At 43.0% G+C, this 72,089-nt stretch overlaps 1 protein-coding gene across 1 annotated transcript; it reads left to right on the top strand.

Moving 5' to 3' along the window:
* Positions 1-11,465: 11,465 nt before the first annotated feature.
* MACC1 (MET transcriptional regulator MACC1) lies at positions 11,466-43,283 on the top strand. The gene is made up of 5 exons (XM_028750839.2): positions 11,466-11,629; positions 25,766-25,873; positions 26,200-28,250; positions 34,524-34,712; positions 42,449-43,283. Exons 2-5 carry the CDS (start codon positions 25,774-25,776, stop codon positions 42,659-42,661), a joined length of 2,553 nt encoding a protein of 850 aa, XP_028606672.2. The 5' UTR covers positions 11,466-11,629; positions 25,766-25,773; the 3' UTR covers positions 42,662-43,283.
* Positions 43,284-72,089: the final 28,806 nt, after the last annotated feature.

Raw genomic sequence — 72,089 nt, 5'->3', positions numbered from 1 at the left:
AGGGCTGATTTCCTTCAGAATGGATAGGTTTGATCTTCTTGCAGTCCATGGGACTCTCAAGAGTTTCCCCCAGCACCATAATTCAAAAGCATCAATTCTTTGGTGATCAGCCTTCCCTACTACTGGGAAAACCATAGCTTTAACAATATGGACCTTTGTCGGCAAGGCGATGTCTCTGCTTTTTAAGATGCTGTCTAGGCTTGTCAATGCTTTTCTCCCAAGAAGCAGGCGTCTTTTAATTTCGTGACTGCTGTCACCATCTGCAGTGATCATGGAACCCAAGAAAGTAAAATTTCTCACTGCCTCCATTTCTCCCCCTCCTATTTGCCAGGAGGTGATGGGACCAGTGGCCATGATCTTAGTTTTTTTGATGTTGAGCTTCAGACCATATTTTGCGCTCTCCTCTTTCACCTTCATTAAAAGGTTCTTTAATTCCTCCTCACTTTCTGCCATCAAGGTTGTGACATCTACATATCTGAGGTTGTTGATATTTCTTCTGGCAATCTTAATTCTGGTTTGGGATTCATCCAGTCCAGCCTTTCGCATGATGAATTCTGCATATAAGTTAAATAGGCAGGGAGACAATATACAGCCTTGTCGTACTCCTTTCCCAATTTTGAACCAATCAGTTGTTCCATATCCTGTTGTTCCATATACATGAAGTAAATTCTGAAGTAAATTCTGCTGATTTCAATGAGGATTACTCCCAGGTAAGTCATTACTGTATTGAAGCCGCAGTTTGCCAGCAACAGAGAAGGCATTTCATTGTGTGTGTGTGTGTATGTGTGTGGTGGGATTTAGGCCAGTAAGAGAGATCAAGAACATCATGCTGCTCCAAGATTGTGAAAACCACAAAACATGGACTGATAATGTGTGAGGAAAAATGAAGCATGCAAGAATATAAAAAGCAAAGTGTTCTGAGAGAATCTGGTTGTAGAAACGCAGTGACAGAGGAGATCAGGTGACTCAAGAGTTCCTAAACTGCCTTCCTAAATCAAGCATTTTAATATTCCCAGTGGCACCCACAAATTGAAAAATCAGCTTCAGTCTCTCTGCTGTACTTTGAAACGGATTAGCCCAGGTTGATCCCTAACTATACTATACGACAACCCATTCCACATGAGAAGAATACATTTATTATGACTGTGATGATAGATCCAACCTCAGTGGTATTTGTAGTCAGCAATCCCAAGAGGACCATTGCCTTAATGTTTGGACCCAGATTGTCTTCTGAAGTTACTCCTTGCATTAACCATGCCAGAATTTGTGTGTGCATTCCACAAAGCTAGGTACCGATTTCCCTCTAAATTGCAGCTTTGACCATCTGTTAAACATCTATCATAAGGCCCATGCAACTGAGGCAGATGAAGCAGGTGTATTGCTCAAGGTACAAATAATTCTGGCACAATTATGTTCCAGGGAGAGTTGAAGCTGAACAGTTGCAGGCTCCCTTGGTACAATGTAAATCACCTTCCATGCATCTAATGAAGGGTGTGTGTGTGTGTGTGTTTGCTGGAAAGTTGGGAAGAGCAGACTTTTCCTGGATTTTGGCAGGCTAGTCCTGTGAAAGTTCTGACATATCTAATTAGCAGTACCCATGCGGAACAACTCTTCTTGGCTTCTGTCAGAGCAAAGACTGTCAATGTGGTTACTGGATCCCACCATCCAGTATTAAATGTGAGTGGAGGGAAGTCTGTACTGCCATGTTCTGCCCAAACAGAGGCCCCTGGAAGTCTGAACCAGTAAGTCAATGCCATTTTTCGTCTCTGTGTTTTGACTAACATCCTTTTCCCTGTTGATACTGTTAAATGGTCACCCTATCTTTATCTACAGGCACTGTCCCCAGACTGTCAGTATTTTGCAGGACAGATTCAACCACATAATGAAACTTTAGGTTTGCACGTAAAAAGTGGATTAAAGGGCTCTGTCATGTCGTGCAACTGTGGTGCACCCCCACAATCTCTGACCAGGGATCCCAGCACTTACCTAGGGTTCATTTTCCGTGGATTTGGTGGACCCAGCCTCCCACGTTCTGCTCCTGCCATATTTTTGACCTCACCACACCCAGAACACTAAGGACAGATTGGCATCATCAAGGGAGCTTTCTGTCTCTGAACTGCAAACAGCTTTCCAGAAAAGGATCCCATTCAGAAATCTTTCAGGAGGCACAATGGGGCCAATATTCTTCTTCTTCTTCTTCTTCTTCTTCTTCTTCTTCTTCTTCTTCTTCTTCTTCTTCTTTTTTTTACTTTCTCACAACAAAACACATGAGTTTTGTATGGGGGAGGGAACTAGTGTAACACAAGCATTTTAGTAACAAAATCTCTCTCTTTTTTGGAACTGTGACTATTGTTTAAATTTTTTTGCTTTATTGAACTGCTGGTTTATTTCATTTCAAACATCCAACAATTATATTTTCAGTCAGACCCTGAAGGATCTTAAGTAATGCTAGCAAGCCTGGTGTAAAAATGGATTTCTACTCAGTGACGTCACAGCTCCACTTAGCCTCTAGGATTTCTGTCAAAACAAATACATCTTCCTCTCCCATACTTCTCCCCCCCCCCTCTCTGCAGGGTTTACACTTCCTTCTTCGACAATCATTTTTTAAAATGCCAGTGATAATTTTTCTCTGTCTGGTATTGAATTCCCTGAAACGATTCCCTAAAACTATTCATGCCTTTTACAGAAAATTCAGTGGATCCAATTAGTTATTTCTCAACCTTTGTTTCGAAGATGTGATTAATGTCACCGAAAAATAAACACGTGCACAGCAACTAGTTTTAATTCAGGGAGAAAATTTTAAGAGGTGCCTTCTCTCTTAGCAACATTTCCAAAGTCAATAGCGTTCAGCGGATCTGGACCTGAGCTTCTTGGCTGAGGCTAGGGGTAAGCAGCTTAAAACGCAGATATCAATTCTTCCTGCTGAATTCCAGTTTCATTTGCATGTTGCTGTACACACCAGTGGGGATGCATGCAATGTGGATTAGCTGTTTGGTTTCCCCGCACCAACAACTATCCCCTCCAACTCCTCTTCACGAAGTTACCACCTGCACATGTGCAGCAGCTACCTCAAATGTACACACCTCAGCTGAACTATGATGCAGCTTATGTTTTCCAATCAGATGGAAGCTTTTTTGAGGGGAAAATATCAAACAGTAGCATTTCTCAAGAAACTACAGCATGGATAGGCAAACTAAGGCCTGGGGGCTGGATCCGGCCCAATCACCTTCTAAATCCGGCCCACGGACGGTCTGGGAATTAATGTGTTTTTACATGAGAAGAATGTGTCCTTTTATTTAAAATGCATCTCTGGGTTATTTGTGGGGCCTGCCTGGTGTTTTTACATGAGTAGAATGTGTGCTTTTACAGTGGTACATTGGGTTACAGACACTTCAGGTTACAGACTCCGCTAACCCAGATATAGTACCTCAGCTTAAGAACTTTGCTTCAGGATGAGAACAGAAATCGTGCAGCAGTGGCACAGTGGCAGCAAGAGGCCCCATTAGCTAAAGTGGTGCTTCAGGTTAAGAACAGTTTCAGGTTAAGAACGGACCTCCGGAATGAATTAAGTTCTTAAACTGAGGTACCACTGTATTTAAAATGCATCTCTGGGTTATTTGTGGGGCAGAGGAATTTGTTCATTCCCCCCCCCCCAAAAAAAATAGTCCGGTCTGAGGGACAGTGGACTGGCCCCCTGCTGAAAAAGTTTGCTGACCCCTGAACTACGGGATAGATACGGATTGTGGCCAGTACACTGGAGCCAGAGTACATGATGATATGTACAGAGTCAGAGACTTGGTGGGAGGAGTGTGGGGAAGGGAGTGAGAATCTCTCTCCATAGTTAATAAGACCCTGTTTCACACAGATAAAGCAATTATTTTGTAACAGTTTTGAATATGCACTCTGGGCTTGTTGCCAGCCCACTGCCTAATATAAATCAGTGCTGCTCCACTAACTTCATGACCTACATACAGATGTGCAGTTACTTCAGTTCTTGAATCACATCATCTTAATATCAAGCAGCTCTGTACATTTAGTTTAGCTTTAAAAAAAGGTGTGTCAAGTTAGGGAACTACTGAGAGGTTGGTAATAAGGGTACAACAAGTGGGACCTCCAACAAAATGTTGCAGTATATCTTCACCTCCTAACAGGTGCATTGCTCTTCAGGATATCAGACATACAGCCATGGCTTTCTCCTTGATATGAGAGTATAGTATAAGCTGTCAGAAGCTCAATCATTCACATTTAGGATCAATAGTGGTGTATTATTTAGAACAATTGAGGCTTCGGAGATTTTATGGCTAAGGTATGAATCCCTAGTAAGCGCTCTCTCTCTCTTTCTCTTTTAATACTCCAAGATTTTTGTTTGTTTGCCATAGCTAGGTAAAAAGTGTCTATGATAACTTGATTTTGGGATATGTGTTTTAAAGAATTTTTGGACTTCTTTGTTAACCCTTTACAGTTAACTTTTTGTAAGTTATATTTTTAAGAGCCACTATTAATGTTGTCTGTTGTTTAGAACTCCTGAAGATGGGTCTTTTTTATTTGGAAATGTGTTGAGCTACAATGAAGAGTTCTGCATTACTGGAGCCTGTTCTCCTTTGTTCATTTGTTCCCCTTTCCCCCTTTGCAAAGAGGTTCAAGCAGGACAGTTCACCCCACATCTCACAGGTTTTCTGATCCAGTGCATAAGCAACACCCCACTCTCCCAATGACCACCGACCATATTCAGGGGCACTTTCAGACCATCACTGTTTTCAGGTGGGATTCAATGACACATTGGCAAATTGATGTCATGTGCCGAAAGCCAATTTGGTGCTCTTGCACAATGGGCCTGCTTCCTCCAAAGACGTGACTTTCTGTGAGTGACGGGAAGATGCTGTGGAAACTGTGGGATAATGCTTGCTTTGATGCTACATCGTCTATCCCCCTCCTCCAGCAAACCAGAGTGGATGCTTATTAAACAGCAACATTGTCCAATCTCCCGGGAAGCACCCTCCATCTTAAATGGACTGCTTGAGGGGCTTATCTCCTTTGTTTTTAGTCCCCCCCCCCTTTGGTACTTCTGCAAACTGCAGAGCTCCCCTGAGGATGCTGAGACTTCCGTTTCTCCATGGCCTCATATTGTTTCTAGTCTTGTTGGCATGGGTGCTCTGAGTTTGCATGCTCGCATATACATGTTTGTGGCATAGTTAGGCTATTAATAGACAACTGTTTCACATATATAATACGATAGCTGCTTTCAAAGAATGTAGATCAGATACTTTAAACTCTGCACACTGGACTAATTCTGGTGCCACTTCACTTTGATTAGATTCCAAATGCACAATGGAGTACTATATAAAGAATCATTTTACATGACAGCCTTGCAAGCTAAATTCTTTTCACTGTCACTCACGGGAGCCTTTGCAAGAGAATCACATTACATTACAAAGTCACCGCTCCTTATTTAATAGGGAAGAAAGGCTGCCAATCCACACTTTTTGAAGTACATCACATTGAAATCAGTAAAATTTCCCCAAACTAAATGACTCTTAAGATCAGGTTCTCAGGCTGTGCGTCCTGTTCACTTCCACCACTGGATTGGAACACATGTCAGTCACAATCCATATCTAACAGGGATCTATCATGCCGTTTTTTTTTCTTAGGAAATACTGCATTTTGATGAGCTCTCCCTAAAACCATCCTCAATCTGAATGGAGAAAAAGAACTTTAAAATGGCAATGTGTACACATAGTCAGACATAAATGATTGTCAAAGAAGAGCTTCCTCACTACAACAGCTCCAACTTGTGGACTTGCCTTGAAACTACAGAATTTATTAGGTTTGACCAAGTTAGCACTTATGGATGCCATTTAGTGCATAAGACGAGAGTGGCTGGATCGGAACAAACAGCTATCTAGTTCAGCATCCTTTTGCACACAGTGGCCAGCCAATAGGAAGGCCACAAGCAGGACATGAGCCCCAAAGCACTCTCCTACTGCTGTTCCCCAGGGACTGCTATTCAGAGGCATGGAGCCTTTGAACCTGAAGAGTGTATACAAACCAAACATTTAAAAACAGCACAAAGCGCTTATGTGCAATACAAATGAGTGCAAAAACTCGACTACCACCACCTGAACACCTAAACCCAAGTAGCATAAAATCATCATCATCATCAACAACGCAAAGGGGAAAGAAATTGGTTCAAGAATTTAAAAAGCACCCAAGCTGTGTTATTGAGGAGCTGGGATAGCTCAGTCAATACAGCATGAGACTCTTAATCTCGAGGTCGTGGGTTTGAGCCCCACATTGGGCAAAATATTCCTGCATTGTAGGGGGTTGGACTAGATGCCCCCTGTGGTCCTTTCCAACTCTACAATTCTACATGCCTGCTGCAAATTAAAGGTTAACAATTTTGGGAGAATAAAAAAAAAGTCTTCTGTTTGTGCCTAACGTTCCATAATGTAGGCACCAGGTGATCTTCTCCAGGGAGAATCTTCTGTACATAGGCATAGAAGACCCCAAACTGGTTGCTGAATGCCAACATATTAATTTTGACCTAAAGAAAAAAGTGCTTTTTAAAAATATATATCTTATGGGTAAATCTCCCTGAGATGGTGGTTTAGGAGGCAATAAATAAATAAAAGACGATGATGACAATATTAATATTAAAGATGAGGGAAGGTAATCCTTTGGGTATCCTGCCAACCTAGCAGTTCGAAAGCACGTCAAAGTGCAAGTAGATAAATAGGTACCACTCCAGTGGGAAAGTAAACGGTGTTTCTGTGCGCTGCTCTGGTTCACCAGAAGCGGCTTAGTCATGCTGGCCACATGACCCGGAAGCTGTACACCAGCTCCCTCGGCCAATAAAGCGAGATGAGCGCCGCAACCCCAGAGTTGGCCACGACTGGACCTAATGGTCAGGGGTCCCTTTACCTTTACCTAGTCCTTTGGGTAACTCAGCCCCAAGCCAATTAAGCCCTTAAAAGTTAAAAGCAGCACAATGTAGTTGGTCTGCATACCACTCTGTGTCATCAAAGTGACTTTGGATCCATATAACTTGCCAGGTTCAGTCCCTGGCACTTTCAAAGTTCTCCAGTGGCAAGGCTGGGAAAGAGCTCTGCTTGTTTCCTCGATTAGTTGGTACCAGTCAGGGCCAGACTTGATAGCACAACTCAGTGTTTGGCAGCGTTATATGTTCAAATATGTACCGTGTATCACTGCTGTGCATCTCACGTGCTGGGCAAACCCCTGCTATGTTTTGTTTGCAGTTCAGGCCTCACCTTGTTAGTCAAGGTGACTGCTCCTTTCTAATTATTAAGTCCTAACCACAAGCTGTGCAATAACAGTGACACAGTAGCCAAAACTCGCCTGATTGTTCAACCAATGAAACTGTGGAATGATTCTTGACATGTGAATCAGAAGGCAGCTTGTTTTCCTTTCCCTGTATGGCACGTGGGTTCCTCTGTCCACAGATTCTCTGAATAAAAGGTCCCCTCAAGACTGTCACTCTTTTGCAGGAGGGATTCAGCTGCACACCAAGAAATTCAGATGTGCACAATTAAAGAGTTCTTGTGCAACAAAACCCACTTGAAGCAAAAAGAAGAAGGGGGAAAAAAGAACTTTGTATGGTAAGGAAAGTGACCGGAAAATGCACTAGAAAGGGCAGGATAACAACCGATTGATGGGAAGTTGCATAACGTCTGTTTAGTTCATTTATATACCACTTCATATTTCAGCAGAAATCTCTAAGTGGTTTACATATCCTAACAAAGAGGAAGAAGAAGAAGAAAAATACAAATTCCACAAATTCTGCACTATGGTTTCAGGCTGAATTCTCAAAAACACACAGCTGCCATAAAACCTCCACACAAACAAATCATAATTATTGCTAAACAAACAGTGCCTCTGTGCATATAACCTCTGTGCAAGCTTTTTGCAAACAAATCAGAATGAGCACTCAATAAACTGGTTGTCTGGAGGCAAAATTACTTCTTAGTAACACCACTACATCGAACATTCAAAGCAGCTAATAATGGACTCATCTAAATGTGAATGCCTCACACTTAGGGACAAGGCTTTTGGTCATTGTGGAAACATCTCATCAACTAGAATTTTTTAAAAAAGGTGATTTGGAAAACCATTTCCCAACATTTTGTATGTACAATAGCTCTCCTTTCAGAAACATCAGAGGCCTGAAATTATTGAAATGTGCATCCTAGTTTAAGCTTCCATTATAGAAAAGCCCTAGCACAATGAATCAATGCCAGAGATTAATTAAAAGGTAATACAATAAGTTGGTCCATATACAACGCCTGGAGCTGCCAGTAGTCAGCTTGGCACTTTAGGAAAAACCATTTTAGCTGTCATCTCTTTAGACTGCCAGCACGTTTATGAGCAGCATTTGGAAAGCCAGTCCTTGCTGCATTGTGTCTAAGGTGAAATCGTCACTGTCAGTTTATTTAAATGCCACATTTTCCACAAGTGCACCTGTGCTCATTTTTTTAAAAAAACAAAAGTTTAAGCACAGTAGTACATGACAATCCATAATAAAAAGTACAGATAGCACAGGGCAGGAATTCTAATTTCAGAAGGCATGTGGCATCCAACACATTTTGCAGTGACAATAAAGGGCACTTCCGCACACCCTTTACATTGAGCATTCATCCTGGTTTGTTTGCAGGGAGATCAGAGGATGTTGCCATTCATTCCGATTTATTTACGGGGAGGTTAGATAGATGACATTGTGTGAAAGCAGCTGCTATCCCACACTTTCCAATGCATTTCTCTGTCACTTTTTAAAATTTGATCTTTTGGGGAAGTGCTATAGTTTGATCAACATAAAGTGCTACAGTTCCAAGAGAGTTCTTGTGTCAAATTGTGCCTGGTCTGATGATTTAGTACAGTATTAAGCACACAGGCCAGGAGCTAATGCAAACTGAGGGCTGCTATACAATACATATGCATTGATTAAAATAAAGGGTGGGGAATTGAAGGTAAGAGTTCTATACATTTTCTGTTTTCTGTTCACTAAATACAATTGAACCACCAAATGACAAGACCCCAAGATATGGCAGTAACAATTGGGTAGGCTGAAGTCCACTCCTGGACTCTAGAGAGCACCAGGCAGGAACAGCTCCAGAAAAACTAGTTACGTTATTATGGGCCCAAGGATTCCATAGAATCATAGAATTTAAGAGTTGGAAGGGATCCCAAGGGTCATCTAGTCCAACTCCTTGCAATGCAGGAATCTTAACCACAGCATCCATGACAGATATCCACCCAACCTCTGCTTAAAAACCTCCAAGGAGGAGAGTCTACCACCTCTTGTGGGAGTCTGTTCCACTGCCATAAAGCTCTTACCGGTATAAAGTACTTCCTGATGTTTAGTCAGAATCTCCTTTCATGTAACTTGAATTCATTGGATTGGGTCCTAGACTCTGGAGCAGGAGAAACAAGCTCCATGTGACAGCCCTTCAGGTATTTGAAGATGGCTATCATATCTCCTCTCAGTTTCTGTTTTACCAGGCCAAACATACCCAGCTCCTTATAAAACTCATAAAGCTTGGTTTCCAGACCCTTGATCAACTTGGTCACTCTGCACATGTCCATAACCTTCTTAAACTATGGTGCCGAGAACTGGACCCAGTACTCCAGGTGTGGTCTGACCAAGGCAGAATGGAGCGGGACTATTACAGTGGTATCCTGTTACAGATAGGTAGCCGTGTTGGTCTGCCATAGTCAAAACAAAAAAAATTCCTTCCAGTAGCACCTTAAAGACCAACTAAGTTAGTTCTTGGTATGAGCTTTCGTGTGCATGCACACTTCTTCAGATACACTGAAACAGAAGTTGCCAGATCCTTCTATATAGTGAGAAGGTGGGGAGGGGTATTACTAAGAAGGGTGGTGGGAATGGGTGATTGGCAGATAGCTGTGATGAGCCTGTTGACGACTCTTAACGACTGCAATAGTGGTATCCTGGTTTAAGAACAGCTTAGTTTATGAACAACTTGGATTAAGAACACTGCAGACCCGGAAGTAGGCGTTTTGGTTCGTGAACTTTGCCTTAGAAGCAGAACATGTTTCGCTTCCTGTTGAGTGTATTCCATTTGTAAATTGAGTCCCCCGCTGCTATGGGAAAGCACGCCTTGGTTTAAGAACACTTCGGTTTAAGAACAGACTTCCGGAACGGATTAAGTTCATAAACCAAGGTACCACTGTACTTCCCTTGATCAGAACACTATACTTCTGCTGATGCAGCCTATTAAAAACATTAATATATTGCAGCTGGGGGAGTGAATGGGTAGCAGGAAATTTGGGGGGGAGCATCTACTACACAGAATAAACTTTGCCACTAGGGCAGAAGTCAAGTAATCACAGAAGGCACAGTGCAAATAAAAACAAAGGTCTAAAATCAGGATAGGCTACTTCAATCAAGATTAGGATTGTTATCTTCTTTTGAGAACCCAGCCAGGATAAAAACTGAACGGGAGACACGTAGCACTTGCACCTTAATGAAAAGTACATTGTGCAGGTAGCATACCTGCCATTTTGGGTGCCACACTTTCATGCTGCACTCTTGCCCTGGAAAAAGGCCCTTTTCGGGGTGACAGTGAGACATGAGTCATGTGAGTTACCTAGGAGCAGGCCTCAGAAGAGACATGCCCTGGTTTTTGGTCTCCCAAAGCTGGGACAGTATGGGGTAGTGCAAAGTTGTGGCTAAGAGGGTCAGACTAGGACCTGGGAGTTCAGAGTTCAAATCCCCACTCAGCCATACTGTGTGACCTTGGGCTGGTCACAGTCTTTCAGTCTGAAGCTACCTCACAGGGTCATTGTGTAGATAAAATAGAAAGGTGGAAAACCATGAGCACTACGTCGAGCACCTTGGAGAAAAAGAGGGATATAAATATTAGAATGAATGAAATAATGATTAATTAATTTATTTTGCAACCACGTCTCCAACCTCTCCTGCACCACCTCTTAAGACGTCACCTGTTCTTTTGTTTTCCTTTAGTGGCATTTCCCTATTTCTTTTATACCCAACGACTAAAACATTCGTGGCACCCCAGCTTATCTGCCTGGCGACAGCTCAGAGTTTCTCCTATCCATAATCCGGTCTTTCAGGTTTCGAGGCTATTTTTAAAGCTCTCACAGCTTTGAAATCTAAAAAGCAAAGAATTCGCTCCAGCATTCCTCGGCTCTGTTATTTCCTCTCTACTCTTTAATTCCCATTCGGCCAAGCCGAGCAAACTCCGAAGAAAACAAAATCCAGAGCCCGACTCCCCCTCTTTCTTACTCTCTCTCCCGCCCTCAGGTGAAACTTCAGTGGCCGGACCAGCTTTCCTAGTTTCAGGTGGAGGCCCAGGTGAGTCGAATGGACTTATGGGTAATGTAGTTCATTTTTTCTTCCAGTAGGAGTTACGAGGCGGCATCGGAACCCAGAGTCCCAGAAAGCCTTGCGGCCTCCAACCCACAAACAGAAGGTGTGTCTTCTAATTAGAATTCCTAACCTGTTCACTTTTTCTTTTCTTTTTTTAATTTCAAGCCAGCATGGGATCCCCAAGAGCGCTTTAGAACACGCTTGTCTCCAAAGCAATGCCCTTAGGATAAGCAGCTGCTGCGGATTTGAAGGGAGAAAGGACCAAAGGTACGTGGGTTTTGTTTCACCTTAAAGTTTCAAAGTTCAGGTGAGGGGGAGATGGGCGGAATGGGGTTGGGGAGGCAACATGGATATGAACAGATTTGCATGCGGAGTGGATCCGCTTCCTGATCGCGCTCTGCGACCATCTCTTCTCTTTTCTTTTCTTTTACAAATCGGCAGCCTCAGCATCCGAGTCGCATTTTACCTTCAACTAAGAAGGAGCTTTCGCTGCTATCGCGCCGCTAAGTTTGGGGCAAGTTTATCCTGCTGTTTCCATGTAGAAAGCACCTGTGGGCATTGGAGCCGACTCCTAGGTGCCGAGGTCCCTTCGTCCCACCCACCCACTCATAAAATATATGAGGGGACCGCTCTCCCCAAAGCTGATGCGCACTGCCATTCAAATGGTGTGCATTCACCGCATCATGTGATCGATTACCCAATGTTATGATCGAGTGATCAATAATGTGGGGTGGGGAATACCCCAATATTTTATTCAAGTTGGCTCCCCTGCCTGTGGGCACCACTCCCCATTTTATAAAACCATTACTGATGTTTGTATCAATAGGAGAACTAATTTTAACACCCAGAGCAATTTACAAGGTTTCATACACTCCCAGGGCACTTTTGCTTTTTAGTTCATTAGCTTCTCAGCTTGAATCTTTTCTCGTTACAGGGCTCTTGGCCCATGTAAACTGTGGAGCCGTTTCAGAGATAAAGTAGTCCCTGCTGGCTTCCAGCATAAGACATTGGGTGATAACCTACAAATGTGGTTAAGAGCCCCCTGGCATGTTAAACATCGATTCTGTGGAAGGGTTAGCTTAAAAGCTGATGGAAACAATGCCCCAATAACTCCTTTTATGAGGAGTCAACACTACTCAGTCCTGGGTAAAATGACAGTTCTGAGGTCTGCTATTCTTTGCCTCGCATCACAAAAGAAGGAAACATTCAATTACGGTATACATCTTATTCCTAATCCTAGTGATATCTTTTACAGGATGTGACTCAATCCAAATGGCATGGTAGTGCATTATATATGACCTATTATAGCATAAAGAACAGAAAATGTGTGTTGCTAAAAGGTTTTACTGATGTAATGTAAGACTTTTGACTAATGAGAGAATTTGAACTGGTTGATTGATGGGCCAGAATCTGAAGTATGAGGATACAGTAGGTGTTTGTAGCAGTTGTACTTTTTGGCCCAAAGCTTTAAAATGATGAATCACCTGAAACTGGAGATACAGTTATTTACATCCAATTCAATGTGAGTTGAGTTCCATTTGTGGGATGGTTCTTTCTTTCTTTTGTTTTTGGAACCACTGCTTGTGTCCTGTGAAAAACCACATTTATGTGTTGGGAAACCTATGAGAGCAGTGTGGGGTATAGAAGGATGTCACTGGAGGAGGTAGCAGAAACTGAGAGCTTCCCCTTGGTGATGGCCATAGATCAATGGTAGACTATCTGCTTTGCATGCAGAACATTCATGGCATCTGGTAGGGCTGGGAACGTCCCTTGTTTAAAACCCCGGAGAGCTGCTGCCAGCTAGCATAGTCTGAGCTGGGTGAACCAGTTGGCATAAGGCAGCCTCTTCTGTTCCCTGCCCAAGCTGAAGTGCCTTCCACTTGTGATTGGGCCACTTTGGAACCAACCCACTGGAATATAATGGAATTCAACATTGTCTAGATATAAAGGATAGCTCACAACTTGCAAGCCAGACTCTAGCTGGGCAGTCACCATTGCTTATGCTGTTTTACTGTTCACTCTGCCAGGGTTGGAGGGAGCACATTCAGAGAATTCTGGGCTGGCTCAGTTCTGCAAACTGCCTTTGGGAGCTTTATTTGAGTTAACCACTGGCTGAGAGCCTGCCAGTGGTAGGATACGTATGGTCTTATGTGGTATCCATCACTGCAACTGTTTCAGGCACCGAAATGTTGGTGGCTTGAACTGCTGGTGGGTCTGGGCTCCCAATCTTCTTCAGCAGCTGCCAGATGCACCAGATTGGGATTATCTAGCTAAATTTGGAAGCCTCTGGACCAGATGCAGCAAGTTGGTTATGATAACTGTACACAGCCTTTCTCACTGTGATATACAAACTGCATTAGAGCTTGTGCACAAAATTATGTCGAACCACAGTTTACCCTGAGGCTAAATGATGACTGGCCTTGAAGTTTACCTCATAGCTATTTAAAATTGGATGGACACCGCTGCATTTGCTAAACTAACTCGACAGTATCCTGTAGCAGTTTGCTCAAAATACTAATTAGATGCTGTGTTAGTCGTCGTATTGAACATAGCTTTCTCTTCTTTATAATGATGGAGAGGCTATTAATTCACTGTAAGAAAAGCTGGTGAGGGAAGAGATGGGGGGAAAATACAGTTAAGCTAGCATAGTTCTTTCTTGACAGGTTTTTGTCTTCCAAAATAAATGGCCCTATCCCCACTCATAGTTGCAGGTTTTTCTGCTTAGCAATTTAGAAACCTTACTGCTTTCTACGCTTCCTGTAATCCCTTTCCTTCTGCCAGTTACTTGTAAAATATTATCTTGTAGTAAATACATTAATGGGTCAAAATGGGATTATATTATCAATTTATAAACCTTAATAGACGCAAAACTTTCATATTTAAAAGCCATCCCTCCTTTAATCGCTTCTCTGCCTGAGCTTTGCACTCAATAGACACCCTCATTAAATTGCCCATTACAGTGCTTGAGTTTTCAGAGAGGCTTTGGTTAATTCCCAGCTGTTCAGTGTCTGCCTTGCATTTGAGTTATTTCTTCCCTAAGTGCTTTATTCTGCATTTTAGTTATAGCAATTTTAATTGGCTTCTGTGTTACATTTCAGGCTTTTTAGACTATTCTCATAATCCTATCAAACTTAGATTTATTAATGGTGTTTTTTCAGTCTTGGTTTTGACACATACCTTCTTCGGGTTAAGTCGCACAACCCTCTTGGCACAGTGCTTGCTCCAGAGAAAACTTGATCTGCACCAGTGTGTGTGTGTGTGTAGCTCTGCATGGATAGACTGATTATTTCTAGTCATGGTGTTATGTTAAAAAAATTGATTGGTGTTGAACGTGGTGTATATATGCTGTGGACACCTGCACAGCCTCTATTAGTGCAGTTTGAGTATTTTCTAAGGATATTTGTTTGGTAAAGTAGAAGTGTGATTCATCTCTTTCACATAGGTATTTGTATGGTTTTAACAGATTTTTTTTTTTTGTGTGTAGTGCGTCTTAATTCTACCAATGTTTGATTGCTTTTAAACTATTGTTTTCCCCTATTTTTCTAGCTGTTCTTATTTTTATCTGTAACCTGCCTTGTGCTCTTGTCAGGAAAAAGGCAGGGTAAAAAGCACAACAACAACAACAATAATAATAATACAACCCTGAGGGGGATTATTTGAATCTCTGTGGCAGTTCTTCATAGTTTTGGGAGTTAGTGGGAAGCCTCTTGATATTCTAATTACCTAATGAAGTTATTCTTCACTCCTGAGAAAGTTGTTGATAGTTTCTCTTCAGTTCCAAGGTCATGTCATGACCTTACCCCCAAGAAAATAATTGCCAATTCATACCTTGATTTTTATATGATGAAATTAATGCATGAGATGAAATTGTGAATGTTTGTCATGAACGTACCCTGTGTGGCAACAAGTGAGATTTACCAATAGTATTTATCGGTACCTATTCTTAAGAAAAATATTGCCTACTGAAAGGAACCTGGACTAGATAACTGAGTGGCCTTTCAAAATAATAGTGTATATCATCTTTCATTAAGACATTGAGACAGAGATGGGGATCCTGTGCCTCATCCCCTCAGATGCCAGACTCCAACTCCCATCAGCCCCTGCCATCATGGCCAGTCATCAGGGCTGATGGGAGCTGGAGTTCAACATTTGGAGAGCCACAAGGTCCCCATCGCTGCCTTAAGGCAACCCACCCACTGCATGCATATTTCAAATTGTTTAATATGTACATTCAGGTCTCTCCTCATCTCAGACTTGAGTGGTACTGTCTTAGTTTCGTTACACAACCATATTCCTCCAAATTTCAGCACGGCACAGCATATTTAATGGCAGACTGTGTTTGACTCTTTCTGTATGAGTGATTGTGCAGGCATGTACTGAACTTGCACTTATGATATACATTGCTATCGGCAAGGAAGCTTGGTTCTCAGCCAGGGAATGTTTCTCTTAGTTTTCACCGTTGCGACAAAATATGAGCTGGTGTCCTTTTGCTCAAAGTGGAAGGCTTGTTAGGTTCCTGTGAGTTCAGAACACCCAGGGTGACCAACCAGCAGCCTCAGACTTTTTCAAAAGATTCTATATATTTCTGAAATATGAAGCATTAACGGGAAATAGACTGTAAAAGCAGATCCAAATCATGCTCAACTGTCCATTTTTGTGTGAAGATAAATTTACTCTACAAAAAGCCTTGATAGAGTGCAGGCGGCTGTGGGATTGTCAGCAACTGGCTTTAAAGCTACTGAGCTGTAGCACTCCTGTTCAATTTATATTTAAGAGGCAATTATTTTCTGTTCTAATGAAAAGTAATAAAGGTTTAAAAGCAATGAAAGAACCGGTGGGTTGTGTTGCCTGAACTTTCTGAAGTGGCTGGGGGAAGAACAGTGATATGGGACAGAATTTTCCACAAAAATTTTGCCAGTGCTGTATTTTTCCATGGGTACTTTTTGATTACAGAAATTCATCATTAACAACAAATGGGTGCCGATTGCAAATACAATGTTAGGCAAGCTTGGCAGTTTCAGAGTTGTTAGCTTTGTTTATTAAAGGCAAGTAAAATAAGCATGCCAAGTTAGATCCCTCCCTATGGCATAAAAAAAATTCCAATGCAAATTAGCCCACTTGGCCTAGGAAATTTTCTAGTCAGAAACTTTTCAAGAAGATCCACATCACTGGGGAGGAAGCGAGTCAAGAAGATGGGTGGAGAGTGAGGCGGGACTATTCAGTAAGTGGGGTTGCCATATATCTTTTTGTGGTATGTTTGTTTGTGGCAGGTGAAATTTAAACAGGTATAGCTTTTCATTGTATTTCCATCCCAGGAAAGACCATAATGTTCGTATTTTTTATTGAAAGGAGTCCTGCCAGCTGATATAGTTGACATCTCTGACTTGGGGACATAAGAAGGAAGATGAGGCAAAGATGAGGAGTAAGGACCAAATCCTCTTCTTCTCCAGCTCTTACTTCCACCCGCCTCCCTTCATCTGAGCTATTCTAAACTGTTAATAAATAAAGAGGAGGGAGGAGGTCAGCTGGCCTCAACACATGCAGCAGAATGAGGAAGAAAAAACCCAAGATGATAGAACAGATGAACTGGAGGTGTGGAATTGCATTATCAGCCTTTCCCAACCTTCAGACCCCAGTTGTAGTCCAACAACGTATGGGGGACCCAAGGATGGGAAAAGCACATACAAAGAAATTCATGCAAATCCAGTGCTAGCATTGTAGAGAGTGCAACTGGAGCAGAACTTTATTTTATTTGCACTATTTTAGGGTTTTAACATGGCACACCTCCACCTGCATGCAACTCAACACCTCAGCATGTCTAGACCAGGAGCCTCTTTGGAAGTCAGGGCTGGGCTGTCTCCTTGCTGCAAGGCTCCTATATTTTAAGGCTGCATTTAGTGTGCCAGCTTTGAATCCGTCAGCGTAAATGCTAACTTGTCAGTTGTAAATGCTTACTTAAGCAATGTCTTTATTAGGAACATATTGGCAGAGACGCAAAATAATATCATTAGCTACCAAGTGCAACATTTGCAGTGTTCTACTCAATCTTGTACTCAATCTTATGGTGGTTTTTGAAATGATGTTGGCTTCTCTTGCCATGTCATCAGGAATTATTGGGGTGGACTGAGTTTTGTTTCTTGGTATCCTGTAGTTTTATGCACTTTGTGGTAAATACTTGCTTGCTCTTGTCCAATCAACATCCATCCATTTCTGCTTTGGGCAAAATCAGAAATCCTGATACAGGAACTCGAAGGGATTTTGCTACCTGGAGAAATTAGAACAAGCCTAACGGCTATCTAGGCTCCTAAAGCAGAACAGCTAAGAATGGAAAAGTCAATCACCAGATAAATTTAGTGTTGAAAAACAGGTGCATGTATCTGCCTCCCATGGTCTGGACACCTTAGTCAGAACAATATGTAGCAATACCTCAGGCTGCATTGTCTTCTGCTGCTGGGGAAAACAAAGATTATTTTGTAATGCACTGGAGGATTTTGCTGCTGTGGTGGCAAAGTCTGGCTTCACTCGTTAGAGCTGAAATATATTTCACTAAGAGACGTTTTTCTTTCCCTTGTGTTTTTTTAGCAGGCTTGTCAGCCCAGTAGTACCCGTCAAACCGAAAAGTTCAGTGCTTAAATTCTCTCTTTGGGTAATGCGTTCCTGAAACTATTGATGCCCATTTTCCCCCTGTCAATCCTTTCAGGAGTTTTGTTTATTAGGTCAATATGTTTATTGAATGTCAAGCAGTATAATATTAGAAACATTTGTGTAAAACATAAAGGTGATTCATATATATATATATATATATATATATATATATATATATATATATATATATTTGCTTTCGTAGATTTTCACGGGTACAGGAATGCAGGTTTTGGTGTCCTCGGGTATCTTCCCGTGTAAAAGTTGGGGTGTCTAGGCGACGTTTCGACGAGGTCTCACTCGTCATCTTCAGGCTGGTGCTTTCGGCTTCTTGTTACTGGAACAGAGCAGGATCTCAGTGTTTGAGTTCCTATAAATACTGTAGAGGAGGTATGGTGTATAGCCTCCAATGTTCTGGGCAGAGAGGAAGTTCCCAGGCTAGTGTGCCTTTTCTTCTTTTGTTCCTTAATTGCTTGAGGGATATCTTGAGTGATTTCTTGAGTGATATCCTGAGTACCACTTAGGTGGGTCATTAGGTGTGGATTAGTTGCTAAAGCCTTTGTGTCTTGACCTCTTGAACTTTGTGAAGAGTTTTTCTGAGAAGATGGGTGTACTACATTTAGTTGTGCTCTGGCTTGGCTTCGTGTATAGGGGCGAGCTGTGGTTTTGTGGCCTGTGCCAGCCAGATCTGTGTAGGGATTGCAGGGGGGTGCAGCATCCGGAGGTGCCACCATGGTTTGGCTACTGGATGGTGTCTGTAATTTATCTGTGGAGAGGGTCTGGGTTTGGGTCTGGTGTGGTTGATTGGTGATGGCGTTCTGTGTGCCTCTGGATCTGGTGTCAGTTTTTGTGGGGAGGGCTAATTTCCAGATGTCTGGCAAGCGGGATGTGTCGTCACGCTTGTTCATGTTGTGAGGGTGTTTCTCTATCTCGATGGCTTCCATGATTATTCTCTTGTGGTGATGTTCCATGTTAGAGAGCAATTTGGAATCTGCAAAATTAATTTCGTGTCCTGTTTCTTTCATGTGTTGGAAGAGAGAGGAAGTTTTTTCTTCTTTTTTGACGGCATTCTTGTGTTCTGCGATACGTGCATTTATTCGTCTGTTTGTTTGTCCAATGTACGTGGCTGGGCAGACTTTGCAGGGTATTTCATAGACCCCTTGGTTTTCCAACTGGATTTTATCCTTGGGGTTTCTGAGGATATTGGCTATTTTTTGGTTGGCGCAAAAGGCTGTTTTGATATTGTGTTTATGGAGGATTTTGCTAATTTTATCTGTAGTGCCCTTGATATAAGGAAGGAGGGCCATGCCATTGTTTTCTTCTGTGTCTTGGTTTTTGGGGGGTGTTTCTTTTTGGATTAGCTTCGTAACCCTGTTTTGCTGGTATCCATTGGCAATTAACACATTTGAGAGATTCTGTGACTCAGTTGTCAAGTGGTCTTTGTCAGCCAGGCGTTTGGTTCTGGAGATGAGAGTCTTGGCTACGGAGTTTATTTGTGCAGGGTGGTGGTGTGATTGTGCATGTAAGTAGCGGTTGGTGTGTGTTTTTTTCCGGTAGATAGTGTGTCCTAGGGAGCCATCAGGTTTTTTGTAGATTAGGACGTCTGGGACAAATGCAAACAACTAGCCGTCTGGAGAGCTGAAACGGAGACCTCACATAAGACAGACACACATACCAACAAACTCCACAAACTAGAGAAACGCCAGAAGCCCAGCCACCCTCCACAACAACCCATGAAACAAACAGTACATAACATATCAGACAGGATCCTCACCTCAACTGAAACCAAAGTACTCTCCAAAGGTTTCAACTTTGCAGTCGCCCCGAGACGCATCCCCACGGAAAACATCATATGCGGAGTCGAAGCTAGCCTAACCAAAATCAACCCAGATGAAGCCAATAAAATCAGACTTGAAGTCACCAACATCCTCTGCTCCAGCAAACCACCCAGAAGCAATTTACACAAAGAAGAACAGAAAGCACTCACCAACCTGAGGAAAGACAACAACATAATCATTCTCCCAGCAGACAAAGGTAATGCCACTGTTGTGATGAACACATCGGACTACCAAGCAAAACTATCAAATCTACTCCAAGACCCTACCTACCAACCTATAAAAACAGATCCCACCACCTACCTGGAAAAAACCACCAAATCCAAAATAAAAGCCTCTCCTATCAGTGAAGAAATCCAGCTAAGAATCATCCCCAGAGAAAAATCATCCAGATGCCCCAAACTCTACGGCCTCCCCAAGATACACAAAGAAGGAACACCACTCAGACCAATAGTCAGCTCCATAGGCTCACCTCTACAAAATCTCGCTAAATTTCTCGCCAAGCAACTCCAGCCCTATGCAGAATCCATCTCTTCACACGTTCCAAACTCCTTCCAGTTCATAGAAACAATAAAGAAGCAAAACCTACATCCCAATGACCTACTTGTGAGCTTCGATGTTGTATCTCTCTTCACACAAGTGCCCATTAATGAAGCCTTGACAGCCATTCAAAACAAATACAATCCCCCCGAATACATCTTGGACCTGACCAACCACTGCCTAACCAACACGTACTTCATCCACAATGGACAAAGATACAAACAGATAGAAGGAGCACCTATGGGATCACCCCTCTCACCGGTCATCGCAAACCTGTACATGGAACACTTTGAAACCAATGCTTTAGACAAGTCAGAACACAAACCCAAACTTTGGCTCAGATATGTTGACGACACCTTTGTAATTTGGCCACACGGGAAGGAAAAACTGGACAGCTTCCTCACACATCTCAACAGCCTACACCCCAAAATACAATTCACTATGGAAATAGAAGCCAACAACCAACTTCCCTTTCTTGACGTCCTAATCTACAAAAAACCTGATGGCTCCCTAGGACACACTATCTACCGGAAAAAAACACACACCAACCGCTACTTACATGCACAATCACACCACCACCCTGCACAAATAAACTCCGTAGCCAAGACTCTCATCTCCAGAACCAAACGCCTGGCTGACAAAGACCACTTGACAACTGAGTTACAGAATCTCTCAAATGTGTTAATTGCCAATGGATACCAGCAAAACAGGGTTACGAAGCTAATCCAAAAAGAAACACCCCCCAAAAACCAAGACACAGAAGAAAACAATGGCATGGCCCTCCTTCCTTATATCAAGGGCACTACAGATAAAATTAGCAAAATCCTCCATAAACACAATATCAAAACAGCCTTTTGCGCCAACCAAAAAATAGCCAATATCCTCAGAAACCCCAAGGATAAAATCCAGTTGGAAAACCAAGGGGTCTATGAAATACCCTGCAAAGTCTGCCCAGCCACGTACATTGGACAAACAAACAGACGAATAAATGCACGTATCGCAGAACACAAGAATGCCGTCAAAAAAGAAGAAAAAACTTCCTCTCTCTTCCAACACATGAAAGAAACAGGACACGAAATTAATTTTGCAGATTCCAAATTGCTCTCTAACATGGAACATCACCACAAGAGAATAATCATGGAAGCCATCGAGATAGAGAAACACCCTCACAACATGAACAAGCGTGACGACACATCCCGCTTGCCAGACATCTGGAAATTAGCCCTCCCCACAAAAACTGACACCAGATCCAGAGGCACACAGAACGCCATCACCAATCAACCACACCAGACCCAAACCCAGACCCTCTCCACAGATAAATTACAGACACCATCCAGTAGCCAAACCATGGTGGCACCTCCGGATGCTGCACCCCCCTGCAATCCCTACACAGATCTGGCTGGCACAGGCCACAAAACCACAGCTCGCCCCTATACACGAAGCCAAGCCAGAGCACAACTAAATGTAGTACACCCATCTTCTCAGAAAAACTCTTCACAAAGTTCAAGAGGTCAAGACACAAAGGCTTTAGCAACTAATCCACACCTAATGACCCACCTAAGTGGTACTCAGGATATCACTCAAGAAATCACTCAAGATATCCCTCAAGCAATTAAGGAACAAAAGAAGAAAAGGCACACTAGCCTGGGAACTTCCTCTCTGCCCAGAACATTGGAGGCTATACACCATACCTCCTCTACAGTATTTATAGGAACTCAAACACTGAGATCCTGCTCTGTTCCAGTAACAAGAAGCCGAAAGCACCAGCCTGAAGATGACGAGTGAGACCTCGTCGAAACGTCGCCTAGACACCCCAACTTTTACACGGGAAGATACCCGAGGACACCAAAACCTGCATATATATATATATATATATATATATATATATATATATCCCAGGATACTGAAATAGAGCATTTAAAATTGCTGTGTATTTTAAAAGTTCACCAAGGAACCAGAAAAGAAGCTGAGCAGTGTGCCCAGCTTTCTGAGGTAAACTCTTTAAATGTCATGCTAGCTAGTCTCCCAAGAAATGCCCTAAGGATGCTCTCAAGTGCTTAAATAGTGTAAAAAGCTCTATTTTTGGGGGTCTGCCACAAGCAGTTTAAATTGGCATTTATTACTTTTATAGAGCATGTAGCTCAGTCTCCTGTAAAGAGACTAATAACTGGCTGCTTTCTCACACTAAAAGAAACGAGGAGAAAACAGTTGTGCCACAGAGAAATATGGGGGCACCCCCCCCTTCAAGCTCTCGACTTTATTTCCCCCTGCCCCCAACACTACCTCCTTCAAATGCCATTTTATAGAAGTAAACAGCTGAGTAGGGAAAATCAAGGCCCAGAAAAAAATGGGAAAAACCATGTTGTGTTATAAGCCAGATTGTGTTTTAAGTCAGTAATGTGTACACTGCCTGAGTTGCTGTGAGTTGGGGGTGCCAATTGAGCAGAACTCTGATCTGGAGCTCTTTTTCTCCTCTCCCACATTCACAATGTCTGCCTGCTCCTTTTTTCTATTTTACAGAAATTATGCAGGTTATTTTCTTAAGAGGCACTTCTATGACATATGCCATTTTCATACTAAAGCCATCACCTACAAAACCACAGGGAAGGAAGCCAATCCCTTTTAATTCTTAACCCCGGTCAACTTTAAAAATGTCTAGCACAAAAAAATCCCTGCATCTATATACTTCAGAAATATTGCAGGTTTCTTACCTAGAATCATAGAATTGTGGAGTTGGAAGGGACCCTGAGTGTAATCTACCTGTAATACATGATACCTAGTGGTGTCTCTCTAATATATGCAATTTTCATCTAAATTGCTTCACAAAACAATAGAGGGGTATTAAGTGATTAAAATAAATAAATAAATCCCAAACTGGCAAAGGCTGTTCTTGCAGAAGAAACTACTGCTAGTGTCCTTCAGAAATTTGGCTTTGTTCCTTCCCTCAGAGGGGACTGCCATTCATGAAAGTTTTGCCCAGTTCAGCTAAAAAAGAAGAGAGTTATTGATTACAGTATTATCTAAAAGACAACAACTGCATTTTTAAGGGGCCCAGCAACAACAGCAACAAGCCATTGCATTGTTCTTCTGGAATTTCTTAGGTGTTATGCAATATAACAAACAAACAATTTCAGCTATTTTCATCAAATTCTATCAAAAAAAGGGGGGGGGGATGTAGCCATTTTTTATTTCTCCATAATAGTATATGGGGGATCATAAATGTCTTTGTTCTGCCAAACTGAGTTTCGAACCTGAGCTGAATCAGGGAACCTTCAAATGGATCTGAGGTGAATTCATCTGTTTTCCAAAGCACTTAATCAAATCCTGAGGTAAATAATGTAGTTGGTCCATACTCCCAGCTCAAATGGAAGCTGGTGTTTCCAAGTCATAAGACATGTTTCAATATATTGGGATGCTGTAGTTGGCAATGTATCTATCACAGTTACTGTATACAGGTAGGCAGAGTCCCTTCTCAACTGTAGCAACCCAAAAAGCTGCCTATATTGTTTAATCTGTAATACTTTTAAAAAAATGCTCCCTGGCTTTTAAACCACTTTTTACATATATCTGAAATACTGGTAGTGTATTTTGGGCACTTTTAGCGCATTTCTAATTGTTTTGCTGTGTTTTAGTGTAAACTATCCTGGTATACATATTATGCAGGGCAGTTAGTATATATAAATCCCTGAAATAATAAAAACAAAAACATACTGAAATGCCAGTATGTGGAACTAGTTTCTGTTTCATCTATGATTGTATGTTTTAAACACAAACCTATGAAAGATCACATTGTACAGTGTATGTTGCAAAATTTGTCAGATAAAACAAAGAGTGCATTTCTCCCTCTGCTTACTGACCTGCATTCGGATTAAACAAAACACCCTTGTGCCACCCTTCTTGGCTGTGTTATAAAATACACACCTTTTCTGGCATGGATATGAAGTTCTGTGTTAAGTTCTGGAGAACTTAAATGATAAGGCTAGCTCAGTGTTTTGGAATCTTTGAGTGCCCCTTTATAAGAGTATCACTCTTAAGAGGCTGGAATTATTTGCCTAGTCTAGTGTTTACATTTCCAGACAAAGATGTATTGAAAAATCAAAAATCAATTCTTTTTGGGGAATAGCATTCTGTGTTTGCAGAATTTTGCAAGCAGGCAGTATCCGAGAGAATCATTATAACTGGGCTGCCATTATACTCTCTCTCTGGGGTCAGCAAACTTTTTCAGCAGGGGGCCGGTCCACTGTCCCTCAGACCTTGGGGGGGGGGCAGACTATATTTTGAAAAAAAAACCACATGAATAAATTCCTATGCCCCACAAATAACCCAGAGATGCATTTCAAATAAAAGGACACATTCTACTCATGTAAAAACACCAGGCAGGCCCCACAAATAACCCAGAGATGCATTTTAAATAAAAGGACACATTCTATTCATGTAAAAACACGCTGATTCCCAGACCGCCCACGGGCCGGATTTAGAAGGCAGTTGGGCCAGATCCAGCCCCCGGGTCTTAGTTTGCCTACCCATGCTCTACACGCAATATTTACTTTGGATGCTAAAACTGAATTGGCAAATCAGATCCCTTCTTCTTTCTATGTGGCAACAAGAACACGTACCCAAGGGCGTCTTTACTCAGGGGTGCAAGGGGTGTGGGGCACCCGGGTATCGAATTTGGGGGGGGGGCACAAGGCGCCTGCCATTGAAGCCGCCTAAGCTCTTAACTATCTTCCTGTTATGAAATAATAAATAATTTTGATCAAGCTAGAAAAACAAAATACATATATACCTAGGTATTACCGAAATGTATACCTACTGTTTCACTAAAGGACTTTTGACTTTGTGCGCTCATTTACCAAAGATGTGCCGCACCAGCAATGGCACTTGTCATTCACAACGGCGCCGTGCACATGAAATTAACTAAATTTGGGAGCGCTGGGTGGATCTTTGCACCCTGGTGGTGCATATGCTAAAGACAGCCCTGCACGTACCTATGGGACTTTATAAGCACAGACCCTGTGCAGACATTAAGCGAGTGGGAAATCTGGCACAGGGAAGGAGAGCAAAATCTGCTTCTGTTATTGTAATTCCTCCCTCTGTGCATGGAGAAGAAATTACTTTGAAAGACTGTGCAGGGATAAACAGCCCACACAACATGACTTGCAGTCTTAACCAATGTCTGCTCAGGTGTAAGTCCTGTTGAATTCAATGGGGCTTCCTCCCAGGTAAGTGAGGCTAAACTCAAATAGGCAACTATCTATGCCTCCCCATTGTGAAGTTAATGTGAGGAATTCCTAAGCCATTTCTTTCTGGACTTTGATTACGATTTATGCCTTGTGGTTCTAAAACATTTATTGGTTAGTAAAGCCACTTGTCTTAAATCTGTTAGGAAGGAAGATGTCTGCATCCTGTCATATAAAGGAGATTTCATGGAGTAAGTCAGAGGGATGTCTGGTTGACTTGGATGACGGCAGCCCTGCAAGAAATGATTGGACAGGTATGTTGCTAGCATCCTACCTTCTTAAGCAGAGTTCTGATCGGAATCTACATTTGCTTGATAAATGCTTGGTTTATTTTATTTTATTTTATTTTATTTATTGAATTTATATAGTGCCCTATACCTGGAGGTCTCAGGGTGGTTCAGAGAACAAAATCAAAATATAAAACCACAAAATATATAATCAAAATAAAAACAACATATTGCACCTGGTATTTTTAGTTAATGTAAGGGAAACTGAAGTATCTTGACAAATGCAGAATATTAGGTAGAAGACAATAAATATAAAGTCGCCATACTTAACTTCATTTTCTTCTCTTTAACAGATGACAGAGAAAATGAACTGGAGCTGAAGTCTCATTGGTCTGAGGAATTTAAGCAACGTGTCCCTGGAGCATTTAAGACCAATCCTTTTTGGAATGTACTGTCAGCATCCAATCCTTTTTTAGACGATGTAGCTCAGTCAAACAACAGAGAAAAAAGTGACAAGCGCATATCTATCTTAAAAGAAGACCCCTATTTATTTTTTAGAGATCTAAATAACAGAGACTCTACTGCTTCATCTGGAGACGAATTGAATCTTGATTATCTTTTTCTTCGCAAATCTTCCAGGAGATCGGCAAAATCTCGGAGTGTTTCAGATCTTTTGGATATTGTAGGGACTAAGACATTTGAACTCCCTAGCACGGCACCGTCCAACCATATCCTGCCTCCAAACAGTGAACCTCTTCAGAATGATCGTGAAGCCTATAGGACAGCGTGGTTGAATCAAAGGCAGCTGGCCCGATCTTGCCTGGATTTGAATGCAATAAACCAGAGTCCAGGATGGGCCCAAACCCAGTCTGTAGAAACCCATATAGCTTGCAAAGTGAGCCATGAAGGCGGCTCAGTGCAGCTTCCTGACTCGGAGATTGCGGTTCATTTCCCTGAAGGCCACGTAGCCTTTGGAGAATTCCAAGAGGTTGGCTTACAGGCAATCCTTGACTCCCCACCATCGCTCAACCATGAGTTTTCGACCACTGTGAGCCCACTGATTGAACTGACATTAAGTAACCTCAATACCACAGAAGCCATTTTGCTCGAAATGAAAATTGCAGCTGAGGTAAAGAAGGACCCTTTCAGTCAGGTTATGACTGAAATTGTATGTCTATGTGGTTTCACTAAAGAGGGTCCGTTTGAAAGAATAAACAACTGTTACATCTATAAAGATACTATCCAAGTCAAGCTGACGGACCTAAGTCACTTGATGTACATTGTGGCTGTAGCCCAAACCAATACAATTAATTCACCAGCAAGCGCTTGGGAGTATATACACAGAAAGCTCTCAGTTGGGATTTATGGACCCAAACATATCCACCCTTCGTTCACAGTTGTATTTGCCCTGTTTGGCCACAACTATGTTCCAGAGAAACTTACAGTATGTGACATTAAAAAGGGTGGAAAGAGCATGCCCCCGGTGGTTTTCCAGCTCTGGGGAAAGCATACATTTGCACTTGAGAAGCCACAAGATCTCAACGTTTTTGTGGCCTCTTGTGACCCTGATTTTGAAGTGAAGGAAGAGGATCAGAGGAAAGAAATTAAAGAAGGGATACTGAAAGGGGGCGGCGAAGTGATTCACCAACACTTCCCATTTTCTATAATCAACAGAAGGAAAATACATCTATTTGTCTTCCGTGTCCAGGTGAAAGTCCCAAGCAACAACGTGGTGTGCCAGTTTTACATCACAACCCCTGAGCCAGCTCCAAAGCCATTAACTGGGGTGTTCAACAAGCCAAACCGATTAGAAAGACGCAAGGCGGTCAACTCTGCCCCACTGCTGTCGACGCCAACAATTAAATATCCAGTTTTCCAGGACAAAGCTTTACACGTTGCCAGCTATGGTGTAGCTTTGAAGACAGTGTTGCGTCAAAATAAAATTGACTATTTGCTAGAATATTTTAAAGGCGACACAATAGCGCTTCTTGGCGAAGATAAGGTGAAAGCCATCGGACAGGCTAAAGTAAAAGAATGGTACGTGGGCGTTCTTAGAAGAAAAGTTGGCCTCGTACACTGCAAAAATGTCAAAGTGATAGCCAAAGACCAAGCTATGGATATTGATGATAGCACAATCACAACCAAAAGCCTTCTTGAGCAAATCGCTTTGCCTTTTAGAAAGCTGACTTATATCTACGCAGCAATCTTATCCACGGTATCGGAGAAAATGAATGATTGGAAAGCTTTAGCTGATGCCCTTGGATTTTTGAACATGTCTTTGGATGCTTTCAGTGATGTACAAGCTGACAAAGAATCAGAAAAAGTAGCCTACGTTGTGAAGAAGCTCAAGGAAGTCTGCCACGATAACAGAAATACCAGGCGTTTCCTGTACGAGCTGTCTGTTGTAAGTACTGCTTGGATGTGCCCTGTTAGGCCACATTCACACCAAACATTTGACCCCTATTCTCACAGAGCTACTGTACATTTCCCAGAGTTCCCTGGGAGGGAGGATTGACAGTTAAATCACTCTGGAAATTGTAGTTCTGTGAGGAAAATGGGGGTCTCCTAGCAACTCTCACCACCCTTAACAAACGATAGTTCCCAGAATTCTTTGGGGGAAGCCATGACATGCTTTAAATGCATGGTGGGGATGTGGTCTTTGTTTATGTGAGGCCCAAATGAGCAATAATTGACTTAGCTAATTTGTTGGGATTATGGTTATCCTTCTCCACCTCAAGGCCTGTAGGCAGGTGACATGACGGTGATCCAGCAAAGCTATTTTAGTCGGAAAAATGGCTTTGTTAGCTGTGCGAGCTGCAGCTGCAATGGAAACATTTAAAGCAGTTCTTGGCTCCGTACGTAGTTCTCTCACATGCTCCTTTATAGGTTTGTTGGATCCTGACCAAGATGTCTGAAAAAAGCTGGTTGTGAAAATGTTCACTTAATGTTGAAATTATGTAGAAGCTGTGGGGCAAAAACACACTGTTGATAACTGGGCTCTTTAGTTTTTTTATCAACTTATAAGAGCCTGCCTAGTTCCTTATGAAAGCCTGGAAGTGTGGGAGCCAAGAGAGTGTACTTCAGTTGTTGTTCTCCCATCATCCCTGACTGTAATTCCCGTCATCCCTGACCATTGGCCATGTTGTCTGGCTGGGGCTGATGAGAGTTTGAATCCAGTACACTGGGGAACCCAGCGTGGTGTAGAAGTTAGGGCAGGCATAGGCAAACTCGGCCCTCCAGATGTTTTGAGACTACACTTCCCATCATCCCTGACCACTGGTCCTGTTAGCTAGGGATGATGGGAGTTGTAGTCCCAAAAGAACTGGAGGCCCGAGTTTGCCTATGCCTGAGTTAGGGTGTTGGAATAGGATCTAGGAAACAGGGGTTCAAATCTCCACTCAGCCATTAAGCTCACTGGGTGACCTTGGGCCAATCACCAACTTTCAGCCTGTCTCACAGGGTTGTTGTGAGAATAACATGGAGCCATGTATGCTACCTTGAACTCCTTGATATAAATGCAATAATGGGAAACATGATGTTGGCTACCTCTGGTGCAGTCCGCCTCCCATCTCTGGAAAACATAAATGCCAGACAACTTTTCCTTTATCCCTATGGTAGAATTCCTGCCATAACCCTTCAGAGTCATAGGTGGAATTATTTGGGGGACGTTAAAGATAGCTGTGCGACCTGATGATCAGCTGATGGGTGAGACACCTTGCCCCTTTGTAATGAGCCAGACCCCTTCATCCTGTGATCCCACCTCTCAGCAGCACTGGCATTGCGAATGCTTTCTAGCTGGAACTGAAGTTCTTCCTGCATCTCAGCACTTTGCTCAATGTAGAGCAGCATTTCCCAACCCGGTGCTCTCCGGACATTGTTGGGCTCAAGCTCCTCTTCACCCCAACCCACATAGCCGGTAGTCCAGCTGCACCAGGAAGCCTGGATGCAGAGTGCTGTTCCCCCTGAAAGTTGTTTTGAAGGTGTCTCCCCTTACAGTGGTACCTCGGGTTACAGACGCTTCAGGTTAAATACACTTCAGGTTACAGACTCCACTAACCCAGAAATAGTACCTCGGGGTTAAGAACTTTGCTTCAGGATGAGAACAGAAATCGTGCTCTGGCGGCACGGCGGCAGCGGGAGGCCCCATTAGCTAAAGTGGTGCTTCAGGTTAAGAACAGTTTCAGGTTAAGAACGGACCTCCGGAACAAATTAAGTACTTAACCCGAGGTACCACTGTATCTGGGTTTCCCCTGACTTTCCTCATTGCGCAATTGTAGCTGCAAGCAATCTTCCTCCATAATGAAGATTTCTCCTTAAATTTTCAGTATCAGCCTGATAATTGCATTCAGTTAATGTATTTATTGGTAGAGAAACAAGAATCGTTACTGTAGCACTTTGGTTTGCAAGGAAGTGTACTTAAAGGGTTTGCCTGGCAGCGTTGCAATGGCTTTATGGTACTTTCTTCTACTTGAAAAGTGTAATAGCTAGAGGGACTATTCTTTCTCTGTTGACTAAGGGAGCAATCCTATTTTGTTTATTTGTTTGCTTATTAAATTTGTATACATAATATGCAAGAAGCTGGCATAAAGCAAGCCAGATTGAAAACTCTGTTCAAGAGCAGGGCTACTGCTGGCTGAGCCTGACAGAGGGAAAGGAAGCCTTTAGAAAAGGATTTGAGTTATCCCATCCTTTTTGCTGGCTTAAGGGTAAAGGTAAAGGACCCCTGGATGGTTAAGTCCAGTCAAAGGTGACTATGGGGTTGTGGCGCTCATCTCGCTTTCAGGCCAAGGGAGCCAGCGTTTGTCCACAGACAGCTTTCTGGTTCATGTGGCCAGCATGACTAAACCACTTCTGGTGCAATGGAACACCGTGACAGAAACTAGAGCACACGGAAACACTGTTTACCTTCCCGCTGCAGCGGTACCTATTTATCTACTTGCACTGGCGTGCTTTCGAATTGCTACGTTGGCAGGAGCTGGGACAAAGCAATGGGAGCTCACTCCGTTGCAGGGATTCGAACCGATCGGCAAGCCCAAGAGGCTCAGTGGTTTAGACCACAGTGCAACCTACACTGGGTTGCCATGTCATGTGACCAAGCGAATAGGCTTAGGATCCAGCTCTGGTCCCGCCCCCAGAATGCCCCTTCCTTAGGCCCTAGGCTGGCTAAAGATATGTTGGGTTGGGCCACGGCAGAGACAGGATGAGACATGCCCTTATTTAAATATACACTCTCCCCAGCTCTCACACACTAAGGTCCTTTCACAGTGGCTCGCTATCAAAGTCATAACAAAACACAACACTGTCAACACACACCCTTAAAAAAAAGCTTGAAAACAAAAAACCACAGCAAGCCAGACGGAAACACTGTGACACATAGGTCTGCAGTCTTCACACCCGACTAAAATTCAACAAATAGGGATCCAAACCTAACTTTAGCAGGAGAGAGTTCCACAGATGAGGTGCCACAACTGAGAAGGCCCTTTCCTTGGATCACTGCCTGTGGTGGGATCCCAAGGAGGGCCTTCCCAGTAGATCTTAAAGTACAGGCTGGTGGATAATGGGACAGGCGCCCCTACAGCGATCCAAGTCATTCAGGGCACTGTAAGTTATCAACAGGACCTTGAATGGGGCCCAGTACTGTACTGTCAGTCAATGCTGAACCATTGTTACATGGTTCAGAACAGAAGCATAGCTCCAGCATGGTCAGTGGTTCCAGTATTTCATTATTGTGTGTCCCACCCCCTTGTTTTTAGCTGTTCTTATTTTACCTGTAAGCCACCTAGCATTGGGAAATGCTGGTTTTGGACATAAGCCTTTCAAATCTTAGTCCTTTTTCTGTGATGACATGTTGCTCATTAGCAAGTTGCCCAAAATAACAGAAGCCCTTTAGCTTAAAAATAGCAAGCACTGGAAGTCATGGGTTTCGTCATTGTCAGGATATATATACTACCGCTTAAGGACTTCTCACTAGTTCTCTGCAGCTGCAATTTTAAACATGGACTTGCAGGTAAAAGTTATGTCTCTTGCCTCCAGCTTCTTCCCTGAGGCTATATTTTCAGGCTCATTATACAGGTGTAGTTCTTGGTAAAACTTAAGTACCTTTTTGTTTTATTTTTTACAATGGCAGCTTTCTGCCAAAGAGCTGCAGCATCTTTAAAGGCCTGAGAATATAATTGATGCATATGATTGTACAGTGGTACCTCGGATTACATACACTTCAGGTTACATACGCTTCAGGTTACAGACTCCGCTAACCCAGAAATAGTACCTCAGGTTAAGAAATCGTGCTCCCGCAGTGCAGCGGCAGCAGGAGACCCCATTAGCTAAAGTGGTGCTTCAGGTTAAGAACAGTTTCAGGTTAAGAACGGACCTCCGGAACGAATTAAGTACTTAACCCAAGGTACCACTGTACATAGGATGGAGATGGTGTGGAGATGCTGCGTAGGATCAGGCCAGCATATGATCTGTTATGGTCGGTCTGTGCAGTGCCCACATTCAACCTATGCAGAAATTTTTTGGGTGGCCTCCTTGTGAGGAAAGCAATGTTAAAATGGAGCAGCCTCTATTTCTTCCAAAGATCTTCTATGAATCCAGTGTTTCTGTGTTTCTTCCTGAAATAACCACATTAGAGGATCAAGTTTCCATCTTGGTGTGGGATATGCAGCTGTCCCATTCTGGGATTGAACCTGCAACCTTGGTGTTATCAGCACCACGCTCTAACCAACTGAGGAAATGGGAGTTTCAACAACCTCTGGAGAGCCAGAGATTCCTACTTAAACCTTGCATAATTGGTTAGTTGTAAGCTGCTGTGTGTTTTTTTTTAATGGTAGTACAGTCATACCTTGGTTTTCAAACAACTTAGTTCTCGAATATTTTGGCTCCCGAACACCGCAAACCTGGAAGTGAGTGTTCCAGTTTGCGAACTATTTTTGGAAGCCGAACATCCGATGGGGCTTTCGATTGGCTGCAGGAGCTTCCTGCAGCCAACCAGAAGCCGCACTTTGGTTTTCGAACATTTTGGAAGTCAAACAGACTTCTGGAACGGATTCCATTTGACTTCCAAGGTACAACTGTATATAAATATTGTAAATAAAACAACATTTTAAGGGCAAAACGGAAGAGATATTTTCTTGTCTCAGACGGAATGCCATTTGTTTTGTTCAGTTTTGGGCCAGCAGAGCAAAGCGATTGCATTTACATAAACCTGAGCATTTTAAAAGGACGCTCAAGTAAAAAGAGCTGAGAGCAAGAAGTCATCAGTTACTGGCTTTTCTTCTGTGAAAAATGATTATACAAATGGGCCACAATACCCATATACATTTCTTTTCCTAAGCAGATTTTATCCTGCTGCAGCCTAGTTTTAAAGTAATTGCTCAGGAGAGAACTTTCAGTAATTTCAGCCGGTCTTTTCCCTGGCTAATGACTATAGGCAGGACTGTCCTAAATATCTGTAATCAGGAATAATGAGTAAACTCTATTATTGATTATGTGATCCTAAGACTGACATTTATATAAAATTGTACACTTCTTTCTGGAACAGTATGCCATTTTTGGCAGTATAGGGATAAATCTGGAAAAAACCTACCGCAATTAGTTCAGATTTCCTTTTAAATCTGGCTCCTAGGCTAATTGTTTTAGGGAAAGAGAATTGATACAGATTCACCAGGGGTTAGTAAAATTGGTAACAATTATTCCAGTGTATCTATTGTTTTGCTGCCAGACACAAGATTCACAAAGCCCTACTCAACTTGGAGCCAAAAGTACCTTGAAGACCACCAGATTTCTTATACAGTGGTACCTCAGGTTAAGTACTTAATTCGTTCCGGAGGTCCGTACTTAACCTGAAACTGTTCTTAACCTGAAGCACCACTTTAGCTAATGGGGCCTCCTGCTGCCGCCGTGGCGCAGGAGCACGATTTCTGTTCTCATCCTGAAGCAAAGTTCTTAACCTGAGGTACTATTTATGGGTTAGCGGAGTCTGTAACCTGAAGCGCATGTAACCTGAAGCGTATGTAACCCGAGGTACCACTGTACTCTGCTTTGATCACTGAAGCCTTCAGATGGGGCACATTTTGTGCCCCCGCCCCTTAGATTTAACAGGCCTTTACCAGAGGCCAAGACTTCTGTGTGGGCAGACCCTGCTCTGTGGAACTCCTTGCTCCATGATCTTTGTTCAACAGGAGTCACCCCTGCTTTCTTTCAAACGTCTTTTAAAAACTGTTCAATCAGGTCTTCAGAATCTTTTTTTTTTTTAACTAACTAATTTTTAATGATATGTTCTTTTCGCTTTGGCTATTTTGGCGTATTGTGTTTTAAATCTTACACCTTGCCTTGTTATAATTTCTACAGAAGTGTGGCTTATAAATATTTAAATAAATATATGTATGTGACTACGTAAAACATACTGTAAAGGAGGACCCACTGAAATCAATGGACTTAAGACTGCATTCAAATAGCATTTCATTCAGTTTTCATGATGATCCCTTACCTAATCATTTCCACATTTTATGTGCTCTTTCTCCACATGTAAAAAAGCCACTTCTGGAACACTAGTGGAATATTTAGCATAAGTTTAAGTGCTTGTTTCCATATTGCTTCAAACAGTTGCACAAGCTGGCTATAATTAATTGTTATTCATGGTTGCTTGAGAACATAATCATCAAACTTGTGGTTGCAGGCCCTGCTGAAGCTGGATTGCCAAGGATTACTTGCACGCATCACGCAAGACACAGTCATTTTTACGTCTGCTGTGAAACTTGGGAAAGGCTGGAGAGAGCTGGCAGAAAAATTAGCACGACTCACAAAGCAACAAATTGAAGCTTATGAAACTCCCCACCGGGGCACAAATGGAGATGTCCCTCCAGAGGTGAAACTTCTCTCACTTTCTTTCACTGTGCTCTTTTGCCACCAGAGCTTTTTAGGCTGAATACAGACCATTGTTTTTATAACTGACATAAAATGGCATTGCTTGCCATGGGATGTATGTGTACACATTCCTTTTGTCCCACCATTGCTTCTAGTCAAACAGGTTGCATAGGTTTTCTGAGCACAATTCAAAGTGTGGGTGCTGACCTTTAAAGCCCTAAATGGCTTCGGCCCAGTATAATCAAAGGAGCGTCTCCACCCACATTGTTCAGCTCGGATACTGAGGTCCATCTCCGAGGACCTTCTAGTGGTTCCCTCACTGCGAGAAGTGAAGTTACAGGGAACCAGGCAGAGGGCCTTCTTGGTAGTGGTGCCCGCTCTGTGGAAAGCCCTCCCATCAGATGTCAAGGAGATAAGTAACCATACAACCTTTAGAAGACATCTAAAGGCAGCCATGCTCAGGGAAGTTTCTAATATTTGATGTTTTATCGTGTTTTTAATATTATGTTGGGAGCCACCCAGGGTGGCTGGGGAAACCCAGCTGGATGGCAGGGTATAAATAATAAATTATTATTACTATTATTATTTCTTAAATGATATAATGCCCATCAAACATGGTGAAAACAGAATTGGTCAATACACTCTTGAAACTGTCTCTCTTCAGTCCTAAACATCATTCTCTCTCTCTCTCTCTCTCTCTCTCTCTCTCTCTCTCTCTCTCTCTCTCTGTCTTACTGTTATGTGTCCAAACTTTCAACTCTAATAATTCTTGTCTGTGTTATAATAGCATGACACAAAATTGCTCAAAGCCATTTCTCAAAGCCCACCCAAAGAGACGAGGCTCATCAGGTTGATGGAGACAAAATATTGAATTAAACATTTAAATGGCTTCTCTAGAGAATTTAAATGGAGACATCCTGAGGGTGTAAGTCTATAAAGATTCATTCTGCAGTTCTGTGCATATTTTATTTAGGATAAGGTACACTGAGCTCTGCTGAGTTCTGAGTAAACGTGTTTTGGATTGTTCCGCATCTGTCAATGAAGCTATATAAAAATTTCCATTAACTTTGGCCTTTATCGGCAGATGATTTTGGCTTGGTATCCCAACCAAATATGAAAATGTGTAGATATTGTTGGAGGACAATGACAGCTAAACTAGCAAGTCACATGAACGTACAGTGGTACCTCGGGTTAGAGGTGCTTCAGGTTACAGGTGGTTCAGGTTACAGACTCCGCTAACCCAGAAATAGTACCTCGGGTTAAGAACTTGCTTCAGGATGAGAACAGAAATTGCGTTGTGGCGGCGCGGCGGCAGCAGCGGGAGGCCCCATTAGCTAAAGTGGTACCTCAGGTTAAGAACAGTTTCAGGTTAAGAATGAACCTGCAGAACGAATTAAGTTCTCAACCCTAGGCACCACTGTATAATGCAGTGAATAATCCAAACAGGAAGCAATGCAAAACTTTGAGCATTTCAGTATACTTTGGCTTTCAAATTTTTGTCTGTATGTACTAGTTCCCATAATAGAAAAGAGGTCAGAATATTATTCACCTCATTTTTTGAATCTATTTCTTTTGGCCTGTACAGTCATACCTCGGGTTAAATTTGCTTCAAGTTGAGCGTGTTCGAGTTGCGCTCCGCGGCAACCTGGAAGTAACGGAGTGCGCTACTTCCAGGTTTCGCCTCTTGCGCACGCGCAGACGCTCAAAATGACGTAACGTGCATGCGCAGAAGCGGCAAAAAGCGGTGTGCGCGTGCGCAGACGTACCATCGCTAGATATGTTTACCTCTGGATGCGAATGGGGCTCCGGAACAGATCCCGTTCGTATCTAGAGGTACCACTGTATTTAATTTTGATTGTTGTCCACCTTGGCTTGTTCTTTGAGTTACCAAATTTTTCATGTAGTTCTCTGATATGTGACTTGGACTTGCACTTAAATAAGACAAGATAAGAAATCCTATAGGCAAAGATAATCTAGGTGAAATCTTGCATAAAGTACTGTTTGTCAAAAAGGGGGGGAAAGGTACTTGATTTTGCAGTGGTCCTATCCTCCTCTCTCTTTTTCTTATGCTTATATTTTTATTTGGAATCATTCATCACGAGCAGCCTTAGAAATCTCATATCAGCTGCCACAGGGATATTAAGCTGTCAAGTTAGAAGTTAAATGAAATATTCACAACAACCAAATAGCTGCCTCTTTGTCTGTCAGCATGCAGCGTGCAGGAATTTGATAACTCTGTGCGCAGTGTTTTCATTTTCCCTGTGTTTATTTATAGCTTGGTCTTTCCCAAAGGAGGGTCAGGTTCTGTAATAGCACTTCTTTCCTTACTCAATTCTTACAGCAGCCTTGTGTGGCAGATCCCACTTTGCAGACGAGATACTCACTCTGACGTTTTTTAATTTTTGTATTAGTTTCACCTGTAGGCTGCTTTCCCACATAAATGTGCCCAAAGCGGCTCGCAGTGCTGCAAAAAATAAAAAATTAAAAAAGTGCATATTATTACAATAATAGTTTAATGTGCATTGATTTCAAAACATACGTAGTATGATAATCCAGCACACAGTGCTTTAAAAGAGTCTCATCCTCCATGAATACTGTCTTCTAGCTCCACTGATGGAGGCCTTATAGCCCTGAATACCAGTTGTAGGGAATCACAATGAACAGAGTGCTGTTTCTCTTGGGTTCTCCTTGAAGGCTTCCCAGAGCCATAGCCACTGTGAGAATGAGATGCTGGACTAGATAGAATGTTGGCCTGATCTAGCAACACTATTCATTTGATCCTAGATAATTCATTTTCATATTACTATTAATGAATGAATTAAATTTGTATACTCACCCCCCCTTCATCTGTAGAACTCAGGGCAGTTCACAACATAAATCTGCTTCACAGCAGATGATGATTCCACCCAGCTGGGGCTTCTTCTGCAGCCAATCAGGGCTGGGTGGAGTGTCCACCAATCAGGAGGGAGTGGACAGTTAAATGGTCCAGTTGAGCTTAGCTTGGTCATGGCTAGAGATTAGCTGGGCATTGGAGCGGTTTGCTAGGCACGGCAGCCCCAATTATTTCCCTGAGGGCAAGGATAAAATTCTAAAATGGGCCTGAAAGTGTTTTCTTGGTTTAGGTAGGAGAACAAAAAGCCATTCTGTGAGGAATCAGCTTAATTAGAAACCGGTTTAAAGTCCAATTTTAAATAAAGTTCTTAATTACTTCTGTAAAAGGTTTTTGGCTTATCAGCTTAACCATCAAGCTTAAACCCTCATCATGTGTGTTTAAATTAAATTCCAGTTTTGTTTCCAACATGGCTCATCCTTACTTTGATCCTCTGGGTGAGGGAGAAGTGGTCACAGGTTTTCCTTTCACATTATTAAGCATCCTTGCTCCTGGATATTAGCAGTTGCTACCACATACAGAGAATCTCAGACCTTAACAGGTTGTTTTAAAGCACCCCAAACTCTGTCACGTTCCCTATCTTTATTGAGGAAGTTTACCACAACCATGCCTTCCAACACTCCAATGTCTTTACGGTTCCTGCTTGCCGGTTACACCTGGAGTAGCCAAACTGGTTCCCTCCTGTTGCTGTTGGACTCCATCTCCCATCACCCCCAGCTAGCAGGTATCATGGTTAGTGCTGATGGGACCTGTAGTGCACCTGAGGGCACAGTGCTGGCTACTACTGTGCTGCACAGCAGTACATAACACTGGCCAGGTTTGAGGCATAGCTGGGCAAATTTCCCTTCTGCCTTGGTAAGCCCCTTAAGCTTAGCAGGCAGCACTGGGACAGCAGGAGTTTCTTTTGGACATGTTTCTCATGCAAGCAAATCTGATCTTGAGCATTGTTCATGTAGTAAGCAGAAAAATACAAATTCAGGTTCTTCATTCAGGTTTTCCAAACATCGCTAGCTGTGATCACTAGCTCACAAGCATTCTGAGACTTTAAAAATAGCACTTGCTTATTCAGTCAATCTATATGAGCAGACACTCCTATTACACGACTTCTTGCCATTCTGCATCTCCTAATTGCTGTTAAGTAAAACAGTGGTAAGAATGAATTGCACTCCACCCTGTCTCAAATTCTTGACTTTCACGGGCCAGGCTGAGTTTGCAGAACTGACATCTAGGAAGTCCCCTTTGTTTCTCTTTAATTTGCAAATCGAGCTTAATTGAGAACATTTGATCCCAAAGCTGCAGGTTCAAGGTTATTTTCACAGTATCTATCTGCATTTTGAGAGCTTGACAGTAAGACTGGCATTCTGGCTTCTTTACTGTCGGTGCTAAACTTGCTCTCCATCTGTGGTTTTCAGATTTACTTTAAGGTGGTATGTTTTTAAAATAGAAGTTTCTGACGGAGCATCATTTTAAAAAATGACTTCCATAATTATCCATTGTTTTCTGCTGTTCTGATTTGCCAGTGTTTATATTTGAAATTTTTAAACATAAATGACCCCCTCCAAGAATAATACAGCTTTCTGTTTGACTTTTTGCTATCTTCTGTGCTGATTTTGTTTTGTTTTTTACTTTGCTGTTGCATCTTCCAGTAGACACCTACAAAATGGGAATAAAATTAATTTCCACTAGGAATTCCTAAAAGTTTTGTCTGTGCAAGGCTGCCGTGACCCAGTGCTCATTATGAATAACTGCTAATTCCTAAAATTGTTCTTCCCTATTATCAAAGATAATTTCTGGGTTGCCAGAGCTTGTGATGTCCTATGTTTTTAAAAGGTAAAAAGGTAAAGGTACCCCTGCCCGTACGGGCCAGTCTTGCCAGACTCTGGGGTTGTGCGCCCATCTCACTCAAGAGGCCGGGGGCCAGCGCTGTCCGGAGACACTTCCGGGTCACGTGGCCAGCGTGACATCGCTGCTCTGGCGAGCCAGAGCTGCACACGGAAATGCCGTTTACCTTCCCGCTAGAAAGCGGTCTCTATTTATCTACTTGCACCCGGGGGTGCTTTCGAACTGCTAGGTTGGCAGGCGCTGGGACCGAGCAACGGGAGCGCACCCCGCCATGGGGATTCGAACCGCCGACCTTTTGATAGGCAAGTCCTAGGCGCTGTGCTGAGGCTTTTACCCACAGCGCCACCCGCGTCCCTCCTATGTTTTTAGTGTTGCTAAAAAGTAGTTGCAAGCCCCCTCAACTGGTTCCTGTACTTTACGTGAGATACATGTTGAGAAGTTTAAAGTACTCCTTTGAATGAGTCAGAATGTTGATCTTTTTAGCCCAGTAATGTCACTGCCTCCCAAGTTCTTCCTTGATGAGATCTTATCTAGAGATACTTGTGGTTGAACTTGGGACCTTATTATCACTCTCCTTTCCAGTTCAGCTTCTTTTAAATTTTCCACAAGGAGTGATGACCTACTTTGGGAAACTGCACTAGAATTTGAGCTGCTCGAGTAAAATGTTAAGATTCATTGATCAATGACCATATTTGGAGTTTAGAAAATTAGCTGCTCAGCGATCCAGGTCCAACTCAGGGGGATTTCATGATTGATTCCATTTCATTAATTTCATTATTGAGTACAATTTAATTTAAAGCATTTTTATCCTTTTTTCCTATTAAAATGTTCAAGACAGCTTACAAAAGTTTAAAAAATAGCAGAACAGTTAACGAGACCCTCAAAAAACACACACCAGATCAAATATACCGTATTTTTTGCTCTATAAGACTCACTTTCCCCCTCCTAAAAAGTAAGGGGAAATGTGTGTGTGTCTTATGGAGCAAATGCAGGCTGCGCATCTATCCCAGAAGCCAGAACAGCAAGAGGGAATGCTGCTTTCACTGCGCAGCGATCCCTCTTGCTGTTCTGGCTTCTGAGATTCAGAATAATTTTTTTCTTGTTTTCCTCCTCCAAAAACTAGGTGTGTCTTGTGGTCTGGTGCGTCTTATAGAGCGAAAAATACAGTAAATGCTTTACACAGCATTCAAAATTTGTCTGGTGCCAGACATATTCTGCACCTGGCTATCAGCACTTTGCGACCAAGTGAAGATGCCTGGGCCCCTGATTTCTCCGCCACCTGGAGGCGCATGCCTGGGGATCCTTGGATCTTGACTGTTTTCACACACCAACAGCAAAGCCTGTAGAATTCCATCCATGATATTTCATCGGCATGATCTGAACAAATTTCAGGAACCAGAAAGTTGTATTGCAAAATACAACTTTCGAGCTGTCCAGCCTCCAAATGGCAACTAGGAATTCTGTTTTGGTGATTGTAACCTTGGTTTAAGGAGCCATTTGGTGCCTAGCTTATATATCTGAATTTATAACACTGCCTTTACATTAATCGACTTAAAATATAATGGCAAGCAGCTTAAATTATAAAAGAGGAGCCTAAAAAACAAACAAACAGACCACAAATTTAATAACTTCATAATATATGACGTTCACACAAAAAGTTTTTCAAGACAGAAGCAAGGATAAAATAGCCTCCTAACCATAAAGCTCCTAATCTGAGGCAAAAGGCTACCAGAGAGAAGAAGAAACTAATTTTGTGATGTGTAAAAGCAAAATGATAACGAGAGAGTGGAGAATGGGATGTGGGAACTAGGTTCATCAGCAGAATCTTTTGGAGGGGATCTCAACTTAGAACAGAAATCCAACCAACCATAGATGTTATCTCCAGATATTCAGCTGCTTTCTGAATGCCCCTCAGACCCAAACGGTCCTTATAAGCAGAGGAAGAAAGAATTGTCTTGGGGCTGACAATTTCATTAGGGATTTAATGACTGGTAAATATGAATCCATTAATTCCTTTCAACATGCTAGGGGGGGGGTAGAGATACTTTTTTTAAAAAAAAGTTACCTACTTAATGATATGAGGACATGTTTGTTTAGAGTTGACTGTATGTTTAGAGTTATAGTAATACAGTGGTACCTCAGGTTACATACGCTTCAGGTTACAGACTCCGCTAACCCAGAAATAGTGCTTCAGGTTAAGAACTTTGCTTCAGGATGAGAACAGAAAATGTGCTCCGGTAGCATGGCAGCAGCAGGAGGCTCCATTAGCTAAAGTGGTTCTTCAGGTTAAGAACAGTTTCAGGTTAAGAACGGACCTCCGGAATGAATTAAGTACTTAACCAGAGGTACTGTATGATAATAAGTATGGGGTATGAATGAGAATAGTTAACTGGGGTAGGAAAAGGTAAAGGTACCCCTGCCCATACGGGCCAGTCTTGCCAGACTCTAGGGTTGTGTGCCCATCTCACTTAAGAGGCCGGGGGCCAGCGCTGTCCGGAGACACTTCCGGGTCACGTGGCCAGCGTGACATCGCTGCTCTGGTGAGCCAGAGCCGCACACAGAAACGCTGTTTACCTTCCCGCTTGTAAGCGGTCCCTATTTATCTACTTACATCTGGGGGTGCTTTCGAACTGCTAGGTTGGCAGGCGCTGGGACTGAACGATGGGAGCGCACCCCGCCACGGGGATTCGAACCGCCGACCTTTCGATCGGCAAGCCCTAGGCGCTGAGGCTTTTACCCACAGCGCCACCCACGTCCCAGGTTAACTGGGGTATTGCTAAGTTATTACTGTTTTAAGCTGGTAACTTTAATGTTATTGTTCTTGCCTATGGATTTTAAAGGGTTATGTATTTTACTATGAATCTGTATTTAAAACTATAGTAAGTCACTTTGCTTTTTGTGGAATGCCCTCCCCAGGGAGGTTTGTTGGGCGCCTCCATGATATATTTTTAAGTGCCAGGCAACAAGATGTAAATGATTGATCCCCGGTATGTTTTCAACTTCAGATGATGTGGAAACCGGCGTATGATTTCCTGTACACCTGGGGAGCTCACTATGGAGACAGTTACAGAGATATGTTGCAAGACCTGCAGTCTGCACTGGACAAAATGAAGAATCCTGTGACCAAACAGTGGCGAGAATTAACCGGAGCTCTGATTCTAGTCAACTGCATGGAGGTTCTCCAGGCAAGTGCTTTCTCTAAGATGGATGAAGACTAGAAGTCATCTCATTTAGAAAGGCGCCGTGGAAATTATCTTCCTGAAACACAAAGCAGTTAAATGAGAGCATTTGCATCAAGAACCGTTTAGCTCCTCTGCCTGTGAAAATTATGCCTATTGCTTCTGGCTTTTATGGGCTTAAGCTTTTTTAAATGAAAAGATCAAGTCATTTATTTTTCAAGCAGGACCAGTTTTCCCTTGCTTTCTTTCATACCCATGTCCGTACAACAACATGTCTTGAAAGGTGTTCGTGTACAGCAGTCAGAATCTGAACAGCCTTGCAGTGGGCTGCACATTTTGGGGGGAAGTTTAGCACGGGAGGAATTTGAGCTGGGCAGCATAGTTACATTACTTATTCAGAGTGTTTTACCTAGAAACTGTTCCCTATGCCTGCTATTGTCATTCCTGAGAGAATCAGTTAGGGAAACTTTGCGCACTCCTGTGAATACATGGTTGCTCTGAGGTAATTGGGAAAGCTGTTTCATCACATGTAGAAGGTAAATATATCCTCGATTACTTTACTACAGTAGCACCTCGGCTTATGTTACCCTTGAGTAACGTAAACTTCGGGTTGCGAAAGTGGCAAACCCGGAAGTGTTTTGCCACACGTACATGCGCAGAAGTGCTCATGCGCAGAAACGGTCTGCTGCCACTCGTGCACATGCGCAGAAGCAGTCCCCCTGGTTACGGAAACCTTGGGATCTGACCAGAGCTTCGGAACAGATCTCATCCGCAACCTGAGGTACGTTTGGATTCCAGTGGAAACGGACTGTCTGAAGGCCTCTCTGCCAGATATCTATTATTGACCCATGTTTCTTCATGAAAAAGTGGTCTGTCCCCTTTGTGGATGTCTTGTGGTATTCATTTCCCCCAGCGCACCAGCCTTATCTCTCATCCCCAGGTAATGGGAGCCCCACCTCCATCTTGCTGTGACCTTGCCTTCTTATTTGGCTCTAAAGCAGATCCAGAATTGACATTCTGTGACAGTGGTGACATATTCTTAGGGTCAGTTCTCTGCTCAGTTCTCCACTCCTCAGGGCAAATGAAATGTACGGTCAGCGCATGATTCTTATGGAAACTGCCCACTGTCACAAAGCAATCTGCTCTGCTGCTATCATAGTTTCCGAACTTGTATCTATAACATGGTGGTTCCAACATCCACTTCTGACTATCAGGCTCTGCTTGATACTCTTTACATCATGATGACAAATGAAACTGTTTTTAATGATTAAAAAAAAAAAGTTGTCTGCATCCACCCAGGTACGTCCAAAGATAGATATTATTTTTTCACCATTGCATGTGTCAAAAGTTTAATGTACAGATACAATTTATTCACATTTTTTGTACCTGCTGTGTTTTATTTGTGTGGGCTCTTAAGTTGGGCAGTCCTAGCTTACAAGGGTCAATGGCAGCTGTTGAATCTCTGACTGCCCTCTTAGCCACTACCTCTTCTGTTTTGTTGTTGTTTTTTTTAATTCAAGAGGTACACAGCAGGGCATTAGGGACCAAATGTATTTGCTATTATTCTTGGTTTGTGTGTTCTTTGATAAAAAACCTGTTCCACTTTTTGCTTCACTGTAGTAAGAGTATTTTTTTTTTGGGGGGGGGGATATGCATTGAGATCCTGTGTGGATAAGAAGGCCACAGGCAGTCATTAGTTTCTCACTACCTGTGGATGTCTATAAAAAGAGACTTGAGAAAAATAAATAGGCTCTAAACCTCAGTGCCATTTCTGCCTTGACAATCTTACCACAATCTCATCAAAAATCTTAGTAGTGTGAATTAATGTTGCAAGAAATGTGGCAGTTATTCACACCTAATAGTTCTAATATGTCACACCCAAAACTGCAAAGACAGAAATTTAAGAGTTCATTTTGTTTAGCGGGGGGCTCTCTGCATAGGCCCTGTTCAGACATAGCAATCTCAGACCATTACACCGTGGTTTATCAGCCAATGAAAAGCCTGTGCCTGTGTGGTTGCTCTTTGAATCTCCCCTCCCCTCATGGTCCTGGCTTTGTAGCTTAAGATCACGGCTTCTTTGAACCACAGTTTCCTATTACATCTGATCTTGGAATTGCTGATTTAATCTCTGCTTGTCGTGTTTATTAAATCACAGTTTCCTGGTGCAGATGTATCTGGAAACCATGGTTTCAATCAGCCAAGCATGAAGGGAAGGATAGGGAGGGAGTGTACAGGTTAATGGCTCATTCTCAGACTGGTGAGCCATGGTTTGTGGGACCAAGATTGCTAGTTGAAGCTTGCCCATAGAAGTCAACAATTCAGCCACTAAGACTGTTACTCTAGGGCAAGGTTATAGGATATGATTATATGCTCAGTGACTGAAACCCAGTGTCTTGTGTTCATGAAGTTCCCTGAATCTAGGGAGCTGGATTCCTTGACAGTAAAACAGATGTAGCTTTGTATTGGGGCATTGTGTGTGGACTCCCTCACACATGAACAGATTCCTTTGTGGAGGGTTCCACCTCCATTTAGGATGCAGGCATAAGCAGCCAGCATAGGAACATGGTACTTGGTGAAGTGGCTGCAAGGGATACTCTTATATGATATTATAAATGGTCCTGACAATGCCTGGGGAGTTGCCATCATTCTTAAAGGGACTGGGTTTCATTTGGTCTTCCTGCTTTTTTATATGAGCATTGCTAAATTTTATTTTGCTTGACCAAAAATACAAAGGCCTGATGTGAAGAATTCTAATGGTCTTTGTATAACAGGTGAGGAAAATTGCCAACATTTTGCTTTTATGGAAGGGATTCCAGATATAGCTTCAGGTTCTTGGTAGGTTTTTGACTACAAGGGCACCTTAAGCAAGGAAACGAGGGGCTGAGCAATAGTCTACGAAGGCAGCTCATATTGTGTTTATTTTCAAAGTGCAGTTTTTGGAACTGATGTTGTAATGTTGTTTTCTGATATATTGGTTTAATACTTTATTTAAAAATATATAAGTTTTGTGTATTTTGATTAAACTGACTCTTTTAATTCTGATTTGGGACATGCCACATCTGTCACCAGTGCAAAATCTCCACCACTGGACTGCCATTGTATTATTGTTTTTATTTATTAAATTTGTATACCGCCCTTCATCCGAAGATGAACCATGGTGGTTCACGACAGAAAAATACAAAAGGAGAATACAAAACACAAAACAAAACAAAAACCAATAGCAAGAAAATGTAATAGCAAGAGGGAAAACATCCAACCTGTATTAGATAAATAGCATTCTAAGCAGAGAGGATTTAGATTTTAAAAGCTGTGTATGTGTATTTTAAATAGTGGCTGGCTGGCCACTTAACCAATTCTATACTAGTGGGTTGGATCTTTGAGGTCCCTTCCAATTCCATGCTTCCTTGTAAAAAGGGAAGCGGGATTGTATCTGCAGAGGCCTGGGTAGTGAAATGAGCTCCCCATGGATCTAGAAATTGTGTTGAGTTTCTTTCTCAACCTCCCAGTGTCTTGTGACAACCTAAATTAGGATGGTGCCAAAAATGAAGGGAAAGGGTGCCTGTGACTGGTAAATCAGATTTCCCTCTAGGTCTAATTAGAGGTAACTGCTATCTATTTGAGAATGCAGGTGAGGGATTAGAATGCTGCAAGATCTTAAAGCTAGCAAGCGAGGAATATAGGTCAGGGCATTTTCAGAAATAGCTGTGGTTGATGGCATTGGGAGGTTTTGAATACCACTGACTACAAATATGCAACAAGGCTTTAGATATTTCAGAATTTTCAGCGTGTGTGTTCCCTGACAGCCTGTGCTTTGGCTCACTTATGTGAATCTAAATGAGGCAGCGAAGCTATAAATACGCCATTTTTCATCCTGAACATCAAATGGAAGCAAGTACCACTGAAATCGATGTGTTTAGTCTCAAGATCTAATTAAGGCTTCCTTGAAGCTCCTGGGTGCGTAACAAGCAAATAACTCTTGAAATAACTTGTAGTTTAGCTTCTCCTTTAAAAGGATGTATTTTTAATGTGAACAAGTGCTGAGATAAGTGGCATACATGTTCTTTCTCTGCCTCCCCCCACCCTGAGCTTGTAATAACTCTCCCAGCAAGCAGAAATATGCATCTTGTGTGTGATGACATAGACAGCATTTCTGTACTGGACCAGCTAATATGGGAGCTCACTTTAGCTGGCTTCTTGATATGTTTTCCCCTCCCTCCCTTGTTGAGAAATTCACTCTTTTTGTACTGAGACGCTGTTCCATGGCTAACATGGGCTTACTTTTCAGTGGAATACAAAAAGAAAAAAAGAAATGCAGGCCAGCCGTTGTCTTCAGAATAACCCACGGATATTTGGTCATGTCTACGAGACCTGTCAGTTGGCGTCTGCACCGTGAAACAGCTACCTGATCCCTGAGTCTGCGGAATTGTGGTTTCTGGAACAAAGCCTCATGCTGCTCCAGTTGACTGACAGTTTGGTGAATTTCTCTCCCTCTGGAAAACTCCAGTGTCACAGAACCAGGCTGCTCTCACCACCAAAGGATTATCTCTCCCTGAATTTGCTAATCTCTTCTTGACACAGGAGGGAAGGTTTGTTCAGAGCTCCATATACGGAGAATTCATGCTTTGCTACAGAACCTTGGTCCTCATTTTGAACATTTTTGCCAGTCCACGTGAGCCTCCAAATAATATGTGACTGTAGGGGCAGCATGAAGCAATCAATATAAATGCTCTGGGCTGACTAAAGCACAATTTTTAAGTATCAGTGTGGCTTGATTTACTTTTGCTAAAAAAGAAACAGTTGGAAAGTGAGTTCACTGCATTTCTGCCGTTCTAACCTTAGCCCATCTATGAAAGGCACAGGAGATTTCTTTCTGGGTTTGCCATATTTATTTTCATTTGTTAGAGTAATTCTAGTTGTCTTCTAAAAAATTAGATTTTGGCAGAATTGCAACCAAGACTGACCAAAGCCATTCTATTATGGGTTTAGTCTTAGATCAGGGGTAGGGAACCTAAGGCCCGGGGGCCGGACGCTGCCCAATCGCCTTCTCAATCCGGCCCACGGACGGTCCGGGAATCAGCGTGTTTTTGCATGAGTAGAATGTGCCCTTTTATTTAAAATGTGTCTCTGGGTTATTTGTGGGGCCTGCCTGGTGTTTTTACATGAGTAGAATGTGTGCTTTTATTTAAAATACATCTCTGGGTTATTTGTGGGGCATAGGAATTCATTCACCCCCCCCCCCATATAGTCCGGCCCCCCACAAGGTCTGAGGGACAGTGGACTGGCCCCTGCTGAAAAAGTTTGCTGACCCCTGGTCTTAGATCTTGCCACTTGCCTTTACATTGCAGATGTAAAAGGCCCGTGACGCTGAAATGGCACTTTGTATCTCAGGAGTGGGGGACAAAATTCAACCTGAAGGGCACATTGCCTTTTGGACACTCTAGGGGCCACATGCTAGTCATGGGTGGGGTCAGAGGCAAACGTGGGTGGAGAAATGAATAACAATGTTAGCTTTAGTACACTGGGGTGTGGCCTAGGGAGAGTCTTGAGGACCAGACAGAGCTTTGGAGGTCCACGTTGGCTTCCTACCCCTGTTGTTTTTGTCTTATTTAAATCATTGACAATACAACTTGTGTGGGATGTATCACCACCGAAGCAGTCAAATACAACATTTCCTGTTTCCTAGAGTGGACAGACAAGGGAATGTTGCTCCAGGCAGGTAGGACTTCCTGTCATACCTGCTCTAGAGCAGTGTTTCCCAACCTTGTGCCTCCAGCTGTTTTTGGACTACAATTCCCATCATCCCTTGCCACTGGTCTTGCTAGTCAGGGATGATGGGAGTTGTAGTTCAAAAACAGCTGGAGGCACAAGGTTGGGAAACACTGCTCTAGAGCATCCTCTCCTGTATGTGACCAGGTAGATGGGCGTGACCCTAGCAGACCCTATAAAAGGGCTAGTCATGCAGCCATCTTTCTCTTTGCCTCTCTTTGCCTCTTTTCCTCTCTTCTGGCTCTTAGCAAGCAGCACATGGCTCATCCTTACTGAGGATGGAGGCCACAAGGTAAAAAGTCTGATGCCTAGCTCAGACTTCTTTTCTCTACAAATGTAACTGTAACCACAAGATAAAGCCTGCCATCAGGATACTACTGTGAACTGAATGTAAGTAAACTTTACCATTACTTTTAAAGAAGACTGTCATGTTATTATTATTTTTAAGAGGGAAATAAAGGGAAATTTACAGGAACTATCCAATCTAGATAAGCCAGACTGGATTGCTCAGCTTAAATGATTCTAACAAATCCATCAACTTGCTTCCAGCAATGTACATGGGAATGTGCTCTGCCACAAGCTCACTAGCGTGAGCAAGGAGAGGTAATATTTAATCAATGTATCCTCTCCTACTTTCCTCAACATTCCCACAACTTGCCCATATAGTTATTGACCTCTATTCCATCATGATCTCCAGAATCCAGTGAGAAAGATCTTCTGCATTGCTTCTACCCCTTTGGTGCTGAAGTAGTTACACGTCTTATTATCATTATTCCTGTCGTCTGGTCTTTGACCGTAATAAAGAGTGGACTGAATTGAGTTGGGGGAGAAAAGTGAGCATGATGTTGCAATGTCAGGTTTTTTGTGTGAAACTGCTGCCTGTTTCTTCTATAAGGAGAGCACCGATCACAAACGTGGGACCATCACAGTGTCAACATTTCCAGAAATAGAGAACCATAACTCCCTGATGGTGACTTGTACAGGAATTCCTCATTCAGTGCTATGCGAGCAAGCTATTTTGCCTAGGAGAACTCTGTACTTGCCAAATAAGTGAGAGGCCAGAACTAAGCTGGAATTTTTTTTATCACTATGCTATATCAGGTGAAATCTGGAGCAGTTGTTAATGGCCTTAAGTGTCTCAACATCTGGAAGTGAGAGTTACAGTTAAAAAAGGAGTTAGGGCATATGCTTTACCAGATAGATGTTTCTATGTAATTTAAAATACCACATCTTTTTTGTTTTCATGCTTCCATTGAAAGAAGCATAATTATTCTGTCTTTCATAAATATCAGCCCAATCTGACGCCTTGCAGCCTGGGACAGGGGACTTGATTACAGAAGCCAGCAGGTATTCATTGCCCCATTATATATGGCTTGTTGGTTTTGCTAACTCAATTTTTGCGTGGTTAGACAGCTTTGGAACGCAGACAGCTTTGACACAGGCTAGGCTGCAAAATATATATTGTTTCAAGTCAGCAGCCGAGTGCCAACTCTGCAATTTGGCACGATACACCAGTGGGCGCAAAGAGCAGAAAAAACTTCACCAACCTTGTGTTCAAATACTATTCTCTGAGGCATCGCTGTTCAGCTTTCATGCATCGCCAAGATGATTTGCCTTTGCAAATCATTCCCCATTTCTCTCTGTGCCAGGCACTCTTCCTCTCAAGGTGCCAGCGTTGTTATTATAAGACTGTTTTCAATAACGAGAAGAGCCATTAACCAGTGTCTCGCTCACTGCTAAGGGAGTGGTGTTCACAGTGGGGCTCGTTCAGTACTCCAGTTTCCATCGCTACACTCTGTATCTCTTCCCTGGATGTTATTTAATATTCAAGGAAGATGATGAGTAAGTTTTAACACTAAGGAGAAAATGAGAGATCCTGAAGTGGAACGGACTTCATGGTGGTAATTTGCAGGTTTTCTTCCAGGTCTAGTTCGCAGTGGCAGGCTAATTCAGAATGTGGGGAGTGGGAGTGCCTTGGTAGAATGGTCCACAGATGTAGGTGGTTGGGGGTCAAAGACCCATTACTATTTCTGCAGGAGGGTCTTTGTCTCCAGCATCCTAGAGTCGCCCAATCAGCATGAGAGGGAAGCATTTTAGCCAATGTGTACTCCAAATCTAAGCATTTAGGAACACTGAGAACATAAGGAGCTTCAGTTTCATGAGAACGGCGTGCAAGTTCTCTTACGTGCAATGGAACTTCGCGAAAAACACAACTTAAGTCACCCCAAGAATATTTTAGGACATGCCAAATTACTTTCCCAAATGCATGGAAAATAGGAGATCTAGCTGAAAGGCAACACCGAGATCTGCACTGATCTTATCATTATTGTATCATAAGATTGCTCAATAATCTTAGAAGGTTGCATGATCTTGGAGGGACTGTGGCTGTGACCATCATGAAAGGACCCTGCACTTCTGGAATTGACTCATGTGGGGGTGTCACATGATTCAGTGCTCCCTGCAGATACAATTAAGGAAGGTGCGCTGGGCTTGTCAGCAGGGTCATGGCAGAATTGCCGAAGGTCCAGCACTCCTGCACGACCCTTTGAGGAGCCGAGTGCACGGGTACTACGTGTGTGTGTGTGTGTATGTGTGTGTGTGATATCACACATGCATGCTCGTTGGGCCCCCCAATGTTGGACGCAACTTGGCGCCTGTGCCTGGTGGTGTGGAGTTGCAAGAACAGTCCCTTGCTGGCAGAGTCATTGTTGTTGGCCAGGAGGTGGCAATGGCAAGGCAGTAAGAAAGAGGCGGCTGTGCTGACACAATGGCAGATCCAACACAGCGCTACTGTCCAGAGGCAGAATCAGCATCCAGTGCTCCCCTCTGGTAAATAGCAGCACCTCCTCAGCCAGGAGGCTATTGCTAGAGCTCCATCCCACTGCTCTTGCTAATAAGAAGCAACAACACATACAGCTGCCAAAATATACAGGAGGGTTCAGAAGCCAGATCTAAAATGAGACTGTTTAACTGCATTTTCTAGCCAGACGGCCTAATATGTGCTTCCCAGACTTATGCATGTGTAAGAATGCAGTTATCAATCTGATTGCTCACTTTGCCACATTCAGTGATGCTATTTTGGTTCAAATGCATGCAAAAAAACAATATTTTATAAGGAAAACACTCATAAAAATGTATAATTTAGGAGGGAATGTCTAGAAGGGCACACAGGCATGCATAATTTAGAGAGGAAGCATTGCAAAATGCATATTTTAGGAGAAAGTTCCCCAAAACACAAATATTAGGGACAATATGCATACAATATAACGGTAAGGTTTTTTCATGTAAAAACCCCCAGACCAAATCCACAGATAATGCAGCTTACAACTGAAAACGTGACATAGAGCAGAAAAAGGCTGATCCTTCCATCTCTCTGATTCACAGCTAATATTCAGTCTACACATTTTGAGGGAACGTGTTACAGTCCATTTCAGAATGCAAGTGAATGATGGCTTGAATCGCCCCTCCCTGCAGATATTAAAGCTAGTACGTGTGAGGGAAGGTCAGGACAGTTCTCAAAACAATGTTTTAATGGCATTAGGAACTTTTCACAGCGACTGGATATAAATTTGTGAGTATTTTGATTTACCACCTTTCCTGAATGTTCAGTACTTCTGGAATCCAAGTGTGCTTAATGTCTACACAAAGGAGGAAAGTGAGATTACCAGTATGATAGAGTGTTGTTTCTCAGCTTTCAAGTAATTGATTTAATATTGATGACAGTGAAGCATTATGTAAATAATATACTGTCAGGATTACTGCACATGGCAGCTTTTCAGAATGATTGCTGACATTTTCCGCAAAGTGCCAGAAGCTTCTCCCTAGACTTGCCTCAATCGTAAAACAGAGAATAGGTTGTGCTTCATAGCACCAGGCAGCCAGAATAAAGGGCCCTAAGGAATATTCCCTGAACAATCTTCTGTTAAAACAATGGACATATCTGGAGAGAGAGAGAAGGTTTTTCAATTGTTTCTCAGTGTTAGTGAACTAAATCATATGCTCAGACTTTGAGACACTGTTCAATACATGTGAAGCAGTTAGAAGCCCACCTTAACCATTGAAACAAGGAACCAGGTAAAGTTGGCAGTAGCGGCATCATTATGTGGATAGTGTCATTTTATAGTTTAGTCACTAGGTGGCACTGGACTTAATTGTATCTGGGGAGAGTAAGGAGTTTTATGTTCATGATTTTTCTCCTGCTTGTTTGTTTCTCATTTTTCCAATCTTATATTCAGAGAGAAACCAAAAGCGATAGATTCACCCACCCCTAAGTTGCATGCACCCATACACACACAGAACACAGGGTTCCTTAGGCCACTTGCTAACAGATATGTCAAGTGTGCTTTCCTTCAGTTCTACAGCTCTAGGACAACTGGCAGATTTCCACAAAATTTCCTGGTGTGGGATGAAGGGAGCAGCAGCAGCAAAGCAGGTTCCCCATAGCTATTCCTTCTCTGGTTGATGGATGGGGCTCTGCTGATTTTCCCCCAGTTGGGCGCTCTAGCCCTGCAGTGGCTCTCAGACGTTTGGCTCATGGATCTGGAGATATCTGAATATTCAGTGGCCTCGGTGAGTTTTAACGATAAGCAATTGCGGATATTATATTGCCCGTTGCTATTGTTGTTATGACATAATAACAGCAACCTTGAAGCCACGATTATCTCATGGTGGTTTTTCTAGTGTTCTTCGGCTTTCCCTTTATTTGTATTATGTTACTTGGTGACACAGAGAACATTATAAATCATAGGACTATGAAGATGGCACTTGGCATATGCATTTCTGTTCCATGGATGCTCCCGTTTCCTGATTTGTCATCTGTCTTACTGACTCATGGATGGCATGTGGTGGAAATTACTGTTAAGTTATTGACTGCTCAACAGGCACATCTGACACAGCAAAGATCATATATCTCAACTCTTGCTGTTTTGTGATGAGCACGTAGGACGGGAGTCATCTGTGCCATTTCCTTGGGCAAGCACATGCTCTTTCTGTCGCTTCCAATATCGACCAAAGTTGATAATGGAAAGCCTTGTCCTTTCAAACTGTTCCACACCACAGTGGAAAGATCTCAGCATACAATGTCAGGGTTGCGGCCAATTCCAGTGAGTGCACACTTCGACCTGAAACGCATCTCGGCACCATTACATCTTGAGCTATATGATTCTGGATACTATCTGTGGAGTAGAGTGATGTTTTCTGGAGTAGCCTGGGTAGCCTGATCAATCTAGGCTGTCCTTGCCCAAAGGAATGTGGTGCACTTTGACATCTTGACTACCTGATTCACCGACAAATTTTCTGAATTTCAACTTCGGGGCTACTAATAAGTTGACTCCAGTCTAACTATGGGATGTCCACTTCCATACCTTCTTCAGCAAATTTATGGCTTTACTCCCCTATGCAGAAGGAGCCCCATACAAACAAACAACTGGAAGCTATCTTAAACCATTTTGTAAGCAAATGCAACAATAAGCAGAGAGGATACACACACACACACACACACACACACACACACACACACACGCAGCTAGATGAATGAAAGCATGCTGGAATAAAAGGAGGTAGTGAAGGGCCAGATGCCCCTCCCTATGTAGCTGTTTCATAGTCTGAGCATCACTGAGAAGGCCCATCCACCACACCAGATATGGCAAGGGACACAGAAGAAGATCTCCGTCATGAAATAAGTTTTCAGAAAGGTTTATATACAGTAGGAGGAAGGGATCCTAAATAATAGGCCTTAGCTACTAGAAATTTAGGATATACTGGCTACTTGTATCTTTTCTGACACCTGTCTTTGCGATATGGTGTGCGTGCAAACTGTTGTCATCAGCATGGAGAAAATAACTGGGTTCGCGACACATGGCAAGCTTCTGCACGTTGAAACCCAGCTGGCCATGTTGAATGACGGCATGTAGTCTTTGCACGAAGCAAGCAGTATATCTCATAGTAGCCCAGTTTGCTTGTAATGCTAAGCCAAGCTATGGGTGAATTTAAATGAGCAAATGTGGTGGGTTCCCATAAAAAAGATGATGGCTGCTGTACGCCTCCACAGGTTCTTCTGTCACCACCCTACCAGACGTTAGGTCGTGGTATGGCTTAGCATTATGCCCGAATCCTGGCATCATGGTTTGTCTTGCATCAGGCAAACTATGAATGATAAACCAAGCGCATGCCTTGGTTACAGCTTAGGGTTTGTATAGAGTGAGACAAACCATGAACCTGGGTTTTGAAATGGCTCTAAGCTAAACCATGGCTTAGCCCTGGGTAGCTCAGGAGCAACAGGACTGGAGCGTAGTGACTGCAGTCTTTGCTGTGGGAAACCAAACATTTTCTTGTTCATGCTAAGTGCGCACTGGCCCCAAAAGGTTGCTGACTCCTGCTATAACTGGTTGTTTCACCTGTGAAATTGGCATCTAGACTGCAATGCCTAAATCTGCTTCAACTTTAAAAGGGAAGCCTTCTGCAATACTTTTTATAACTTGACCCTAATACAAAAATACTAACTTCCCCAGTCTTGTGGGACTTATACCCATAAACCTGGTTTGTAAAGGGGAGGGGCTGTGACATTTTCCCCTGAAACAGAGCAAGACACGTTGAGATGCCAGAGACCCATTCTTCCAAAAAAGCTCATTTTTATTTCTTTTCCTTTGTTGGTCTAGTATTAGGGTTTAGAGTGCCAGAGCAGTCTCTGTTGATGAAGTCTAAAAACAACTCTACTGGCAGAAACAAATTTTGCCCGAGGCCATTTCCTGGACTTGTTGCTGTTTTGCTGTTTTTGTGACAATTGTTACCACAATACCACTTATTTGGGAGTGAATCCCATTGAACTTAATGGAATTTACTTCTGGGGAGACATGCATACGACTGCTTAACTTAGATATGAAATTCCTAAAACATTTCACTATTAAAGTAAGAGATACAATCGCATCTAAAAGCAAAATGCAATTAAAACTATACTATATATCAGCCTTCCACAACCTGGTTCCCTCAACAGGTTATCGCAACACCTCCCATCATAATGTAATACTGACAGATATTGCAGATACAAAACCCTCAAGCATATTTTTTTAAATAGTTAAGGAGTACACTTCTTTCACTTCTTCTTCTTCTTGTTTAAAACAGTCGTGTGGGAAACTGCTCCGAGTGCTACTCCAATGCTTCATCCATTTTGTTTCTCGTCTCTGCTAAGTTGGCAGCTCACCAGATGGTGTCTCCATCACTTTGTAAATGTACTTTATGAGGTGTTGAGTGAGTCCTGAGGAGAGAACAGAAGGCACAAAGCCAACTTCGAAATCGACTGAAAGAAGAAATGCCAAAGGGAAAAGACAGCAAGGAGAGGAGAATAAACTAAAATGGTAGAGTGGTAAGTCACCAGCAGTGCTCTGTAAGAGTTGGTGGGTTGTTTCAAGTATTTGGAGAGCACACGCAGAACCAATTTCAGCTGAATGTGAGGAAACCGCTTGAAGCATCCGTTGCGTTGAGGTATTTCAATTGTGTTTGTTTGATTTGCTCATTGCAAATGGCTGAAAGTCTGTGAATTTTGATAGTAAACCCGATTTGCAATGGGGGTTGAATAATTTTGATTGCAAAAGCCCATAAAAATAATAAAAGAACCTGTATATTTGAAGCTAAATAGAAATATTATGAAACTTCAAGAAGCCTCCAGTGCCCCCCCCCCCTTGAAAGGAAACAAAACCAATGTAAACCCTGTACACTTGGAACCTCTCCCCACTCAAAAGGTAGGTGTATTCTGGATTTGAACTCAGGGGTTATGGCTGAAATCATGTCACCTCAGCCCTAGACTTGCTAGATGGTTGCTGGATAGTTCCCTGTCTTGTCTCAGATTCACACCTGTAGAACAAGCAGTTGTGGGAAATGCCATCCCAGTTCCTGTGGTGACGCTGCTAACTCTGAAAGGTAAGGTGGAAGCAGATATCTTTAAAGGAGAATAACTTCTTCATTCAGCCTGCCACTGATATGCGAACGAGACACAAATTAATCTGAACATAGAGCTGTACAGGAATTAAATATTGCATCAAATGACGTTTCTAATTTAAAAATACTTGATACACTGCATGTTAATTTCATTTTGTCTGCTTCCTTTAAAAAAGAAAAAAATCTTTTGTGTTTGGGGGAGAGAGAACTGAGGCATGGTTTGTAATGCATTGTACTGTTTTTTTAAAAACGTGTCTGGGTGCCGTTTGAGCAAACGTTATTACTGCTCATCACATCAATTAGCAATTTAATTATTCTCTAGTCCCAGGTGGCCCCTTCTGATTCCCGCTTGATTCCTTTTCCTGAATAGCGAGTAAGCATCTTTCTCATCAGTGCAATGCTTAGCTTCATCAAGGTATCTAATAATACCCAGCAGTATAATTTCACTGGAAGATCAAAGCATAGGTTATGGCAGCGAGTATAAAATGAACAAACAGGGGAACTGAAAAGGCAGTGATTTGATAGTGAGACTCCCATGAAATCCCAGCAATAATATACTAAACCCTAGAGCAGATTCAGGATCCAAACTGATAATAAAGTGTTGTATACTGAAGGCTTTGTTGCACAGCTGTGCAAAATCCATAGTGCTACGATACGGAATAGGATTTTTTCCACAACAGGTGTCTGTTTCAGACAGTGCCGGATTTACATATAAGCTAATCAAGCTATAGCTTAGGGCCCCACTCTCTTGGGGGGCCCCAAAAAAAATTAAAGGAAAGAAAACCTGGATGTACATTTCCAAAATATAAGATAAAAAGCAAATAAAATAAAACCTACATACAGCAACAGTGTTTTGTGTTGTGTAGGCTCCTATGATGTAAGGAATGGGCCCCGCCTGCTAGCCTGCTCCCTAAAATATCACTGGTTTTTTCATTTCTATATATAGGGTGCCTACATTCTGCATGGACTAGTTGCATGGCAACATGTAGAAATGGCTTTAGATACCTATTAGGTCCATAAATTACCATATAGCATATATGCAACATGAAAAACTGCGACAATTTGTTGTTGACAAAGGACAGCTGGACATATAAAGGGCCCCATTACCTTCAGTAGCTTAGGGCCTCATCAAACCTAAATCCAGCCCTGGTTTCGGAATACACTACTCACCTTCTCATCCTGACAAAGTATCAGGGCCAGATTAAACCCTGTGGAGGCTTGTAGACAGTTGAACTCTCGGGGGGGGGGGGGGGGGCTTGTGTGTGTGCTTGTGTGGGATAACATTGAACTAAGAAAGCTTGATTGTACTTTTCTTTCAAGACCAAATCAACATTATTTTGATCTGTTGTCACAGGGCCCCTAAAAGGCATAACATAACTACTGGTAACTGGGAAACACTGGCCTGGGAGCGCTCCAATTGGAGAATAGCCTTTACCAAAGGTGTAATGGACTTTGAAGAAGAATGAACCCAGGGCAAAAAGGAGAAACGAGCTAAGAGGAAGGCACATTTGGCAAACCCTCACGGTGATCAACTCCCACCCAGAAACCTCTTTCCCCACTGTGGAAGGACGTGTGGATCCAGAATTGGCCTCCACAGTCATGGACTCACTGTTAAGACCATGTTCATGGAAGACAATCTTTCTCGGCTATGAGTGAAGAAGAAGAAGAAGAAAAGGCATAGGGCCCATAGGTTGGTGCCGCCTCTGCCTATTTGGTAATCCAACACTGCAAAGTATCATAGTCCATTTAATTAGTTTTCATTTGTTCCCTATCCTTTGCAGTATCTGAGTGTACGAAGTGTTTGAGGACCAGCCCAATATCCATCTTTTCCAGGAGTGGGCAGCTTGAGGTTCCCAGCCTACTTTCACATGTCCCTTAGCCTCATTTCAAAAGCCTTCTACACATCATAAGTGCAGACCTTTAGGAAGAAAGAACTATCTCTTTCCCAGCAGCCCACTAAGTGGGTGTCAAAAAGAGTAAGAGAAAAGCGGTGGCTGTATCTACTTTTTGATATGTTTTTAGTCCAAAGGCCACATTCCCTTCTGGGGGCCACATGGCGGTGATGGGCAAAGCCAGAGACAAAAGTGGGTAGGACAATACATGCAAATTTTATGTTTCCATTTCTGCAGTGGACTAGTTTCTTCACACACTTGCATACCCTTCTCTATCCTCCATTCAGGGAAGCAAAAGGCATTGTCAGAATTGAGAAACACATTCCAGCCAGGCTCAAACACTCAAGGAACATGTGAAGCAGAGCTTGTGAGAGAGGCTGTGGCTCTATGAGGGGGCGTGGTATGAAGAGGGTCCTGGAAGCTATATGGAGAGCTTTGCAGGGCCAGATTTGGCCCCTGGGCTTTGCGGTTCCCCATCCCTGCTTTGCGGTGTGAACAACAGTACTCTGCTTGTACTCTTCCAGATCTTGCCCCCCAACTCTGTGGCCCTCAGCCCCTGGAATTAAGCACCTAGGGACATGGGCAAATGGGAAAGCAGATAGGCTCCAAACATCCCCCTCTATAATATTCAAAAAATGCTACCAGATGGAGTTAGGGCCGTCAAGAGTTTAGTTTGTAAAATAAATGGCACTTTTTAATAGGTTTAGCAGTTGCACATGTAGCGTGGCTGATAAATATTTACTCACTAGAATATTTACGTTGGTTGTGTGAGACAATTTTTATCACCATATTGTGTATAATTAAGTTTACTACCATCCTAAAGCTGCTTGGCACAGACTATGAGCAGTCATTTATTTAGTACAGAGGCTACATCTTTAGGCTCTTGGGTCAGTATTCTTTATTTGTGCTATGTACTAGATTATAAAATATGCCTATTTTTGTTGTGTGCTGTATGGAGACACTGCTATAGGCATAGGGGCCCACTCGATGGGGCTGAGGACACCTCAGTCCTCCACCCCAAAGTATGTGGAGACAGGGCTGAGCCCCCTAATCTTGAGGGACTGGGCCTTGTCAAGCCTCCCTGCAGTGGTGGCAGGCCTCACTGGGCCACACAGCCTCCTCCCGATGCGTGTGACATCACACATGTGTGCACTGCATGTGTGATGTCACACGTACACAACAAGCTCCCCCAGTGTTGGGCGGAGCTCAGGACCAGTGGCTCTAGAGCAGCAGCTCGGTGGTAGAGGGTCTGCTTTGCATCTCAGGTTCAATCCCTGACATCTCCAGGTAGGACAAGAAACCCTGTGAAGTTGCTTCCAGTCAATACAGAAAATGGTGAGCTAGATGGAGCAATGGTCTGACTTGATCAAAGGCAGCTTCCTAGGTTCCTGTGCAATTTAGGCTGCAGTTCTATACTTACCTAGCCAGTAGGTCTTATTTCTAAATAAGCATGGGTAGGATTCCTCTGGTAGTGGAAGTGTGCTTTGCTTGCTCAACTACACCACACTATTCAGAAAATGTGATTCAACTCTAGTAAGCCCAAAGGAATTGGACCATGTAACCTCCCTTGACTCCATGGACTGTAGAAAGTAAGTGTGGCAGGATGGTTAGAGTTTTGGACTAGGTGTGGGGAGAGCTGTGTTTAAATCCTCCTGCAACTAGGAAGCTTCCTGTGTGATCCTTGGCCAGTTATTATCTCTCAAGCTAACCTGTGAATGAAAGGAGGGGGTGAAATAAATAAACAAACAAGCTGAAATGTTATGAGTCTCCATGATCTTTCAAGAATCCCCCCACTATGCTGCTTCTGTCTAAAAGAGATCCACAATTAAGGAGCATATAGGACCTCTTTCATGATTGTTAAGGGTAAAGGAACCAGTTTGGTCAGATCTTGCCCTGACATGCCCTTTGTTCACTGGCAACTCAATAGCTACCTTTGTGAATGTGCAAGAAAGAAGGGAAGGTAAATTCCTCTTGCCCTTGAGATAGCCAAACCCCACACTTCTTAGGACTTCGGAGAACTATAAAAATGGGCCTGAAGACATGTCAACATGCTATCCTGAGTCTGTTGTCATTTCCAAACTGTCTACCTGCAGCAGTTCCATGTAGTGCCTATTACAACAAGAGTCTAATTTTGAGGTCATGCACAGCTCAAAGAGTCTGTGTTTTCTCTGGAAGCAAGGAAACAAGGAAAGAGCCCCCACCACTTGTATGTTCCCCATGGTATCATTTTGATACAGTCAGATAGCACGAATCACACTGCATAGATTAGCGGCTTGTATGTGACCACACACACACGCTCACGTATCTGAAACAGATTGAGACGATGAGTCACACAGTACTTGGAAGCATTTCCCAACTAATGAACTAATTTGCTCCTACAGTTCTTTGTTGAAGCTAACATTTTCTGCTTTTATTATGAAGCTGTTAAATTGTACTCATTACGGTCTTTGTTAAGTTTCCCCCTTTTGGTTTTATATGTATTTGTACCAAGTCATTAAAGTAGCAGCTTTGTCCCACAGAAGAGACGTGTGAGGAAAACTATGTGTGTGTTTGTGTGTGGAATAAACAAAGAATACAGCAGTTATTTCCATACAGCCTTCACACAGTTTTGAGAGCTGGCCTGCACCAGAGACTGATAAGGACAGTGCCGGCCCTATCATTAGGCAGAGTGAGGTGCCTGCCCCCAGGCAGCTGATTTTGGCAGTCATGAAAGGGCAACAACTTGTTAGTTATTTAAGTTATTTTTATGTTAGTGCACAAGTGCCCTTTCTGGGAATAAAACTATCTCCATTGTCAGAAGCAGTATGTTTCAGGATGGGAATCACAAATGGGGAGGGTTGTACTTTCCCTAGTCACCCGGTAAGAGGAAAAAAGTAAAAAAGTAAAGAACCCCTGGACGGTTAAGTCCAGTCAAAGGCAATTATGGGGTTGAAGCACTCATCTCTCTTTCAGGCCGAGGAACCGGTGTTTGTCCATAGACAGCTTTCTGGGTCATGTGGCCAGCATGACTAAACCACTTCTGGCGCAATGGGACACTGTGACAGAAACTAGTGTGCATGGAAACGCCATTTACCTTCACACTGCAGCAGTACCTATTTATCTACTTGCACTGGCGTGCTTTCGAACTGCTAGGTTGGTAGGAGCTGGGACAGAGAAATGGGAGCTCACCCCATTGTGGGGATTCAAACCACCAACCTTCTGATCGGCAAGCCCAAGAAGCTCAGTAGTTTAGACCACAGTGCCACCTGTGTCCACTGTAAGAACAGGAGGCTGAACCAGATAGATGGGCACATTGGCCTGATCCAGCAGGGCTCTTCTTATGTTGTTAAAAGCAATCCACAAAAGGTCCACAAACCCCAATAAAATTATATTATATTATAAGCAAAAGTCTGGCAAGACATAGTGCTCTCCTTTAAAAATGTTATGCCTAACCGTATGCAAACAAAAGGGGAACTAAATAAAATTTACAGATACCCGAATAACATTATATACAAGCATAAATTGTAACAGGGCAGTTAGGTAATTTTAGACTCCTGCCTTAAAAGTATACAGTGGACTTTTTAGATTGTAATGTGTATCACCACACTTACTTTGAAATGCGGTAAGGCAGCCCTGCTGGATTTTTCTTTTGAAGGAAAGGGCAGGGGCAGAGGAAACAGGTACGGGGGGGGGCAGCCCACCCCGGGTGTCATCCCCTCTGGGCGGATCACCGCCATGCCACAATCGGCCCTCCGGGTGGATCACGCCACCACATCGATCGCCCCCATGGGCGGATCACCCCGCCCCTGGATGCACGGCATGTGCACCGGTCCGGGTACCCAAGCAGCTAGTTCCACCGCTAGGGAGGGGGCTCTGGTTGCTCAACAGGCCCTGAATGTCTACTCTGAAGTACTGTCCTGATAGGCACTGAGCATTGGGGGGGGGGCACCAGGAGGTATCCAAAAAAGGAATCAGAAATGCAACAGCCAGATGCCCCACCAGCATTTTCTGTAGCAGCAACAATTCCATGCCATCAAATTTCTTGTTGATTGCACTTAAGGTTACATGTACATTTTGTACTAAGCAAATGGGACGATCAAGTTGATCGTTTATTCATTTGATCATAGGATTATACATGCTAATGAAGAAGTACCAAATTAAAGTGACAAATATTAATGACCGCTAGCTAGATATGTGCTATGAAAGTGGGCAGAGCAATCCAGTAGGAAGCAGGGTTGAGGGGCATTACATGGCGGAACAAGCACAGCATCTAGTCAGCCATGCGGGAAAATTTTTCCTCCAGCCTTTTCCTTCTCTCTTCCCCATCCTGCTTCTGCTTCCAATGGACCACAGTTGGAGAGGATAGGTTACTGCAGTGCCGAGATTGGTATAATTTTGGGACCTGTTTGGGGACATGTCATGGAATGGAAGGGACTTAGGAGCCCATGGATTCCCACCTCCCCCAAAACACTCCTTCTCAATACGCACAAACAACACACATCTCTGGAACAGACTATTTCAGCCCACCCTGCTGGCAGTCCACCACTGGCCAGACAGCAATAGCACTGGAGATTTCTACCACAGTTGTGCTACTCTCTGATGTTGCACGGCGTGGGGTGTGGGGCTCCAGTGGTGAATGTGCCAACTTGCTAGAAGGTCTCCTTCTACATCCTATCTCTGCCCAGTGTGCTTTTGGAAATCATAGCATTATGCCCCAATTTACATTACTCTAATGAAAATGCAAAAATGTAACAAGCCTGGCTACTCAGTTCTCCCCTTCTAGAGAACAAGACACATCCTTGCTCATCATTTATTTCAGATTATGCCTTATTCAGAAAGGCTCAGCAAACTATACCACAGTTTTAGGTTCTGCCAAGCCTGGCGATTTTTTTTTGATTTTTTTTTTGCTGATTCCAATTATCTTTCTCGTTTTAGAAAGCTCTATGCAGTTCACCACTGAGGGTGGAGGGCTTATGAAAGATATAAACGTGTGTTGTTGTAATAAAGAAATCTATTTGTTCACAAACACAGACCTGATGCACGCAGAGAAATTAAGCATCTATCAGGCCTTCTATGCCAAGCCTACCAAATTATTTTCAAGGGACATTCATCGCTAGCTGGCAGTTGGCAGCAACAAGACTGACCCAGTGATGATTTAGATGAGCCAGGAAAATAGAATGAGTTGCAGAAAAAGTGCTGAACATATCTAAATATAAAATTTGCTGTGGCCATCCAAGCTGACTCAGCAGAAAGCTTTACATTTGAACTCCCCCCCCCCACCTGCTATTAGTTTTTTATTTTGTTATTCACATTGCTTATCTTTGCAGGTACAGAACAGAGGAATGCGACAGCTCAAGTAATCATTTCTCACTTTGGTTTAAGCTAGTTGACGAGATTTTCAAGCACAATTCACCTATAGGATAACAATATTGATTTTAGACTCCCCTCTCCCTGCAACGTTCTGCTGAGGAATTTTAGATGCTGACAGTTTTGCAGGCCCCTATGCACAGAAACAGAATAGGTTAAAGCTTCTTTCCCTCTACTGCACTGCCAGGTCAGGAAGAGTTTAATTTGTTTCATAATTTCTACAGGCGAGGCATTTAAAGGCACAGCATCAGCCGCAAGAAAGAGGTTGAGAGCCCTAGAGGGAATTTGAGGTGGGGGAGGAATCTGGTTCAGTTCACCTCTAAAGAAGAGCTTAGTTCATTCACAGTTCCTGAAACTGGAGCACCACCATTCTTCGAAATTCACTCTTCTCTGAATTTTGCAATCAGCTACAAATCTATCAACAGTGGCATTGTCTGATAACAGTAACATTTTCTAACATTTTTATCAATGAGAATATCATATCAGCCTTGCAGAAATGAAGTTATACTTCATCCAGAGCATTCCTTTGATCTATCAGGCTAGTAACTTTATCCAAAAAGCAGGGTTGTTCATTTCATTGCTTTATGGAACTGAAGCCAGTATCTACTACTAAACTGGGTTAGGGGGGAAAACAAAACATGCACCCTTATTTCATATTAAAATATTTACCTCCTGGCAAATAGAAGGGGAAGAAATGGAGGCAGCGAGAGATTTTAATTTCTTGACCTCCATGATCACTGCAGATGGTGACAGCAGTCACGAAAGTAAAAGATGCCTGCTTCTTGGGAGAAAAGCAATGACAAACCTAGACAGCATCTTAAAAAGCAGAGACATCACCTTGCCAACAAAGGTCCGTATAGTTAAAGCTATGGTTTTCCCAGTAGTGATGCATGGAAGTGAGAGCTGGACCATAAAGAAGGCTGATTGCCGAAGTATTGATGCTTTTGAATTATGGTGCTGGAGGAGACTGTTGAGAGTCCCATGGACTGCAAGAAGATCAAACCTCTCCATTCTTAAGGAAATCAGCCCTGAGTGCTCACTGGAAGGACAGGATCGTGAAGCTGAGGCTCCAATACTTTGGCCACCTCATGAGAAGAGAAGACTCCCTGGAAAAGACTCTGATGCTGGGAAAGATGGAGGACACAAGGAGAAGGGGACGACAGCGGATGAGATGGTTGGATGGTGTTTTCGAAGCTACCAGCATGAGTTTGAACAAACTGTGGGAGGCAGTGAAAGACAGGAGTGCCTGGCGTGCTCTGATCCGCAGTATGGGGGTGTTGGGGGGCTATTTTGCAGAGTGTTCTCTGGCATGCAAAGGAAAAGAATTTAAAGGATCCGAACCAGTGCTTTTTTTCTATTTAAAAAAATATGTTTAGGGGTACTCTCATTTTCCTACTCATATTGAAATATTGCCCCTCAATGAAGCCAAGCTTAGATTCACAAAATGTTTAGGGATATGTGTACCCCTGCGTCCCCCCAGAACACTGATCAGAACATAATAAGAGTTGTCCCTTATACAGTTCCTTTATACAGCCACAGAGAAAGTGATATTGGATCTTTTGAGAAAAATAGTGTGGTCCGAGTATGCTCCGCTTGAGTTATAATGAGCCAAGCCTGGGAGAAGATCTGATAGCATTTTTGTTTGTGCACTGTTATTTTCTCAGTAAATCAAACCAAACCCCAGGAAGGAGGCGAGTTACAGCTCTGAAGAGTATCAAGCATTTTCTTTTCTTTTTTGAAGAAAATAGAAAAGATTTCAGCTCACAGAGTAGTATTTTGTCTTCTGAATCTCCGAGGGCACCTTGCCGTATTTGCCGGCCTTTCTTTCAGATAGAAGATTGCCTGAGGCAACGCCAGGCTCCAGCTTCGCCTCCAGAAGTGCATAGCTGTGGCCCAGTCAATGGTTATCTAGTTCCACACTTCCCACACTACTCCAGTTGCCTTAAATAATAACAAGGGTTTCTGAAGAGTGTGTGGTTCAAGGTGGTTCTTTCCACAGGGCTCTGTCCCACTCCCAATCCAAAAGTTGGAGCTTGTGATTGCACTCAGTTGCACTCATGTTCTCCTCATGGGCTTCCTGCAGGCATCTGGTTGGCCACTGTGAGAACAGGATTCTGGACTTAGTGGGCCTTTGGCTGGTTCCTGCAGGTCTTTCTTATGTTCTTATCCTATATACAGGCAAGGAAATTGAAAGTGTTCCTGCTGTGTACAGGCGGCATACAAATAAAATGCTGCTGCTGCTGGGAGGCCAGGTGCCATTGCATTTCCTGCTCACCAACCACTCCTGGTGCCTAGGACTGCCTAATTTGTGTATTTTGGGTAGTAGACAGAAGACCCATGAGCGAGGCTCCTAGGATGTATGAGTGCAGATTTGGCTGTGCACTTATATAGGAAATTCTTCCATTGTAACCTGATTGAGAAGTGGGGAAGGAACAGGTCAAGACAAGCTCCTGGCAACAAAATGATCCACGCTTTGAAGGCACAAAGAGCAAACTTGAACACAGTTCTCCATCCTATTGATTTAAGCAACCTATGTGCATGGAGATGTATGCTGGACTGCAGCCATCAGGTCTAGCCAAACGTTATTACTTAATACAGATCTGCAGAGTCAGGGCTATGTTCGAAGCTCACAAAAAATAAAAGGACGGGTATGTGAGCCAAGACCGTCCCAATCACAAGGCAGGCTAAAAATAGCCTGCTTAATTTAAGGGTGACAAATTGCATCCAAATGTCTGCTACCTTGGGAATGATCTTCCAAGATGGCCCTGGGCACACCTACCACCCAGAGGTTTCTAACAAGTTCTGAGGATAAGGGCCTGCCTGGCCAGCCCTCAGAGGGCAGACTAACAGCAGCAGGGCTAAGGGGTAAGGGTTGACACAGGTGATTGTGTCCAATGCAGTGGGATCCTCAGGGCAAAATCAGGAAGGCTATATAAAGAGGCAACCCAGTATCCAGCCTAACCTAACCTAGGTATATATGTACATGTCATAGGTCATATTTCTCCCTAACTCTTAAGACCCTTTTATAGGCAGGAACAGCCTTCCATCCAGAATCCATCTCTGTAGTTCTCAGATCTGTGGTATAGTTTGGTTAAAACCAGACATTTATATCTGGCAGAGAGAGTGAGAGCAAGAGAGAATATATATATAAATTCCTGGGTAGCCTACACTTGCAAATCAGCCCTTCTAAGGTTTTGTATTATTAATGAAGAAGTAACTCACCCATAGAATAACCTTTGAATTCCATTGCCTCTGAGAGTTACCATTTCTGCTTTGCACAATATGATCCTGACGTTGACTGAATGGAGGATGTTAATAAGATAAAAAATGCAACAGCTAGGAACTGGGGCGGGGAGGGAGGGAATGCAACCTTCAAACCTTCTTTAGAATTCAGAACGATCTGATTCTTCCCACTGCCTCATCATATCAGGGGCTGATGAGTGGTGGAGACCACCTCCCCATCCTGACCCTTCCAGGGAGGAGGAAGAGGAAGACAGTATAGATTTACGACAGGAGTTTGCAGGAGGTCACGGCTCAGAGCAGATGAGGGGGAAAGTTGGGAAATGATGGGAGAGGAAGAGCAGGCAGAGCCAGAGCAGCATCTGGCTGACACATTTTTACTAGAAAGCATTCCAGACTCTCCATCTCCGAGCCTTAAAAGTAGGAGAGCAAAGAGCTCAAAGACAGAGGGCATGTAGCAGCACCTGTAGAAGTGACAAATGAGGAAGTGGGAGAAGATTCACTTAGGACCACACCATTATCCAAGAGGCTGGGTTCTATAGCTTCTCTCTGTAAAGTTTGAAATAAAAAAGGACTGTAAGAAACTTTTCCTCGTCTTTATAATTTCCTGGGCAACTAGCCAGGAGCTGCTGACAGCACCCTGACACATCTCCTGCAAGATGCATAACATTTCTCTCTTTTCTTTCCCTTTCAATTTTCTGATGCTTTTATAAACAAAGGTTAACCTTGCTCTTGGCTTTACATGAGGCTACTTTCAGAATACATGCTAACAATAATGCAGCATATGTGCCCTGCCTGTCTCCCGTACCCTTTGTGCTGTGTAACTGCTCGTTTAAAGAGAGGTATCGTTGAACAGAACAGACAGACAATGCATTTTTGATGGCTCGCAAAGCCCCAGGAAGTCAGAAAGAGAAGCACAGTAAGTAAATTGCAGCTATAAATAAACATTGCTACCGTACCAGGTCAAAAATAGATTCTGAAATGAAGCAGGAAGAAAGACCATAAAAATATCATTTGGGTAAAGCCATAGAATGGTCCTCCTCCCACCACCATTCCCGCTCCTGATGATAATTGTTCTGGGACATTGCACAAGACAACATTTTATGCTTTCCCCTGAGTAGTGGTATGTTTAGGGCAAGCTTTCAGGGTCAACGTCTTTATGGGTGAGAGGGAGCGTTGTTGACCCACTACACCGTTATAGAGTTTGCTTATTTACAGGTGTAATAAATAATTTTTATTTATTTCTTTATTTATACCCCAAGCATCTAGCTGAGCCCCAGACACTCTGGGCAGCTTGCAACACATATAAGAACATAATAAAACATCAAACATTGATAGCAACAATCTGATCCTATATAAAAAGTCACAATACCTTTAAAATAAACAACCTATATCAAATAAAGCAATATTCAATAATCCATTAGAATCTAATCAGTGCTTTTTTTCTTAAAAAATGTTTAGGGATACTCTCATTTTGACTCAAGAAAATCACCATTTTATAGTTCAGATCAGGGAAAATAAATACAGTAAATGGACAGAAGTACAAAGATTCACAAAATGTTCATTGGTATGTGTACCCCTGCATCCCCCCAGAAAAAAGCACCGAATCTAATAGTAAACAGTAAGCATCTGAGTAGATAGTACAATACACTTTATTTACAAACTAGTACAACTGTGGCAGGGTGCGGAAGGAACCACACAGCAAGCTAGTCTCAAAACAGCAGCAGCACCCATAGGAGCCAACTCCAGGGGGTCATGAGTGCTTGGGCACCTATAGTAATATAGTTGTGGGGGCTGGATACCCACAAAGTCAGTGAGCAAAGCTGGAGAGAGGCAGCCAGCTAGCCTTGTGGTGCTGCCTCCAAGAGAGAAGCAGTTCAGCTCCGCCCGCTGCAGCCAGCTAGCAAGTCACTCTTTTCTGGGGTGTGTGTGGCTTGGATACTGAGTCTGAGCCCTTCCCTGTGGGAAATGATGTCTTGCTGGCTGCAGAGAGGAAGAGGAGCTGCTCTCAGTCGCCACAACACGTGCATGCGGCATCACATACACACGCCTGCACACAGTGTGTTTGACGTCACACACACTACATTCAGGTGTGTGCATGTGACATTGCACACCCACGTTATGGCGGCAGGTGCCCACAATCTGGAGGGTGAGATGGCACCCCTGCCAGCACCCCAATGTCCTAAAACTCCCAACTCAAATTGATTTTGCATTTTCAATCCCTGCCTTTGCAGGCCCGGCAAGACGATGGCCACATCGGAGTCATGCACTTAAAACACTCTTATGCCACTTTAGCTATACTAATAAACCCCAACACATCCCTATTGGTTTTTCTTCATTTCTATTTATGTGGCATATTTCTTGACCATCATTCTTTAGGGATATAGACCCCAGGTGACCCATTCAGCAACATTTGCTATTTGACTGATAGGTAAAGAAGGATAAGGATCCGATGCACTGGCCTTTGATGCATTCTCAGGCAACTGCGCTAAAATAAGGATGCATGTGATCCCCAGCACAGAGATTTACCTCTTAGCAGGGGTGGGGAAACCTGTGGCCTTCCTGATGTTGTTGGACTACAACTCCCATCATCCCTAACCATCAGCCAACGACATCTGAACAGTTTCCCCACCAATGGCTGATAAATACAGCGAAGGGAGCTGAAATCAAGCTGGGGGAGCAATTCTATCTACTCGTGCCAACAAGATGTGAAAATGGTACATACAAAAGGAAAATGGGGGCTATGACTTGCCAGGTACCTGGGACTGTCCATTGTAGACAGGGAAAGCTGGAGTGTACAATCTCTGTGTTTGACACTGCATATCTCAATCTGCCTGTCCAACCATAGGCTCTAATCAATCAATTCCAGGGCAAACGTAGACCATTTTGGAGCTTCAGCCCTCAAAGTAACTTGGGAGAACAGAACAGGATGAATGCAGCAACTTGAAACAGCCAGGTGTTCAATGTATTCTGTTGCTTCAGCTGGAAAGGAACAAGGTTTAATTCAGTCGCCGTTGCCATAAAGTAGTTCTGGGTTCTGTCAAGAGCCATGCTAATGGCAGAAGGCTGGCGGAGAGAATTCTGGCAGTCTGGGGAGGCTAATGACATGCAGATTGAGTTTATTTGCATTCATTCGAAGGGAAGAGGAAAACAAGAGCATTGCTCTCCCCCACAGAGGTTAGGAGACTCGCTGGTTGTCTCTGAGAATATTGCAAAGGGATTAGAAATGCTGATGCACAAGGGAGCAAATCAACCTGAGAAAATTAATTCTTTCAGCAAGCCTTAAGCGGGTTTCTCCCCACCCCAGATATGATATTTAAATTGCCAATAAATGTGTGAAGGGCAGCTGGTTGTGAATCCTATGCTCAGCAGCTGGGGTCTACTGTCCCAAATCATTCCCTGCAGGGAACTTACTGGTGAAGCAAACACCTGCATCCTTCCCATCTCGACAGCTTCAAATGGCGTTGCCTTGATTCACATTCTTGATTCACATTCAGGCTGCATTGTAAGGCAGGTGATGATTCTGTCCAATGGGAGCTCTCCTTTCAATACAAATAGCAGCGCTTGAGGGGATTTCCATCAGGACCATGATGGGTTGGAGGGATGTTAAACTCTCTCTCCTAATCCATTGCACTCCCCATTCTGCTACCTGATTCATCAGAGGCATTTAAAATTATTATTTTTTAATGTGTTTCTTAAATGCGATGGCATTAGAGAAGAAAGGTGTAATCAGGTGCACGTCCCCCATTTCCTTCTCCTCTGATCTACGCAGCACCTCAAATATATTGATAAAGAAATGAGACTTTTAAAAAAGGAGAGTGAGAGAGAAGCTTCACTGAGACAATCGCTGAGCAGCAGCAACAGCAGCTGAGCCTTGTGTGTTGTGTGGAATACAAATTAAAATGGAAACAGTTGCCCAGTTGTGGAATATCATTTCGATTTCAAGGATCCATCCAAACTTCAGGTCGTGCTGTTATAAAGAAAACGGTCCGATGGAATTTTTGCCTTGCTTCAGAAACACCCTCCTACTGATATGCTGAAAATGGATGCCATATTAATTTTAACGAAACCTGTGCCCTATTTTGCCTTGAGCTTTCCCCAGAAAATATATAATGATCTCTCTTTACTGTATAGGAATGTTGCTTTTTCTGTCACTTGAGAGAGCAGAAATAGAATTGCTGTCCTCCTTCCTGATCACGTTGTCTCCGTACGCAGTTCTGCAGCAAAGACTAGAGGGGAAAGGGGTCGGTGGAAAGCAAAGGAACCACCTTTGCTTGTGCACAGAGTGTCAGCGCAATTCTCAGATGTGCATGTGGACTTTGAACGCTTGTGGGTTGATTTCTTCTGATCTAAAACGTACATGTTCATGAGGATTTTTCTGAAGAAAACTTTCAAGCGCTGAGGGATGAATCAGATGATACATTTTCCCCAATGAGGGCCATAACATTGTGGGTGTTCAGAGTGCACCAGTCTCCCTTGACTTTGATGTCCATACAGAGAACAAAACACCTGAGGCAGCCTTTCTCAACCTGTGGGTCCCCAGATGTTGTTGAACTACAACTCCCATCACCCCTAGCTAGCAAGGCCAGAACTCAGGGATGATGGGAGTTGTAGTCCAACAACATCTGGGGACCCACAAGTCTACTGCTCTTAACCGCTATACCACACTGGATCTCCTGAGCCACTTCAGTGTTCCGTTTGCAGCTCCTTTGTATGTCAACATGGACTGGCCAAAAGCGAAATGGCAGAAGGATGGTGAACCAAGGGGATGTGGTGGCTTGCACCGTGGCTACATACAAGGTAGCTGTTGGGAACACCAGAGAAAGTAGTTGGTTCAGAGGGCTGCAGGACTGAGGATTTGAGGATAGGCAGAAAGACCACAGGTACAGGGGAAGGAGGAGAGAACTTTGCACAGAGATGGCAAAGGAACAGAGATGAAGTAGGAGAAAGCTGAAGGGATGGGACTTACACAAGGAGGATGAGTGCTGGGCAAAAATCTCAGTGTATAGCTGGGCACTAACTTGGGTGCTTATAAAAGAGATAACAAGAGGGACATTGTGATGCCTGTCAAAAGAAGATCTGCTTTCTCCGAACACAGAAAAAAGAACAGAGTCCAGCAGGTCTCCCTTGAGGGAGCGAGAGAGTTCTGAAGGTACAGTGGTTGTGTCATAACTGAGAAAGTTCTGCTCCAAACACCTTTAGATCGAGCTTCAAACTACATGTTATACTTGATGGAGAGAGTGAAGTAGGAACTTTTAAGCCAAGTCCCATAGCTGTACAGGGGGAAATCT

Source organism: Podarcis muralis, chromosome 12, assembly GCF_964188315.1.
Source record: "Podarcis muralis chromosome 12, rPodMur119.hap1.1, whole genome shotgun sequence".
In the NCBI taxonomy this organism is placed as follows: domain Eukaryota; kingdom Metazoa; phylum Chordata; class Lepidosauria; order Squamata; family Lacertidae; genus Podarcis; species Podarcis muralis.
Note: the sequence above shows the minus strand (reverse complement) of the source record. Positions and strands in the feature narration are given on the sequence as shown.

What these genes read in the sequence shown, in the direction of transcription:
- MACC1 (XM_028750839.2), top strand. Translation starts at nt 25,774, where the DNA reads ATGTCTGCATCCTGTCATATAAAGGAGATTTCATGGAGTAAGTCAGAG. An exon ending in TGCAAGAAATGATTGGACAG is followed by an intron (nt 25,874 to 26,199) that starts GTATGTTGCTAG and finishes TCTCTTTAACAG; the next exon opens with ATGACAGAGAAAATGAACTG. An exon ending in ATGGAGATGTCCCTCCAGAG is followed by an intron (nt 34,713 to 42,448) that starts GTGAAACTTCTC and finishes TTTCAACTTCAG; the next exon opens with ATGATGTGGAAACCGGCGTA.